The sequence below is a fragment of the Pelecanus crispus genome, chromosome 2 (assembly GCF_030463565.1).
Source record: "Pelecanus crispus isolate bPelCri1 chromosome 2, bPelCri1.pri, whole genome shotgun sequence".
NCBI lineage: Eukaryota > Metazoa > Chordata > Aves > Pelecaniformes > Pelecanidae > Pelecanus > Pelecanus crispus.
The window spans coordinates 166,938,203-167,010,291 of NC_134644.1; the positions used below are offsets into that span (position 1 = coordinate 166,938,203).

The following is a 72,089-nucleotide window of genomic DNA, read 5'->3' on the forward strand; positions in this document are numbered from 1 at the left end:
ACAGACCTGTGACTCGGTGAAAAAGCGATGGTGCACTGCTGTTATGGCTATGAACTCTATTTTGCAAGTATCTTACCTGCAGCTTCTCACTTCGTATGTCTAAACATGTAAATGTGTCACACCCTCCAGACCACGTCTGTAAAATGCTTCCTAACAGCTTCAAAATCCTTTAAATAGATTGTTTGCATGTCCTACCTGTGTCAGTAATTAATATTGACCTGTCTCTTTTTCTGTTCTTCTCTGATTTAGCCTGGAAAGAAGTGCTTGGCTGTCTACAGGGCCAATGAACCAACGAACTACACCATCTCAGGATGTGTGAGCAAAACTCCATATAGACCCAAATATTGTGGCGTCTGCACAGACAGCAGGTGCTGCACACCCTACAAGTCCAAGACTATTGAAGTGAGATTTGAGTGCCCAGATGGAACTGAGTTTTCCTGGAAAATCATGTGGATCAATGCTTGTTTTTGCAACCTGAACTGCAAGAACCCCAATGACATCTTTGCCGACTTGGCTCATTACCACGATTACTCTGAGATCGCTAATTAAATTGGCCGAATGCTGGAATTGACCCACTGCTCTGATTTTACAGAGGTTTTAAAATAAAAGGAGAATCTTTCATCCACTGCCAATGTACAATTTGTTTTTTCCTGAGTTAGGATGTTAAATCTCCTTATTTTGCCACACTGGTTTTGGAGAGGCCTTGGACAAGCAGGGTTTTCAACTCTAATAGACCTCCAACCGTTAAAAACAGCCAGAAAGTCCTCTGTACACAGATTTCAGGACTTAAATGACAGTCCTGTTGGCACTACCATTTATTAGGCCAGCAGTTTAATTGCCCAAAGGAAAGAAACAGTACGCTAGTATGACAGCAAAAGTATGTCTGTCAGTAGCTTAGACATGAGCTTCAGATGTCGATACTGTCATTTCTTAAATGATGTGGTCTAAGCTGGAAAATGAGCATTGGCCTATGTATTTTATTTTCAACATTAGACTTCAGTCTTTGATGCTGGTGACCCTTGGGACTAGACTCAGGTCTCTGTCACACTGAGATGAGTCCTAGAAACTCCCCCTCTGTTGTTCTCAGTCAGATCCCACCCCATGGTGAAATTAATGGGAAGAACTAAGGGTTTGTCTTGAAATCTCTGTTTAAGGAGCAGTAACACCTAGTAGTGAGGAAGGGAGTATAGCCAGGTGTCATCTATGCTTGTAACCTAACAGGGTCAGGGCACAGGCTTCACCACCAGATAATGACCCTTTGGTTTTATTACATGGTGATGAGCTTATAGAATCATAGAATCGTTTAGGTTGAGAAAGACCTGTAAGGCACCTTGGGGCATGGTTTAGTAGGCATGGTGGTGTTGGGTTGATGGTTGGACTGATGATCTTGGAGGTCCTTTCCAACCTTAATAATTCCTAGTTTTACTTTCATTAAAAAATAATCCAGCCACCTAGCCAGGAAACATGAAATTATTACTCTACCCTTAACTAGTTTAGTGGTGGACTTGGTAGTGTTAGGTTAATGGTTGGACTGGATGATCTTAAAGGTCTTTTCCAACCTGAATGATTCTATGATTCTATGATCTAAGGAGTACCTGTCTCACTGCACTAGGCTGGGTCAAAGACCTGTGTCTTGCTCTCCTTGGACTCACCTCGATCTCTTGGAGTATCTTCCACCGGGGACACATTCACAGTTTCTCTGCCAGCTCTGATCTTGAGCAGCCTGAATGCTCTGAATCGAAAATGGCCACCCCAGAGCTCATATTTTCCAAATAGATCCTCTTGTCCATGGATTACGCATTGCTCTTATCTTAGCTCTGCAGAGATGAACGACAAAATGTAGAGTCAAATGAGACATGAAGGACAATACCTCCTGTGCCCATTTATTCACATAGAAATGGTGTGGTCTGTGCCTGGGGACCGCCACCTCCTCCTCCCCCATGGTGTTACCAGCACACAGGTCCTGCTTCCCACTGCCACCTTGCCAGTGACACATACCTTTGTTTTACATGGCTGGGGTAGAGGAAAGGAGACCTGCTAAATGAGAAAACATTTGTTAGGCTTCCCATCAGCTCTGTGGATAAATGGATGCAAAAGGAGAGGACAAGCTTGGTATAGCTTCTGGCACATCAGTCACAACTGGGCTGCTGCTTAGAGTAAACATCAATGAAAACATTTTCTGCAGAAGTGGTTTCACATGCAGTGTCAGCTAAGAGAAGAAAAAACTGTCATTACCTTTCCAGGCAATACATTTATCATCACTGAAGGATGATGGAGCCATTTTTTTCTTCAATACATTGTTAGTACAGCACCCATGCACCATGGCACATTCGCTGTTGCTTCACTTGGGAGAGTAGAAATGTGTTTCTGCATGGGGAACTATAGTATCTGCTTCCAAAAAAACCCTAGTGGCACAGCAGAACTGCTGAGTGACACATGGTCTGGAGATTGGACCAGGACAGGGCTGAACTTCAGATGATGCAACTGTTTTAAATCAGTCACTTATTTTGCTTTAGTTTCAGTTGGCGAGTTGTCTGTCTTCATCTTTATAAGCCAGAGGAAGCTAGATTAGTTCCCAGGAGACATAAATCTTTCTGGCTATGATAAATTTTCTTGTGAGCAGGCTGAAAATAATGCAATCCCCATGTAAAAAAAATCTAGGAGAAATGCTGTGTATCTTCAAGAGCTGTTAACTTCAATAGTATCTTTGTTTGTATACAAGGATTTGGCCCATAAATTTTTCATAGAGCTAGGTCATTCCTTAATTCAAAGCTTTTACTATTTCTTTTTTGAAGCTTCCCTGAAATTTGCAGTGGCAGAAAAGAAGTATGGTCCCTGTCTGCATGTTCCAGTGCAGGTGCAAAGCCCCTCTCATTTTTATTTCTCTGGTGATAAGGAACCTGAGGACACCAGCACTTTGCAAGATTCAGCCTCATGAGTGCCTTTAGCCTGGATGATGTGACAGGAGAGGTCAGTTCTGACCTATTCACCTCAACCCAAATGGGAGCTCAGCACTTGCAAGACTGAGAATGTGAAATTTTGACCTCCATCACTTGGTAAAAAAATACTATGGGGACATAAGAAAAAGAGGCCTTAGCCAAGAAGTTGACAAAGATTTTCCAAAAGGGAAAATGGTTTGTATTGAGGCACTTGGTAGGGAAGCCATCCTAGGACTGCTTTCTCAATAAGTTCCCTTAAGTATGACTTGGAATCCTGTGTTCTAGTTCTGGCCCATCTTAAAATACCATCTATATATGTGTGTATACACACACACACATATCTATGTATATATCTATACATATGCATATGTACATATGTTTATATGCACATATAGAAAATATTATGTGCATGCATTTATATAATATTGTACATAATATTATATACAAAAACATGTATGAACATGTCAATGAATATATATGTTTATATTTGCATATACATATTCCTATGGTGCAGTCTGTGGTGCATAAAATAGAGTGCATATATAATGTGTGTTTGTATGTATAATCAGTCTTTCTCTGTCTTACATGTACATATAAGGAAACAAGAAAACAGGATCAAAAGACATACCCAAAACTATGGCACTTAATAGGCTTGCTTTGCTTTGCAATTAGCTAACGCTGTAACCACTGTAATCAAATGCTGCCGTGGCTGAAACACACAGCTTTCATTGTGAGGTAAAAGAAGCTATTGTAAGCTAATGCATGACCGGCAGCTCCAGTGCGTGTTGCTTTTTAGTGAAGTGAATGCCTGGAAACCACAGATCTAGCCCAGTGCACCCAAGATGTTTCTGTTTCTAGCCTGGTTTCCTAAGGGAAGAAGGCATATGCAAACATGCTGTCCATTTGTTTGTCTGTCACTCGGTGCCTTTATGGGAAATGTCAAAGTAAGCAGAAGAGTAAAGATCTCAGAAACATTGTGATTCCTGAAATAAAAAATGAAATAAAATAGCAGGACAGGGGAGAGGCCCACCACATTGCTCCTACCAAGCCCACACACATCTGCCATGCAGCCAACACGTCTGCAGCGTGGACCAACCACAACATCAGCATTAAGGGATTTTGAACAGATGCACCAGTTCAAAACAAGCAGCAATGGAGGAGGGAGAGCTGAAGGCATCCCAGATGTGGAATAGTGGTTATTACACTGCTGTAAAGGAGTTTCTGGGGACATTGGACACAAAGCCATAGCAAACCAAGCCTCATTAGCTCTGCTGCTTGCGCAACTGCTTGTCTGCCTGGTGACACTGAAAGGGGAAGAGCAACACTTGAAGCCAGTGAACTTGACTTGCAGTTTGTGTTGCATTAGAGATCCTCTGTTTTAACGGATGTTTACAAGAAGATTAGCCGTAGGACTAAGGCAATGGACTAGCCTTTAGATTCGGTCCCCTGGCTCCCTGTGCACTTGGGCAAATCACGCACCTTGACAAAAATACTTTTGTCGTTACTGTTTCAATACATTAAGGACCTAGGTACTCAAAGGCTTTCATGGATCCTACCCTTTGCTTCACTTTTCCTCAGTGCTTCAGAGCCAGAACAACAAAGCCCTACTGTTCATTGCCTCTGTTGAGAGTGGAAACTCCTCAAGCAGTATGATGCTCACTGTACATTTTTACAGCGCCTCGTACAATGGGCCCAGGTCTCTGCTGGGACCTGAAAGTGGTGCCATCATCGTAGAAACCAACAATAATACCATTGAGGAGACACCAGGCTCTGAGCTGATGCTAGACCCCTTTGCTGCAGCGATCCAGGGAAAGGCTTGAGAAAGGATGGGAGTGACAATTTTGCAATCCAGGCTAAGCTGAGACAGTTTGACACACACCCTGCTCACGCAAATCATCCTGTTGGTCTTGTAGTCTGGGACAAGGATGGAGGATGGCATTTTGAGGGTCAGCTGATGCTGATATGAATGGCAGGCTCCATCCAGCTCCAGTGGCCACAGCCATTAGCCTTCCATAGGGGCTTTACCAGAGTCAGTATGGTGGCTCAAGCTGCCTTGTTTGGGAGCCTCAGAAAGCAGGATAGCCACTCACTGCAGGATGAAAAGAAGCAAGAATGTGACTTATAAAGATGCCTTTACATTGAGTGTTGGCTAGTATTTAAAACACTATTTCAATATGCATGCAACTGGAAACAGGGTGTATTGCAGTTGCTTTATTTTTATAGAATCATAGAATTGTTTAGGTTGGAAAAGACCTTTAAGATCATCCAGTCCAACCATTAACCTACACTACCAAGTCCACTCTAAACAAATCAAGGGGAGACTAGACTAAACCATGTCCCAAAGTGCCACATCTACCCATTTTTTGAACACTTCCAGGGATGGTGACTCCACCACCTCTCTGGGCAGCCTGTTCCAATGCTTGACTACCCTTTCCGTGAAGAAATTTTTCCTAATTTCCAACCTAAACCTCTCCTGGCGCAGCTTGAGCCCATTTCCTCTCGTCCTATCACTAACTACATGGGAGAAGTGTGATGTGCTCACTAGGATTGTGCTGTGTATATGTAATACTTCAGGAAGATCTCAGTATTCAGAAACACTGTATCATCTTGTAAATTAAACCCTGAGATTTTTTTCTCTCCCAGTTTTTTGAAGGAGTTTTAACACAAGCAGTTTATTATACTGATGGAGACAGAGTGCTCTCATTAACCACAGGCACATATTCATACACACACCTTTTCAAACTGTCACTTTCCAGTTTAAACAGTTCTACAGAGTTATTTCTGTAAGCTTCATATGCTGAAATATATGAAAAAATAATGGGAAAGACAGATTGGTTTAGCAGTGTCAGTCTGAGTTACAACAGCTATGTAACATGTATTACTTGTTTGTACAGCATCATAGTGAGGTTTTTTAAGTGGCATGCTGCTGCTATGGTTTAAAGATATTAAATGACCTCATAAGTGGTAAATGATTAATGAATCTATGATTGACACCTCATTTAGAAGCTTAGGCAAGCAAAAGAAGGTGAAATATGTTTGCCAGTGACATTTCTTCTCCTTTTCCAATCTCCTCGCCTGGCCAATGTCCAAGTGTGCATTTGCAATGTGTGACAAAGTCCTGAACTGGAGGACACATAAAAAAAAAAATAAAAAAAAAAAAATAGCCAGCCACGTGGTAAAAAAGGATGCTCTGAGAGCATTTCCTTAAGTGTGAATGTTTTGGTAGCTTGGGAAAGCCAGGTGTTCCCCAACTCACATGTCCTTTTTTGCTGGTCTGTTTCTGGCTCTAGGGTTTGGGTTTTTTTCCCCAGCACTCTTACTGGATTTGGGATAGCCTGTCTGGACTCTTTGAGCAAAGTGGAGTGTATTACTCAACCTGCATAAGCATGTCTTCTTTATCAGCTCTCTTGAGAAGTTGCAGGACTAACCTGTTTGCAACAGCCATCCAGACAGAAATTGTTCAAACAAGAATACTAAAGACATGGGGAAAGGCATTTAAATAAAAGAATCATTATTCCATATCCCTGCATTTACACATCCTCAGACCTAACCCCAGTAAGGATTCTACCGTTTAATTCTAAAAAAACCCACTTGTAGAGTTTTCCCACAAATGAAGTTTGCCTTCCAGCCTGAAGTAGGTTATCTGCCTCAGTAGGAACTTAAACACTTTTGAGTGGCCTCCCGTCCTGCACCATGATGGGTCTTTGTTGGGCTTGCTTATGGCTACTGGGTCATTAGGCAAGAAAGCACCCTCTCTTAAGCCTTCTCCTTCAGTGTGCTTTTTTTTTTTTTTCCTGGGAAGGGAAGTCCTCTGCATTTTTAAGCACATTCCAGCCAACTGTGCCTCTGGCGTTAGCTTTCAGCAAGGGTAGCACATTTCCTTGCTGCCTCTACAAACACCAGAAGTCCCATCTAGCCTCTGCGCCTTCTGCTTGCACATGTGCTACTGATCTTGCATGAAGGGCTTCCTGGCTGCTTTCTCAGCCACTACATTTGGACTAGGCTGGGAAACCCATCATCTCCTAAGTACTTTGCACTTCCAAATAAAGTGCTGATCCTGGGGCAACTGTGCTAGGCTCTACCCCTGTGAGATCTCCTCTTGCTAAGCCTGTGAGAGCAGCTTGGAAGGACTCACCACAGGATCAAAGTTCAACATTGGCAGCTGGTGGTAAAGAACTATGATTTTTTTTTTTATTTGGTTCACTGGTTATCATTAAAAATAAATGAAAAAACATTGCGATCAGGCAATAAATGACAATTTCCTGGCTGGAGAGATGCAAGCGTAGGCCTGAGGTAAGGCAAGGGGAGCTGACTGCATGCATCTCACTGGTGTGCGAGGGGTTGGGTGGCACCCTTGCTCGGGGCAGTCTCCCCACGCCCTACAAGCAGGTTGGCCACGCCCTGTGCCAATGCCAGGTCCACCACATGGGGCGAAAACACAGATCAGCAGCCTCATCTTCCATGCCCATCTTGCTGTGTGCAGAGTGCTGAGCCTTGCAGGGAGCTGCACACACACATGTGTGCACACAAACATCCACACATGCACAGAGCCAAGGGCTGCAAAGTCCAGACTGGTGGCAGCTCTTGCTCTCTTCCTGAGTGTCATTGCTCATGTAGGCTTCATCTGGAGCTGCCCTTGCCCTCCCCAAGTGCAACCACCCAGCAAACAGCCCTTCCCCCCCAGAGCCCACTTTGCGCAATGACCTTGACCTGAATACAATAATCCACTTCAGCCCTAAGCAATTGCAGAGAGTGGCAGGTCACCCAAGGATATTTTTTTTCCTGCTCTGCTGTGGGCCGCAGCTCACTGTGGTGGTGCTGCTTGGGAAGGAAGAGCTGCCTGCTATCCCCTTTGCCAACCCTTGGGCTCTTCTGGAGATGCCCAGCGATGTCTCTATCTAGTGTCTGACATACATCCCACAGCCACCAGTGCCAAAAATAAAATATGTAAGGTAGGGGGCTGCATCTTTAATTACATACGAATAACAACTCTCCTCCAGCCCCCAGGAGGTGCTGGGTGAGGAAACAATCCCCACGCTGGGTTGCAGGGAACAGACATTGAACTGTTTGGCAGTTGCAATCAGAAGCCTTTCCCCACCCCAACGCTGGTCAGCAGCTGTGTTGTTCATAAAATGAATGGAGCCCTTAATGAAGCAATAGATAGAAACAGTGAAAGGCTGTGTCTGTCTGTTACAAAGGGCCGAGGGGGAAGGGTTGATCTCTTAAAATACCCTGACATCCTTTCTCTCAGTTATTCAAACATTAGGCGTAGCAGTGATAAGCTATCAACATAAAGCCTATATTTGGCTCAGTGGAAACACTAAATCCACACATCAAAACAGCTGTTCATACATACAGACTAGGAGAGACTTCCAGTTCCAGTGAATGTGAAATAGTGCAAAATAGTGCAAAAAAAGCAGATGGCATGTGGGAAGGGGGAGGACCAAGTTGCAAGCAGTACTTGCGAGACACTGCTTAATGTGTTGTGTTAGTAGGAACAACAGCCTGTGTTACCGGCACATTGAGGATTGCAAGATACTCTGCCCAAGATGCAAAAACAGACAGGAAGAGGATTCTAGCACTGGAGAGAAAAAATAAGCAGCTTTGCTATAAACTGTTTTCTCTCCAGCTCAGTCTATCACTTGCAACACATGACATTAATCATAAACCCCCAAAACACATCTAGGTTAAAGTTTCCAGCTGTTTAGTCTCTAGAGGCTTTTAAAGAGGAAAGCAGCATCCTTCAACACAAAAGTCCTGCTGTGATGACATGGTATTGGCATATCCTCTCCCTCTCCTCCTCTGCGAGGACAGGGAGGGGGAAAGCCATCTTGAAGTTTAGCCAGACTTTTGTACAGTAGATGTTGAGGCCCAGGCAGAGGTGGAAAGAACTCACATTTCAGCAATGACATCCTTTCTACTAGTGGTTTTAAAGAGCACCACTACAACAAAGATTTGGTTTTGAGATACATTAATGCTATCAGGAAACCTGTTGGTCCCTGAGAGCCCATTCTCCTCTTCTACCCTTTATAACCCCCAAAGCACTGTGGAGGGTGAACTGTTTACTTTCTGGAAACCTCCCATTACCCAATCTGAATTTCCTTTTGCTACAGGAGCTCCTTGTTCCATGGTGGCCATTCATCCTTTGAGAAAAAGGTTAAACCCCACTGCAGGCTAACTGTCTCCAAGAATAATGCAGAACTCAGCATTTGCTAGCTCTAGGAAGGGGGTTTATAAAAATTTCTAATAAATCTGCAAACCACTTGCATCTCTTCAGTTACAGCACAAGTGAAGGATGCCAGTACTGCAGGGAAAAAGGAGTCATAACTCCTCATAAAAGGTAAGACACCACTCCCCTGTACTGTCCTCCAGCTTTTCTGTACAGGTACACACTGTTCCTTGCCAAATAAATACTTTTTGTCACAAAGCTGACATTTATATTGGTCCTAGCAACTCCTTGCTGCTCAGAAGTGCTCGCAGATCCCTTTGTGCTGCTAGAATGCTTGGACGCATTCCTTCCCGTTAAACAAAAATAAACCGCCTAGGCTTGACAGGCACACCATGGTGTCCTTGTGGAAGGAATGATTAGCCAGTCCCAGAAATGCTCAGTGAAGAACACAACTTTGCCCTTCTTTTGTAAGATGAGTTGGCACAGGTTCCTCCCGTTTTCACTGGCAGAAGCTGTGGTTAACCAAATCAAGACCTTTGCTGGTATCAGTCCCATCACAACTGCTGAATCATCACATCTAGCAAGGCCTTGGCTCAGACATGCCAAATATTTGCTTTTGCTTCTTCCTATCACAGCATTTTTTGACATACAGGAGGAAGGAGCAGCCCAAAATAGTTCCAGCAAAGCCACAAATCCACCTAGCCCTGAAAAACTCAGTATGTTAAATCAGTCACTAGGCAAGAGCATCACATCCTCACTAAGGTCCCAATGCAGAAAGCACAGCAGAGCCATTTTGCTGACCAGGCTGTTATTTCCTAACCAGCTCCCATGCTGAACAGCATCAGTGCTCCCAGCCCCCCATAACACACAGAAGGGAGCCTCCAAACCCACAGAGGCATGCTTCCCTGTGAAGGGCAGGTACTGCTCAAGTTACAAAGAGCCCCAATCTTTTAACAGGAAACCACTGAGATAAATAGAAGCTTAAGTTGAAAAAGGACAACTGTACTTCTAAGGACAGAAATAAAACAGTGTTTTAATTATTTCCTGCACCTTTAGATTCTTCTCCCTCTTGTATTTGGGGAATCCTTTTAGAACTTATTTGTGAAGAGTTAATCTTTTCTCTCCTTTTCTGAAGTTAGATTCTGGCAAGAGGTTGAAGAACAACAGCTTTTATAAACTCAAAGTGGCATCTGCAATTTCAGTCAAGGGCCCAAATGCCTCCATGAGGAACATGTTGCACATCAATGGATTTACAAATCAGATTGGGAACAGAAATGATGCAATGAGCATTGCACCAACTCTAGTGAGGAAGTCAGTGTACGGACCACAGATCTATGCACTAGACAGTACTATATCTAGGGAGAAAAACAAAACTTCAAACGGCAAATAAATAGTACTCCATACCAAGCCCTCAATTTTGTTATGCATTTCTTAGAGCAAAATTATCCTTCAGTACTTCAAATAGCCAGTCACACCTAATACTGAAGTGTGTTTTCTTAGTATAAGTAGTAGGCTGGAGTGGGGAGGGGAAAAAAAAAAAAAAAGTGCTGTGAGCACTAAACTAGGGAAGGGCAGAGATATGAGCAAAAGAAAAAAGATTTCATTGATAGAAAGGGGTGACAAGAGTATACTCCCACTGAGAAAGACTACTGTACTCCTGGTAAAACATTAAGACACCAGACATTGCAAAGTTACAAATTTATTTGTTTTGAAATAAATACAAATACTTCATTAAGAAACTCTTCTTGATAGACTTTACACAATAGCTTTATTCTTTCTGGAAATTGTCTTTTCTTCCCACAAACTGTTATGGATATTCTACACAAGAGCTGAAGTTAGTCAATATAAAGTAACCTAGATGGTGTTTCTTCTGAACAAGCAATCCCAAAGTATTAACATTTGCTATTTAACTGCTCGGCATTTGAGTTTTCTTGGTTGTGTGAGGACTGCAATGCAGCAGGTATGCACTGGAGCTTGGGAAATCCTGTTCCACTACCTAGGGAAGGACAAACTTAAGAACACCCAACTGTGAAAATCTGACTGGCAGAAAGGTATCAAGCCACTAGCATCAAAGAAAGAAACCCAAGGCATCAGGAGGCTACGTAAAGATGCAGAACAAGCAGATCATTACATTTATGCAGTCATTAAACACTGTATTTCACTGATAGTGTTGCTGCTCTACCACTTTGTGGAATACCCTTCTCAGCACCAGTGAGATCTCATCAGAGTTTTAAATCTAGTAATTAGTGGCAGTTGAATGTACAGTATCTAATTACATGCCATCCCACAGTTATTCATCTCTCCTGACAAAGAACAGCTGGATCTGGCTTCACTTACAGAATTCCAAATTTATCACAATTGTGCTGGACACAAAAACTTGAGCTGCAATGATAAGAAGCTGTCTGAAGGAAAAAATCAAGCTGTTTCTGCTTTGCTGGCATGTATGACTACCCTACTTGTTACAACTACACCAACTTTTGCAGTATGGTAAACCCTTTGGCCCAACACCCCAAAGAGGAAATGCTACCTTGCTTATTAAATTTAAATCCTGTCCTCATTTGGCTAAGCAGGTTTTAGGGTCTAGGAGGTGGAAAGGAAAGGAAGACTGACACTAAATCTCAAAAAAGTGAAATAAAAAAAGCTTAAAGATTTAATTCATCTCAGTCACATTAAAATCACCTATTTTAGTAGTATATTATTGTACATAGGAAAACAGGCTTGAATACTAATGAATTAGGCAGCCTATAAATGCACGATACATTAACTTCTTTATCATTTGAAGTCAAGCTATATACAATGTATTCAACTCCAGCTTCAACGTGAGGCCATAACACATTTGTTACATTTCCTTCTTTAAAATCCATCCATAATAGTGATTTTTTTTTTTTCTCCCCCTCTTTGAAACTCATCTCAAATTGTGCCAGTTTACTTCAAGAGAATAAGAGATAAAGGGGCATGTAACAGCTTTGATTTTAAAGGAGGATATTAAGCAAGTCTGGTTTGACTCTGAAGTGTTTACAACCACATCAGCTTTTGGCAAGTATCCTTTAGAATTTGGCATCCATTGAAGGAGGGCACAATAGCAGCAACTGTCTGAGTTACAAGAATAATGATAGAGCAAATGAGATGCTTCTTTTCTTTGGTCCCTGTCAGACCCTGGTGAACAGAGTTCATCCTACAGAATAGCTTGAGATTAATACCAGTTATGTTTTTGTCATACACAGGGGGCATCCATTACTTTTTCACACTGTGACCAGTTTCAACCTCCCACAGCCATCTAACAGGACACTTCCATGGACTTGGGACTTGATTGTTCAGCTTTGCTTGCCGAGTTCGGTGTCAGCTCGATGCGCGTGTCTGTGTGGGAGCGGTTCCTGGCACCTTCCCCGGTGTGGGATCGGCTCCTCGTTCCCTCCCCGGTGTGAGACCGGCTCCTCGTGCCTTCCCCAGTGTGAGACCGGCTCCTCTGTCCTTCCAAAGAGGTTACGCTGGAGCCAGAAGCGGTGCGGGACCTCATCAGCCTGGTCATGCTAGCAGAGGGCACTGGAAGAACAATGTTTTGTTAATACATGGTCTTCGTGGTCTTGGAAGGAAGCCCTTGCCTTCCTCTCCAGCCCTAACCACCCTTGGAGAAGCCTTCGGGGCTGAATATATATATTTTTCATGGTGGCTTCACATGAATAAGCACCACTGCTCCAGGCATATAATTAAGGAGCCCAAATGACTAAGGCAAAATTGGTGGCCAGGGCTGAGGGATTCAAGACAGAGCTTTATGGCATGTTGCTGCAGCTGCAACAAGCAAAACTAAAGAGACTCATCAGCTCTCCTGTTACTTTCAGATGTTTAACCTTTGCTGGCAGCCCAGGCTAGCAATGCATCTACACAACAGCAGCTGTCAGAAGCACATACATGAAGAACAAACAGCTACAAATTAAACAAGTCTCTGAACTAATGAGGTTTTAAATGTGTGCAGCATCTCCTGTGATGCAATAAGAGGACACTGGTACAAATATCCACCTTAAAAATATCAATGTAAAGTAAAGCAGGTATTTGTGGGTATAAGCTGTCTACCAAGCTCTCTACTATTTAGTAACATAATTTCGTCTGAAAACCCTTCACTCAGACACCACAGGTGGGTTTTTTTCCCCCTTGCGAATGCATATTCAACAGGGAAAAGATCACACATCCAGGATCGTAAGACTCTCTAGGTACTTAGATGCCCAAAAAACTTTGGTAGCCAGGTGAACCACTCCATAAAGCTGATACTTACTGTATCCCATTCCCTGAACAAAGTATTTGAAAGCTTCTGCAAGCTTGGCAGGCTAAAAAAAAAAAAAAAAGAGTATTATTGTATGCAGTGCTCAGCAAGTTACGTTACAGTGTTATAGATATCACAGATGCCCTATCTGAATAGGGACATCTTAAATATTCTCTGGTTTCTACTGAATGTCTAAACTTTCACTTACGTGAGAAAACTCCATGATTCCCCTCCCTACTCTGTTCCCCTACCCCATTATTTTACTAAATGGACACATGCATTTGAAAATGAGATTTCCAGACAAGTGACTACAAGCGGTCTAAGCCTAGCCCAAACTTTGCTTGTGCAGTTACTGAGGCAGATGAGCCAAAGCAAAACAACTGGCCTCACAAAATACACAAGGCAGTTCATACAGCGTTGGTAATTGAGCAACTCCTAACCAGCAGAGAACAAATTCAGCTAGTCAGAGCTGATAGTTATGTTTATAGGGGGAAAAAACTCAGCAGGAATACACAAGCACAACTACATGTGACTGACATTCTTGCAATGAGGCACTCACTACTTTTCTCTGCTGCTGACACAGTGGCCAAATAAGCCTCAACGTCAATCACCGACCTTGCAAATATTGCCTATATTTTTGTTAAAATTTTATCTCAGTCAGTTCAGGGAATGGACTCTATCAGAGACAAGCAATGCACATACTCCTTCATGGCTTTAAAAAAAGCTTTTCCCCCGTCCCACTGTAAGAGCACACACTGCCTGTACAGGGACTTCTCAGCCGCAGGTAATTACAAATTCAGGTTTTTCCTTAAGTTCAAGAACACCACATTACATTGCTGAGAAATCTGTTTAGAAACCATCACATCCTAAAGCTGATTTACAGGTCAGCTGTTTTAGTGAAGCACCACTAGAGCATAGGTAAATTTTAACTTTCCCAGCCTGGTTTTACTAGCAGCCTTGGAATTTATGCCAAGATATATTTCAGAAACTCCAGTTCATTTTCAGTCAAGCCGGGTCAGTGTATGCAAGAACATAGCGTTGTTATTTCCTGCCTCCCACTTTCCTGATCTATACTATAAATAGTCCAAATAAGAATATGTCTTTAAAAAAAACTAGTGCTCAAGCTTTAATCCATGTTAGCTTAGTAGATAGGCATAAAATAATAACTCTGCATTCCCACCTCAAACCTTTACTTGGTTAAGACTTAATTAGTGGAAATAATATCCCTTCCCAATCTTAATTTTGTGCTTCATTGATCTTTAAAGAAAAAAGAAAGCTCAGATGACTGACTGACGTCATTATTTGTGAAATCATAACCATCCTTTTGGCTGACATTTGGGAACAGCAAGTGCCCTACAGGAAAACACCCATTTGTTGCAGTCTGACATGCTGCAGAACAGGATTAGTAGGATTTCTGTCAACAAAATCCTACCTGGGAAACTTGAGGGAGCCCACCGCAGTCAGCCATCTGAAACGGGGACGAGAAGAGCCAGTTAGCATAATGCCAGAGGAACTCATTTATGCTGAGGATATATTAAAATGACCTTTTGAGCTATCTGGCAGAAAAACGTTTCCTTTCGTTGTGAGTAACATACATGTCGATGAAGGCATCAAAGCAAGCAGTTAAACGCTTATAAATGCTACAACTGTGCCCCAGAAAATCCCAAACTGTCTTGATGCTCAAGTAAAGCATCAGATGACGCTACAAATAAATGTTTTTTTGCTAGGCAGTGATTACTAGTGTCTTAGAAAGTACCCTATGAGTCCTGGTTACAAGTTCAGCTCTGAATTACAGTAACATGACTCGGTATTGACCTGAATGACAAACAGGGGAGAGAGAACAAACACCTAAACCTCAGAGGTGAGAGGGAAAAGCGATTTGCTGAGATTGCGGATGGCAAGCAGCCTGACTCACCAAGGGAAGCAGGGAAAACCAAATTAGTAAAGCTATCTTGAGTGCATGCAATATTTTTGGAGCACTTCATTTTTCCTGCCACTCCACCCCTCAAAGCAAACCCAACAAAAACAGTCCTGTTCCAAGGAACACCACAAGCTGAAAACAGTTGAGTTGTGAATTACAGGAAACCCCAAATCCTATCTAGGATTAGTTAGTAGCAAAACAGGCCTGTAGCAGGATCTGGCATCAGCCGTATCCCTGGACTGAGCAAAGACTGGCCACTGATACAGGATCTGAGATAGTGTCAGATTTTTTCTTAGGGTGAGTCTGCTATGTCCACATGGTAGGTCAGCAGTGTAACTCCTCAATGTTAGGAGGAAAAAGCATTTTAAAAAAATCATTGTTTATTACAATTTTCACTGACCAGTTCAATAAAGAGAGATACAGTAAAAGTTCCCAGCAGAAGCATGACCAAACTTGTTTCACCATTTGCATGCTATTACACTCATTGCATTTTACTTCATCAGTAAAGAGCTGAAGATTGTACCCATACTCTGAATGCCAAGTATCAGCCAAAGCTTTGCACAATACTTTGCTGTTTGGAAGTGCGTTTTATCAAGTTTCTGGAAAAAGAAGAGAGTCATTTCCAACAGTACGATGTTCTAGAATGTGTCCACATAAAAGGCAGGATGACAAAACCGTGGCTGACAGATGAGCTGTCTATTCGTCTGACACCATTGTTGAGGGACAGGCAAGCACAGACACAGAATGAGTTGGTTTGCACTTCCACTTTGCTGATGGCTTTTTTCAAAGCTTTCCAAATACCTCGAGATCAACTTTGCCAGCTCTAGTCAAATTCATTACGGGCGTGTGAAATACTGAGCATTTCAGGTCTCACCCCTAGTGTTTTAAAATGGAGGAGCTGAGAAATTCCCTGTTGTTAACCTTGACAAGAAGTCTCTAGTCTGGTTTATCCCACTAAAATACTCTTACCCTGAAGGAACTGCCCTTCCACATCAGAACTGGATTCTCACAGTGTTATCTGTACTGCAGCATGTTGGTGTGGTTCTGCTTTTTTAGTTAATCCAGCTGATTTTAAATGAGGGATTATTTTAAAAAACAGCTTTTGTTATTACCTTCAGAAGTGTGGTCCTTGTTGGGTCCAGCTTTGAGTTGCATTCAACCTATATTAAAGAACAGCAGCATAAGGCATTATGCACAAAATTTTAATTATGAACTACTGGATGAAAACAGATTAAATATCTTGTTTTCTGGCTTAATACAGACTAAACTGAGTATCTTAGGCTTCTGTACAAAGACTCTCTGTATACATATATACATCTTTAAACCCGAGTAGGTCAGTTCACATTTCTGACTGTATCCTTTTCCATGTAAAAACAGACCCATTAGTTGGGAATTTGAGAATTTTTTTTTTTTTTAATCTGTTTCTGGGACTCCAGTGGCAACAAGTGTTGTTTATCTTGTGATTTGGGGTCATCTGGTAGCGTCCCAAGTAGTGAGCAGCCATATGGCCACAGGCCAGCAGACTGGGCATGCTTGTTAAGGCATAACATTTGAAGTCACCGAGTCATCTGGGGCGAGTTACAGTGGTCAAAAAGAAGCTCTTCGCTTCCATAGTGACCCAGGGCAGAGCTCCAACACCACAGAACAAGCTAAAATACCAGCAGCAGATTCCTCTCTAAAGGAAAATATTTGCGGTTCACTGCAACTGCTGTGGCAATTGTTCCTAATGCAGTAGCTATTAAATAATGGTGCACAGACAGAGGGGACAAACAGCAAGGAATTAATGGCAGCTCTCCCACGGACTGAAAGAGGAGAGCCAGCTGGACTGGATCAATAGCCAGCAAGGTTGCTGTGTGGGTGTGAGCTCTGTCGGCCCCGCACAGCTTCTTGGCTCGCCTGCCCATTAGCACAGCAGCAAAGACGACCTGATATACCCACCACGGCATCCACCGCCGGGGAACTGTCGCCAACCACCAGGAGGACGGGGCATCTGCAAGGAAGCGCACAAAAGTAGTTATTAACTCTGTGATCCGGCCCGGACTTGCCCTAAGCTGCATTTTGTGTTGCTGGAGGGATGAGACAGTTAAGTGTGTGAAAGTGATTTGGTTTTGTATTCCAGACACCTTAAATACACATCAAATCTACTGTCTTAGCTGCAGATGTACTGACATGCTCTGATACCTTGCCTGAGAACCTGTCCTTTTCCCCACCTCATAGCAATCAGCCCTTCCCAGTGCTTTTAATCCTTCTTTTAAAAGAAATTTAATGTGGGCATTAGCATCAGTCTTACCCCTACCCCTCCTGCCCCTTGAGCTCCAACTTTTGGACCTGCCATCCAATTTCAGCAAGATTGGCAAAAGAGCAGAGTCTCAAAGCCTCCTGCGTGTAAACATCAGCAGCTGAGCAGAGAAGGACTTGCCAACTGCTTCCTTGTACAAGTTGCAGCACAAGTGAAAAGCTAGTAGCAGAAGATCTGGCAGACAGTCATTCTCATACCTGCTCCATCTTCCTGAAGGTTTGTTCTTGTTTTTTTTTTTAGTTGGTTTTGTTTATGTTCTCTTAGTTGCCTAGGCACAGCTTAAGTGAATTCAGAGCTATAGTTTCCATTAACTAGGACATATTTCCAGGTGAAGCTAAGTACATCTACTTTTCAAGTAATTACTCTAAGCCCAAGTTTGCAGATGCACAGTGACAGGAACTACTTAGCTTTCCATTTCAGCCAATATGACTATGAAGTTTGAAGAGGGAAAGTCTTCCTAATGACAGTCCCTGACTTGCGGTAACCTTTTATCTCCTAGACAAAGTTACAAGACCCTTTTCTACCACACAAGCATATTCAACTACAGCTCTGCAACAGATATCCAATGCACCCACTGATCACACCTCTTAGCTCACATTATTGACAAGTAAACTGGTAGGAAATGAAATACTTACTGAAGGGTGACAACATTTATTCCAGGAACAGGGCGCTCAATCTCTAAGTCTCGCCGACTAAAAAAAAATGGAGAGGACAAAGGCTCTTGATACACTGAAGTTTTACAGATACTTCCATATTTGTCTAGTTTAGAAAAAGCACAGAAACTCACATATGTTAATTTAATCTGACAGATGTTGTAGCCTCCACAACTGATGGAGAAACACTTTAGCCTAAACTATCAATGTCTTAGGTCGTACACTGGGACTAAACTATCTCCCCACAAATGCAGAAGGTCTTTTTCCCATAAGCAAACCACCTGAGATCCCTGAAGGTACTGTCAAGCAGAAGTTTATAATGGGGAACACAAGTAACTCCACCACACAAGTAATACTGGCTCTAAGAGCTGGACAGCCTCTTAAAACCATTTCCAGATAGAAATCAGGTAAATGTATTTACCTGTTGTAAGAGTTGACAAAGAGATGAAGGTTGGTTTGATTCATATCATTAATAATATGCTGACGATAAGTATGGATCAGGTCATGGTTGCTGTGAATCTCTTCCTACAGTGGAGACAGAATCATTCAGAATAGGGCGTATTTTCAGAAAGGATCTGAAGACATGGCACAGCAGTCATGTATCAGACTCATATCTACACAACTTGTAGCACCCAGTGGTGTCACCCAGAATTAACATTGGCCTCCGACTGCAGCACCACATTTTTTACTTTAAAATGTCAGTACGTTGTTATGTCAAGATCTTATGATTGCAAAACATGTAGTTGTAGTGCAGATGGTTACAGTCAGACAAGAGTGAGGTTTTAAAACAAAAAAAAAAGATTCAGGGTAAGAAGCTCAATAAATGTTTCCAGGGTAAACCAGATGTTGAAAGCTTACAAACATATGTAATGTGGAACTCAATTTCACAACAGTAAATAACTAAGTTTCGAGCACTTCAATCACTAACATTTTCCAACAGTTTGGTTTAAAGTCTTTATAGATTAATTCCTTGTTTTGCTGGAACTGAGTTTTCCATTGCATTTACTAACAGTTTCAAGCACAGCAAAGTAGCCTCAGAAAACAGTATAGCACTTTCTATTAAAAGTAGGCTTGCACTGAAGAGCACCATTAGTACCAATAACCAGCTTCCCCAGAGTTACAAGTATATTATGGTATTAAAAAAACCTGTGGGGTAATTCTGCTCAGAACATGAGCACATATGATGCTTATGCTCATGTTTAAGTGTTGGCTGTCTAAACAGGGAGCCAGTCCTACTAGAGCTGTCATGACTGAGATGCACTTGAGTTGTTGGGACACAGCAGGCCCCATGGCAGCATACCACCTCCAAAATACTGGGAACGCAAGTATGAATCCTATCTCATGGTTTAACTTTGTATTTTGTTGTTTAAGTGAAGGCTTCTCCCCTCCTCGAAGCCCCAGGAGGTAAATACAGATGACTGAATACATCAGAGGAATCTTTTGAACATCCTTACCTTTCCAAAAAGATGTGAAATGACCATGTCTGGCAAAGCATGTGTCCAACCTGAAATCTGAACAGCAAGATTACCTAAATATCTGATATTAAAACAATCCTTAAACAACTGAAACCTTCCAATTACACATAAGCAGACCAATAGATGTTTCTCTGCTATCCTTATATGTACAATATCCTGGACTGTTATTTAGCATAGAATCATAGAATGCTTTGGGATGGAAGGCACCTTTAGAGGTCATCAACCCCCCTGCAGTGAGCAGGGACTGCTTTAACCAGATCAGGTTGCTCAGAGCCCCGTCCAACCTGACCTTGAATGTTGCCAGGGATGGGACCTCCACTACCTCTCTAGGCAACCTGTGCCAGTGCTTGACCACCCTTGCTGTAAAAAATTTCTTTCTTATGTCTAGTCTAAATCTATTCTTCTTTAGTTTAAGTCCGTTATTCCCTGTTCTGTCACAACAGGCCTTGCTAAAAAGATTGCCCCCATCCTTCCTATAGGCCCCCTTTAAGTACTGGAAGGCTGCAATAAGGTCTCCCCGCAGCCTTCTCTTCTCCAGGCTGAACAACCCCAACTCTCTCAGCCTGGCCTCATACGAGAGGTGCTCCAGCCCTCGGATCATTTTGGTGGCCTCCTCTGGACCCGCTCCAACAGGTCCATGTCCTTCTTGTGCTGAGGGCCCCAGAGCTGGACGCAGTGCTCCAGGTGAGGTCTCACCAGAGCAGAGTAGAGGGGCAGAATCACCTCCCTCAACCTGCTGGCCACACTTCTTTTGATGCAGCCCAGGATATGTTTGGCTTTCTGGGCTGCAAGCGCACATTGCCGGCTCATGTCCAGCTTTTCATCCACCAGTACCCCCAAGTCCTCCACGGGGCTGCTCTCAATCCCTTCATCCCCCAGCCTGTACTGATACCGGGGGTTGCCCCATCCCAGGTGCAGGACCTTGCACTTGGCCTTGTTGAACCTCATGAGGTTCACAGAGGCCCACCTCTCCAGCTTGTCCAGGTCCCTCTGGATGACATCTCGTCCTCCTGGCGTGTATTTCTTCCCCTCAATAACTAAAACACCATTAGGGGTCTGTTTATGTTTGAGTCATTCTCATAAGATGCCTTTACTAATGCAGATATATAAGGAACACACGACTAGTGGCATAGGTATATATGGAATCACTCCCTGCAAGAACACCAAGCAAACCAGCCAGATGGGTGTCATGTAACCTCATTGCCCAATCTCCTCCCTAACAACACACACTGACAATACTTTGGAGCTGGTACCTAAAGGTCATGTCCCAGAGTATCTGCTCTTGCTTTGGAAGGACAGAAGGATACAGGGCACCCACTGTTCTCCTAAGGTCGGCAGTACTTAGGAGAGACAGAAGGCAGAGGCACAGATACGGAAGAATTTAATTACAGTGAGACACTGGGTGAGACAATCAAAATAGGTCAAGTGGTATATCTCAGTGTAGAGGAGTTACTAAATATATTTCCAGATTAAACTTACCAAAATAAACTGGTATGCAAAATTATTTAAAAAAAATAGTAACTAAGCCTTGAAAGAATGTTACATCCCAGCTTTGGAAAGTTTCTCCTAGTATTATAAGGTTGTCATTACATTGAATACAACCCTAGACACTTACAATGGGTTGACTCTATGTGTGGTTAAAAAAAATGACACGCTAGTTTTTGTACTTCTCAGAATGTTTATAACAACTGCCATTCACTTAAACATGACCCTGAATGATACAAAGTGCCTTCCATCAGTTTACCCTGAAAAATGTTTTACTAAGCTAAATCTGAGTGACACGTATGTAACATTTATACTTATTTATATACACTGGTTCCATGAAGATTTTTAAAACCAGTTCTCAGCACCTGTTTTCCCACAATCTTTCTTACAACTACAAAAGAATACAGCTAACAGGAGCTTCTTTGTATGTGAACATTTTCACTTAAGTCTGGTTGTATGGACAAGCTGTCCACAGTTACCACAGCTAATGCCCTTTTCTGAGTCCTTTTGGCATCTAAGACTCAGCTAGATGACAAACCTGGAAAATGTTGTTCTGAACATTTTTCTGTGCTCTAGTTCACATTTTGGACTGTGCTAGTAAACAAAGCCATGGACAAGAAAGAACTGAATGTTACACTACGCTTGAAGTTTACTTGAAAGAAAATTGTTTCCAAAACTACCCTGTGTCTAGGTTAAACTAGGTTTTCCCCAGCAGTTACTAGCTCTTAAGAACTGTCCATACCATGCGTATCTGTTTCCTAGAAGTACTTATTTTTATCACTAGCCCTCCAGGAGGTATGTTTGCAAATGGAAGAATAAACGCCAAAGGAATTAGCCTGGGATATTTTGTGTCTGCAGCCATGCCTTGACACACAAGCTTGCCCAGGTCCTCATGCTCAACAGGCTCACAGTATTGTTTATTTTTCTAACTTAAAAATGTTTACCTTAGTTGCTGCCCAGTCCATCCAACCTTCAGCACAAGGGTTTACATTAATGAGAACTAATCCCTCCACCATGTCCGCATGGTTTAACTGCAAAAGAAAAGATTTAAGATTCATTGCATATCCTTTGCAACTTGACAGTCAGCATAAAATTTAAATTAGCAAATTATCTCCTGGGGAGGAAGGCTGTAGGTCTAGTTTTATCTTGCACAAAACAAGCGTACGTATGGAAAAAAATTTTTCATTAAAGCAATTCAACTGAGCAGCTGGAGAACATTAAGATTTAACTTCTCCTCCACCCTCAGTTTAAATAGAGAACTCCCATTAAAAAAACCTTCTGCAAATTAACTGGGTAGAGCCCAGGCCTTAAAATGGAAAATCTAGGTCTTCTGGACTAGCTATCCCGCAGATTGTGGTATTTCACTTAAAAGCCTAACTGCTTACTTAAATGGGCACGGCAGAGCAGGAATTCTCTGCACACGCTACAGGGATGACAACACATCAGGGAAATCAGGTATGACACTTTAGGGAAGCTTCACAAAACTTACAGCAAATCTGGTTAAGATGTAGGCACCAGCTCCAGTTCCCATTCCTATAACGGTCTTCAGCCTGCACAGCAATAAAATGGAAGAGACAAATGAGTAAGACAGCACTGAAAATAAACCCGCATGGGCAGCCTTCCTCTTTCACATGCCAGTGTGTATCTAGAGAAGGGTGGGTTGCAGCTCGGACAAACCGTCGACCCTCAGCAATGCCCCAGCCCCAGTAAGGAGCTCAATGTAGCAGCTGGTTTGTTTTCGGCAGATTTGCAGGCCGCTGGTCCTCAAGCATTGCAGGGCAGCAGCAATTCTCACTTATCTTTAAGTAAATATACTGAACAACCATAGCATTGTTCTGATCCTGGAAGGAAATGGTTAGTCTCTGCCAGAGAAACTTAAAAGATAGTCCTGAAATCTGCAGCCTAAATACAAAGGTCCCTACTCCCCAGGCTCCCCCTGCCCTCCCCAGTACAGCTATCCAACTGGGACACTCATTCCTCCCTAGGAGCAGGCTGGCCGGGGAATCTCTCATGCTACCCAGCCACTGGGGTGATTAAGTTTAAACTTCATAACCAAACAGGGCAGAGACAAACCAAATATTTGCATTAACTGAAATTGGTTTTAAAGCATCGCCTTCAAGGTCTTAGAAAATACACGGAAGGGAAGACTAGACAAAATCACTCAGAAAAACAAGTTACACAATGCTTTCAGGAAAATACCCGAGGATAATTTTCATTCTCATTAGCAATATTAAATCAAGGCTTTGTAAGTACACTCCAGTTTAATTGATTTTCAAGGTACTGACATTATATAAGCATTTTTTTCAGTGCAAGAGCAGAATTGGCAACCCTGTGCCTTATATTAGGTGTTGAAAAAAACGCCACATCTCTTAAGTAGTGAGGCAAACTGGTCCAAGGTACTGTAACAGCTGGTTACAACAACTGAACAATTTCTAAATTGGGGTGCCGGTCTGAGACTAAAACCCTCGCCAGCAGTCCAGCTTGTCTGTTCTCCAAGGCCGCCTAACCCTGAATGCCAGGTTTTCTCTGCTTGATCTGAAAACCCCTCAGGGGTGCCTACTGGCACCTCCTGTGTACCAGGAGCACCAACTCTGCAGAGAAGGTACCTTTCTCAGCTACATCTCCTGCTAAAGCTAAGCTTTAAGGGAGGACACACACTTAAATCTGTTGCAGGTAGACAGAAGAACACTGCCACCAGGTCATTCAACACTGGCAATCTGGCATCTCCACTTGGTAGTAGAAGAGGCTTAAGGAGGTCAGACTGACCCCCTAAGACACTGAAGCCACAGAAACAAAACAGTAAGTGTCTTCAGATGGGACCACGGTTTTCTTCTGCTAACCACACAGGAAAACGTGGGTTGTTACAGTGGGAAGAACAGATTGTCTGTGCCCTGTGTTGTGAGGGCAACGCATAGAAAATACTGGAGGAAGCCCCAAATTAGGCACATGGGATTTCACTCAAAGTTGCTTCCTGTTTAAAAATAAACAGACATTTCAAAAAAGGCCAAAAAATAAGCTCTTGCAGAAACAAAGGCAGAATTGATCCTTCTATTACAGAGGAATTAAAAAACAGCCACAGCCATAGTTCTAGCAAACAAAATGCCAGATAGCCAGACTGAAGCTTCAGGGGCAGCACAGGCAAGTATCTGTTCTGCTGTGCTCTTCTGGTGCACCACATAGAGAGAAGAATGAGGAAAAGAAGCAAATAATTCTGCACTCACCCAAACTGTTTCAGGATTCCAGGAAGCATTTCAGCCAGCTGATCCATGGAGGGATACACGTACCTACAACAAATATGTGTTTGTGGAGTTACTACACCACTTTCAGTAGAGTAGGCTGGGACAGATATTTAGAGAGACAGCGGTCACTGTAGATTTAATACCAAATGCGCTCATTACGAGATTATTGACAGTATGAGCTGAATTTAAATCAGGAGCAAGCACAAGTCAGTAATTTAGCAGAAATATGAGCATAATCTATACAGTACTTTATGTGAGTTACCGGATGACAGATGTCTGGTCTGGCTGACAGCAAAACAGACCATAATGAATCTCTTCCAAGAAAAGTTAACACTCAAAACCTATGAAAAAGTTTGAACTTCAGAGGTGAGTTTCCAACCACATTCACCACATTTGTACCTCTGGTCCACCACAAAAAAGTTTCCCCATGTTGCAGAATCACAGACTACAGCAATGAGATCTAGATCTTTGGCAAATAATTTACATGCATGTTTTCAGGGACACACAAATTACCATAGGAAAAAATTAGGATAGCTTTTTATTATATTGATGGAGAAAATGAAGGCATAGGAAGGGCTACGAAGCTGCTGAGGAGGTTCAGTAAGAACAGCTGTCAGTTAATGCTCCCGGTCTTCGGCAGAGCAGAACCAAAATTTTTAGGGAAGGAAATTCTGAGCAAAAGCTCAACTGAGCAGCACATGGAAAAAATCCACCCAAAGTAGCTGGAGAACATCTGCCTAGGATGTATCCAAATCTCTGCTTTCCATCAGGACTACACCTAATGATCCTCTAGTTTAGTCTCCAAAATAAAACCAAACAAAACCCAAAACACAGTGCAAAAGTACTTTAAGTTATTTTCTTAGATTTTCTTGTTGAGAAACTAAACCTTGTCATGACAAAAGCTAGTGTCACCACAACAGCTATGACTTAACTTAAGCATGCTTGTCTCCCAGCTGGAGGGCTGGGAGAGATAATACAGCTTCTTGTGCTGTCGTTGTGATGTTATTAAGCAGTGGTCTTTACTAGCAGAGATCATGATGGCTGCCCTATGCAGCTGACAACTCAGAAGTGTTAACACTTGTTCAGGACATAAGGGTTAAGACACTTAAAAGCTCGTGATTCAAACAAATACAAAGCAGGGTGACTGAAATAGCTTTGTAGGCTGCTCTGGTAGACAACTGGGCCATTGCAGTTAACGCTAGCTGAGAACCTGGCCCATTGTGACCTCCTCAAGCATCAGACCAGCTTAAAAATTAAGAAGGGAAATAGACTGGCTCATGTAGTAAGGGTACATATAAGCTCCTTAATACCTAGTTCTTACAAAACAACTGTTCCTTGCCTTGTACCCTCTCCTCAGCATGTTGGCTATGCCCTTCCTCAACCAAGCCAATTCCTATCCAAGGGGCATCTTAAGGCAAACCTGTCTCATTTGAACTAAATGGGACAAGCATTTTGGCAAAGACAGTGCAAATGGCACACAAGGTTTCCAAGAGTTACAGCATCATACATGATACACAGTCAGGCATATGCAGCCATCTACGACATTCTGTGGGGGTACATCACTTTGCTATTGTCCAACAAGTTGGACTTTCCAGGTACGTTATCAAGTCTCCTTAACATCTATCACGCTGCCATTTCATAAAAAACCATGAATTTAGGAAGGACATTATATAGTGGCTAATCCCTGTCTTGGTTATAGTAACAATTTAGTTTTGTATTTGTATTCATATTCAGGATGCCATTACAAAACAAGGTAACTAGATATTTAAATTGACAGATGTCTACACCTGTCAAAGAACTGCTCTGCCAGCAGTCTAGTTATTGGAGATAAAACACAAAATTACAGCTAAAGTCTACTGTGCACTGGCACAACACAACAGAGCTCCCAGAGCTACAGTACCTTAGAAATAGAGTGTCAGGATTTAAGTTCAAAAGCCAACTACTCTGCTCCAAGTGCTTTTTAATTAAACTGGATATCAAGAGTCTTTTCAGAAAGAGGGTAACTCTGAAAGCATGGGCTGTTTCCCTGACAACTCACCCAGCTTGGAAAGACGGTGCTCCATCCTGCTGACCAGGTGCATCCACATGGCAGACTGCAAAATGCTGGGTGATTTCCTGCATATCCTCAAAGTTGAACAGAGGGTTGAAGCAAGTTTTATCTTGTGAAGGAAAAGAAAACATGGAATAATTATGCTGAGGGGAAATAGTAAGTTTGCAGCTATAATAAAATAATTTATTAACCTGTCCTGCAGGTTAATGAAAAAGTTGGTTCTATCAGGCGAGCTATGTTGTAGCCTGGGAAAAGTGGCAGTCCTTTACTTCTGAGGAAAGACCAGTAAGGCCTTGCTACAAAGCAACCTGTGCCAACTTGCTTTAATTCCTTGAAGCAAAAAACCTGAACAGCTCCTTCCTCATGGCCAGCTAAGGTTTATCCATGCTATTTTGGTACCTGCCAGAAGTATTTGCCTAGTACACCAAAATCTCAAAAAGTTTTTCTTTATGTGAAGTTACAATACTAATAAAATGCAGTCAGGAGTATTCACTGCTGATTTTGGCTTCGATTAAATTATCCATGTACTTGTCCAGTCACTTTTCTTTGGATTGTGTCAGAACAGATGGAGGAAAAAAGTATCCAAGGCTGAGATCGTGACTTGTGCTTTTGCCTAAATATTACAAGATAAACATTACATGATCGGCTGCTGCAGGCAGCTCAAGAAAAAAGCATCCTTCTGGGATACACTATGCTGTAGGCTCCCAACTTTGAGGTGATTTGATTTCTGATTTTTAAGCAATATTTATGTGGGGAGAGATTTAGCATTCCTCCTGGACTGGAAAGCATGAATTCTGTAACACCATCTTTGAGATGCCTAGAAAACAGTTCAGTCTTCTGTATGTGTTTCTGAATGTCCTCACACTACAACATACAAGCAAAATTATTGCAGAATATAAAACATTTTTGGCTTTAGGAGAATATGCAAGTTTGGGAAAAGGTTCCTCCCCTTTCAAAGGGAGAGAAAGTTTATTCACCATGAAGACAGACTTTGTAACTATGGAAAGAAAAGTCTTATTCAAAGATGGGACCCAGAGTAAGCTCTGCTCTGATCCACTGAAAATCCAAAATAAAGTAAGTCAGTTCCACAAAAAAAAAAAGCAAGAAAACAGATTTTTTTCTTATGAGTAATATCTGCCCCCCAGTAATAGCCAAACTTTAAAGATCTGCAGGTGTTTTTAAATGTAAATATTGATTAAGAAACAGTAACTTGTGTGAAACAAACAGTACTGGTGAAAAGAATAACTTAGAGTAGATCTGGATATTAGGTCACTATATTCTTGGATCCAACAGATAAGATAAAAGGCACTTATCAAAGTTATTTTCTTAACACTGTCTAAGGACACAATGCTAGCACTCATTCCGTCATCCTGATTTGACACATAATTTATGTAAACCCATGGCAGCATAAGACTGGTTATCAGACAGGAACCTCAGCCACAGCACCAGCAATGTTGTTTTCAACCCTGCTGGTAATACACCCTCAGCCACCCCCTGCAGAGGTTTTTGCAGCATTTATACACGGTGACTATGAGCTACCAGAGAACTTTTTCTCCTTTAAGTGAAATATTCCAATTACTTTGAGAGCATAAAAAAAACCCTGAGACTTGCTGTAAGAGAGGAATTGGGTACCAGCTAACAGGTTGCAGTGCACGTAAACGAGCAAGGACCTGGGAAGGTTTCCTAACCATCGTCACTTCCACACCTTTGATTACGGCAGTAGTGTTAAGGAACCATTAAATTAAATATGTGCTATTAAATAAAAAGTCTACTTACGATTCAGCCCGATGTCATGGTAGGTGAGGATAGCCGGCCGGTTCCCTCTGGGAGTTCCACACATGGTGACATGGACCAAGCCATGCACAGTCTCCACATCTTGCTCCTGGCAAAGAACAGGAGGAATCTGTTAGGGGCTTGTCCAAGTGCTCCACTGAACACCCGCTGCAGCAGACCTCTGTCTAACCATGAGCACAGGTCCTGCCCACAGCCCGGGGCTCTCTGCAATTCCCACGCTAACCCAGCCCGCTCTCCCCCACAGTGGGGGCTCTCTGCTAACGCTTTACATCTGGCTCTCACCTGCTCCGGTCCACAGACAACTACAGAAGCACTTAAGCTGCTAGCTCTAACAAGATGCTGAGGGAATGGTTAAATAGTTTTTAACCTCGTTAAAAGTCAGCATAAGAAAAAAAGAAAAAAGGAAAAGAAAAAGAAAGCAGTTCAGTGCAATGACACCTAAAATAACAACGGTTTACAACTATGGCTGTTGACATTCACAAAAGTGCAAGTTGCCAAGATAAAATACTTCTGTTTTCTAGGAAAAGGACTTTAACTCAGCAAATAACTACTATTCCCCAAAGAAAGCAGTATTAAGTAGCCTCTATTCGACATAAAGACTTATCACACTGTGGGGTCTTGTGATCATAGTAGCCTTCCCCAATAAACACGACAGCCACATCTGTTACCTTTATGGCTTAGGACATTTTTTTCTCTGATAATCACCACAACAATGTGGATATGCTGCTCTATGTATACACCTGAGAATAAACCAACTGTCTAAAGTTTGCTATAGAGCAGCATACCCACAACATTGTTGTGGTGATTATCAGAGAAACAACATTAAGAAGCATACTGCTATTATTTGACGTAACAGAAGTTTGTACTATTTAATGACCTTAAAGCTAAGGACGCCTTTATTATCAAATCAAAGACCCCCTGAGTACCATCTTTTATCTATTGGAAGTCTATGTAAGCTGGATGTGACTTGGGTCGTACTAACATCCACAACACACAGAACAGTTTTGTTTGTTTCGCACTTGAACTTCAGATGGGTATAAATGATTTGTTATTTTGCCAACATGTATAAAGGGAATCACAAAACAACAGTTATTTATGACACTTATTTACAATACCGTTACACTCACATAACAGTCAAGGCAGTATATAGCTAGTAGCCAGTCTTAACATTTCACCAGAATACTGTATTTACTGTACAGGACACAGATATCCATGTCATTCAGAACAGCGTACTGTCTGCTGCTGGGCTTGCTTGACTTGTTCCGTGCAGTGACGCCCAGAGGCAAAGTCCAAATTAAATTCAAATCTATTAAAAATTATGCTGTAGAAATCAGGAGCATGCATCCTCTGTGAAAACCTTTACAGAGCAAAACCCCAAAGCTTTTCAGAGACCCAAGGTAGTTATTTGATCTAAATCTCAGCTCCTTAATTTGATATATGGAATTTTCCACGCGTTTTGTTGAAAATAAGGATGCTAGGCAGCACCATTCCACATTTCACCTATTTTCCTTGCAATTACACATTCATGTCAGTTTTAAGGTACAATTACAGCAATGAATCAAGATTCCCCCCTCCCCACCTGTACACTGGGTGAGATGAGCATCACTGCTATCTGAACTATACTCCATTGAAACACTAACTTTCAGCTTTTATGTCTCCTTAGAGATTCATTCCTCTGCATACTCACTGCATTATTTAGCAGGTAAGCTGTATCTTCCATATCCAGCACCATCTTTAGGCAAAACAGGGTGATAAATCCAGCAAGTCAGACAGAGGACAGTAGTTGGTTTCTACTTTGCCCAAGTAGGAAACTGGGTTATATAGACAAGCTCCTATCCTGCATAGGCTTATGACTCCCATAATGCCCAGCTAGAAAAACCAAACCAGACTAATTCATGAGGACGTCATTCTTAAATAGGATTTGAGTCAGGTTTGACCAGGAGAAGTACTTACTCAATAGAGCTCAGACAAAGATGAACTAAGTCTCTGCCACACAATGTACGAAGTGCCAAATTTCAAACCTGGGGATTGGTACAATCTTTCCTGTTGCTGTTTCCCTCAGGTTTTGGTAAGTTTAGCTTAATTTCAGGTTTTGTTATCTTGAATGCTAGAACACCCCAAACTTATTCTAAATTAAATAAGAAGCAAGTTCTTTCCTAAAAGCCAGGACTAAAGTTTCCAGTGAGAACACAAAAGACTTTGAAAAATTAGTGTAAGTCAGAATGATTCTCCACAACAACAAAAACAAGGATTTAAGTGTTTGAAATCTAGTATTTTCCAAAGTAGATAAGCAACATCTAGTCTAAAGTATTCCTATATTAGTCATATTAATGTCACTCTAAGTTTCATTTTGGCAGAAAATAGGGTATTGTAGGTATATTCATTATACAGTACTCCAGAAGAGATTTGCAGTAGCAATAGACAGCAATTAATATTTTCCACATTCTACCTTCTGTACTTAGATAATTTACAATACAAAGCATAAAAATTGATAGTTTGGCAACCTTAACATCCAGTAATGACAGTAAGTGATATTGTTTAACACACCTCCTGCTGAGTGTGGAATATAGAAATTATCTCCTCCTCAGTTCAACACTAATAGGTATTTCATATCATCAGATTTTTATTGCTAGATCCTTCCAGTAACAGCAGTGAAACCCTAGAATGTGTTTTCTTAGGAGGGACCACCTTTCAAGATTTGGGATCTTCTTCCTTTGTGCATGAAAAAAAAAATCTGTTCATGGTAGATAAAGCCAGACCCTTGAGCCTGCACATCCCACTGACCTCCAGAGCTAATTCTTCTGCAACTAGAAGCCTGAGTCTAGTTCAAACTCAGTGTCAACTAAAAATAATTCAGAGATGACAGGCGACTATACTCCCAATTACTGGCATAAATCACAGTCAGTTTATCAATTGGTTTAATTCCTCATTGTCTTCAGGGTAAGGCTCCCCTAGTTCAAGAGGGTTTTGCTATTTTCCATTAGCATGAGTTCTTAACTGAAAACGCAAAAGATTCTCCTAAAAACCAATCATTTCAAACCAGTTTCTTCAGTAACACCAAACCAACAACTTTACATCCCTATTGATCCTATTAAAGATCAAGAGATTTGTCTACGTGATGTAGGGATGGATGTTTTCAAAATGCAGAGCACTGAAAACAGATGGCAGCATATCCCAATCAACATCAACATTATAGTAAGAGGCTCTTCAACCGATTTGTATTAAAACACTATCTTGGAAAAAAATCCAAGGTACGCTAATCCGATAGAAGGATAAAGACAAGCACACCATCTGTTCACATCTCTCACTTTAACAGAGGTGCAGACTTATCATAGTGCCCTAAGAACACACACAAAATACTTTTGATACACGCAATTTAAGAGAGGCTATCTTAGTTTGAAGAAGCTGATTCATTCTAAAGTACATTTTATTTTTGGGTCAAGTGACATTTTTTGACGTTTTGTCATGAGGTCAGAGCCAATTTGTAAGTCCATAACACAGAAGAGCTCATTTATTCCTTCCCCTCTTTACCCTGGCGAAGACATGGATTGAGGAACATGTTTATGAACAGGTTGTTTTCTGAATTATGGGATATGCAACCAAAACACTTTAGTTTTCTGAAAAGGAAAGCCACACACACACTGCATATTTTGCTAAAACCGCCATATTTTATATTTTAGGTAAAATACTGCATTCCATCAAGATTATTTTAAAGCTTTTAAATATACTTAATCCTCAATTACCATCTCATGCTTTTATTTTAATTTATAATATTATGCCTGTTAAATTCACCTCCCTTCTCTTGCCTCAGAACTGAGGGAAAAGCTCCAGAGCTTTTAAAGAGGATTTAAATCACAGTACCTTTTAAGTTCATATAACTTAAGACATTTAACATACTATTACCTGCGTATGCTATTTTTCACTTCTTTTTTTCAGTATCTTTAGCTTTTAATGTGGTATTGCAATGTTGGGTTTCAAATCCCCTTTGCCCTGAAGTTATTTAGCATTTTCCCCCTAGCTTTTTCTACTCTGAAATAGTTCTTTCAATTCATCTTATGTTCTTTTAAAACCCCAATGCCCACCTTTCCTGCCATTTTTCTCTTTTTCTTTTTTTTTTTATTAACACTTTTATTTTAAATTAGCAGTATTAAGAAAAAGGTTCCCCAATTCAGGTTGTGAGCTGGGTACATTAATAAGTATGATGACTTTAGATGTAAATGTAAGTGACTGCTAAGGTGTAAGCCAGTAACAAAAACTTTGGTGCAGCAACTGAAGCAGATTATTGCGATAGTTCTGCCCAGGGATTCTTCCTAGTCCAATTACCACTGGGTCACACTGCTCTGCAAAAGCACAAAACCACAACCACCCCCATCCTTTGTCTTCCAAGACCTACAAGGACGAGGAAATCCATGTAACATGCTGCAAAGCCCCAAACTGCATCCACCAATGCCAGTGGGAAACCCACCCGACTGTGCCATGGGGACCAGCCGATTTGTCTCCCGTTGCAAGGCGGCTCTTTCCTTCTCTTCTGCATGCAGGAGGAGGAGGAGGGAAAACAGAAATGGTCTTTGCATGCCGGTGGATATAGATGGCCACAAGCCACGAATTGCAACGGACAAACTCACGTCTGCCACCTAGAGCTGCCGCACAGCTCAGAAAGTTTTGCTTAGTTATTGAGAAAGCAGTATCCTGATGGACTTCTCACTTCTGAAACACAAAGCTAAGAATTATATACAGTGATGAGGAGCAGGTCTCTATCAGCTCCAATGCTACCAAGCTAGAGAACAGGCAAATGCATCAAACTGGAAATATAATTGAAATGTGTTTGGCATTAAGCCAACATAAAGCAGCACAGGGCACAGTGCCCTGCACCAGTTTATCATTAATTGTGCTAAAACAGGTTTGGTCAGGAACACTCCCCTTCTTGGGAGGCAGGGGACCTTGCATTTTCAGGTAGGAGCCACAGACAGACATATACTGTTGTCTAGAGGTAGTTCAGAGCTATCAGTTCTTCAATCTCTTGTCTTGGCCATCCCCTAGTAACTCCATGAAAGCTTTTCTCCAGAGAAGAACCACATACACGTCTTGCAATATGTGCTTTAAGAAGGGCAATATTGCACTATACAATGGCTTACTTCAAAAATGGAGAAGACTGTCTAAAATAGCATGCGAGATAAGAGTCTGTCTCTTTCCACATCTACATAACTAGATATAATTTATTCTTGGAACCAACACACCTCACAGGCAGTCACTACTTTTTCATTAGTGGCAGAAACTTAGTTTTTAACTGAACACTGCATAACTCATCCTCAAAAGGATGGAGCAAATTGCAAGTGATATCTCCCACATCCATACACAGGCACTAAATAAGGAGCTCCACCCTGCCAAGTGCTTATCACCTCCTTCCGTGGCCAGGTCCATCCTCCTCCCAAGTGTGGTTCATGGGATAGGTTGCTTATTAAGAGCATACATGAGTTTCAGTGGCAGTCCCAAGTGACCTGGGTCCTCCAGGGCCACACACGAACTTCTCTAATGAACTAAGTAATCAAGGCTCTCTTGACAGCCCCAAAACACCTTTTTCTTAAATCAACCACAGAATAACTTAAAGACACATAGGTAGAGGTAGGGTACTTGTGGTTTTAAGGATCAAAGCTAAGCCTCCTTTGCAGCAGCAGTTCTTAACATAACGAATTGAGACTGTTCTTCCACATTTTTCGGTCCTGAACTAGAATAACCAAAGATCAAACTTGAAGGAAGAAAGATCATTAAAAAAGCAAGAGCTGGCAGAACAGGGCTAAATGACAAGAACCACTGGTCTGGATTAGCGACAGTTAATCCAAAACCTGGAAGAAACCCAAAAAGGCTTAGAGAATTTGATCTTGCAAGTTAAAAAAAAAAATCTATATATACACGGTTTACAAACCAAGCAAATTTATTCCAAGAATAGAAATGAAATATGGGTCACTTCTGGATTCTTAATCAAAATACTGCAGTATTCCTGTTAGCAGACTTAATCTGGGATTCAGGTTTATTTAGAACAAGTGATCAATCTGGATCCAAACAGAAAGCTTCTCCCATGCTGTGTGCAGTCCTGCAGGAAGCTGCATGGTGACAACTTCAACTTACATTTATTAATACTTCAGGCAGTGGATTTCATCATTAGAAAGAATGAGGGGGAAGATGCAGGATTAATGTAAACTACAGTTTTACTATAGAAGTAAGAGCCATTGAAAGATCATAAAGATGTTTACTGTCTCCCTTCATTTCCAGGGAAGAGACTGCTGAGTTTGGCCTGGATTTTTAACCAATTTGCAAAGCAGTGAATAAAAATATAGACAGGTGCAAATAAAGTGCAACATGCCACAAGGTACAGAAGGGTTATTTCCTCCAAGGACCTCCGCCTGCACATTCCAGAGACTAGAAAAATTTAATAGCTTTCCTTATTCCTGTACAATCTACCTCCCTCCCTACACCCCCTTGATAAAAAGAAGACACCCAACAAGCCTCTTTTTCCAATACATACTGTCCTCAGCGATGGGAATTCACAGCTCACTCTTTTTGTCAAGGCAGGTACAAGCTCACTTGTCTCCCTCCCAGTTCAACCCAGCCTGACTCCAACAGCAGTGCATTTCCTTAGGCTTAGCTTAAGAACCAGTGAGGACAAACTTCTCAGTCAGAAGCCTAAACGGCGATAAAATAATACACAAGAGGAGCTAAAAGAGTTAAAGTCACCTCTGAAAAGCATGACACATGGAGAAAGTGGAAAGCCACCATGTGACCTCATGGTGGGCTTTATGAACTCTTACGTTCTGGCTGTAAATACACATACAGTAGCTACCATCACTCTCGTTGGGGGCAAAATTGATTGCTTAGTGCCTTCTACCACTCCACAGGCTTCAGGAATCTTCTGGAAACTTTCAATGGCATAATGGGATACGTCGAGAGGGACATTTCCTCTGAGGAAATGCACACACACCACTAATGAAATTAATTGAGGAAAGTGTGTGTTCATGTGGAAGGGGAATATTTTGCTTTCACTGCCACTGGTGAAGAATCTCATTCTCTTAGCAAGAATAGAGCTGCTTGCAACCCAGCCACCTCTTTTGGATGAAACTTTCTCAGCTTCAGTCTGAAAAGACCTCCGGCAGTCCACTTCACACTGCTACATTAGAGCCCCATTCAGACCCCCCTCCCACAGTAACAGTATTTCTGGCAAGCAGTTATTTCTGATCACATTTTGCTGTTTTCTCAAATGCCAATCCAGCTTCCCCTTTTACCAAAAAAAAAAAGAATAGCTTTACTTGCCTGAACATCAAAGTCTGGAAGGAGGCGAGTGATAGCCTGTGAAGAGATTTTAAAGCATTAATGCAGGTAACTTTGGCAGCTACAGAAATCTGTGCTGGTACATGTCTGTTCTAACCCACCAAGTTCTGCAGCTGAGAGCTCTGTCCCGTCCCTTCATTCAATGAAAGCTCTCTTGCTGAACGTCAAAATTCACCCAAGAGCTTTTACCCACTAATCTTCACAGAGAACATGAAAGCAGTAAAATACTAGATTATAGACCAGCAAAATAAAGCACAAAAGCTGGTGCTTCTTCAGTTATTGTTACACCACTGGACAAGTCAGAGCAGTAAAACACTGAACTTTTCTCCACTGCTTCCTGTAGCCATGGGACAGCCAGCAGCCCACCTCAGTCCTGCCTAGGATGGAAAGCTGTTGTTCAAGGACACACTGAGCACTTGCAACTCACTTAAGCAGTCATTACTGGGATTTGGTTACACAATGTGGAAGGTGGGAAGGGTTTTATCCTAGCCAAAATTCGGCCTTGTTATGTTTGGGAGGTTGGCTGGACAAAGAGAGGTCCGTTCCAACCTGTGACCAGCCATCGCTACTACTGACAAGCTCCTATGCCCGTCAAGGATGTGTACCAGAAAAGGAGTTAGGTGACATCCTTCCCACCTCCAATAGTTTAAGAGGCTTATAACTTCAAAGGAAGGTGGTCTTACAGTCAACTCCTTTTATTAATAGACATGGAAGAAGTCAAAGTCATTTCCACTGGAGGGCTGAAAACAGGGAAGAGCAGCCAAGCCAACACTTTTTATACTGCAGCATATGACAGAGAAGCCAAATCTTGGAAAAAAGTATTGAGATACAAAGCAAAGCTTATGACCCTGGCAAGGAGGTCACTCGGTCCCAGAAGCCCAGGTAAATTAAGGACAGAAGATGTCAGAAGCAATAAAGCTGCTGTCTCAGGCAATATCATCTCAGATGGTCAACCTCAAAACATTGCAGTCCAACCCGTAATAATGACAGGACTCTGTAGCCGTGACCTTTAGGCAATTAGGTACTGTCTTGTACATACAAACAAGTAGATAAAGAGGTGACTGAGCTTGTGGAAGCCATTTTACACAGCCTTAGCTTTAGACAATATGCTGGGTTTCAATGTTACTATACTGTTGGTCTCATGACCTTTTAAACGTAACTAGTTTCATACACTGTTTTTGCAGTGGGGTCTAGAGTTGAAAGGAATAAGTATATGTGGCACCTGTACAGACAGTACATGAAACAAGGCTCATCACTGCTCAGGAATGGAAGACTCAGCTGTAGGAGAAACCTAAGCACAACAAGCCAGGCTGCAACTTCATAGCTCATCACCCACTCAACATCAGCTCCACTGTTAACCTTAGTATGTGCTGAGTGTCCTTCAGGGCAATCTTTTCACTTTCTCAAAACACATTAACTTCCTTTATCTACATTAAGAGTGGTCACAGAGGAAATCAAACTCTGTGCTAGTTTCCCCATGTAGACAAAACTTAAGGTAACATCGTGAATAAAAGCACATAGGGTTCATTGTCAAGATTCCAACTTGTCATCTACATGCTACAGAAACCCAGGAAGTTAATCAGTGTTTGAATATATTTCTGAACTCTGAAGCAAAGACACTTCAGTACCCATAGGACTTCTGCTTAGTATCTTCCTTTGGTTTGCTACTACTGAACAATATTGGCATTAAAAAGGGATCTTAGTTTCTGAAAAGTTTGAGTGCTGCATTCACTGGTATCCAAACAAGCTGTGCTTTCATGCAATGTCCTTGGCAAAGGAGCTGTGTTTAAAGTTTCTCCAGCCATTTCACTGCAGTCACAAGTGGAAATAATTTTCTGAAGTGTTTAGGCAAAAGAGGTAGGGAATAAAAAAGGAAGTGGCAGACGGAGCAATGAATAGTTCTAATGTAGAAAACCAGAAAAAAACAACACATTTATATACATCATTGTCAAGAATTACAATCATTGGGAACAAAAGAAAAATCTTAGTTTTGATTCAAGAAAAAAAATCTGTGAGGTTCCTTCATGTATTACAGTGAATTATTTACCATTAACATACTGAAGCACAGAGTATTGCTACCACCAAAGGGTCAGACAGCTGCTGAACCCAGATGCTGTGAGCAGGTTTTTGAAGAAAATGGTGCAAAAAAACAAAATGGAAAGAAGTGCAACAGGGTTAAGCACAAAAAAAAAAGGCTAGCATGTTTCTACACTGCAACCCCAGAGGAAAGGCTGCGGCTTGTGCACACCCAGCTGGCTGCAGACCTGGTAGTAGTTTGACTTTTACTCATAGCTCAGTGCACTCAGAGAGGGCTAGATGGGGCACAGCCATACCTCCGGACTCAGATGTGCCCAAAGGAAAAGTAAACGCTCTCTCTGTGCCTCCTTGAAAGGTACCTGACAGAGCAAAGTTTGGATCTTTACATTGTGAGGTCTATAGCTATAGATGGATGTACATGAGATTGCCCAACTGGCATCATTCAAAATAGCTAAAGACACCCAGAGCTGTCATTATTAAGAAAAGAAAAAATGTCACCACCAGCTTAGCACTAGAGAAGAGTAAAACCAAAGACCAAGAAAGAACAAATAATTAAGGCTCAGTTTTGCATTATCTAAAAACAGCCCCTCTTATTCTATCTCCAGTTTCTCATACTTGTTTCTTCCATATGATATGTCAGAACTAATCTAAGAACATACGTGCAGTTCCAACAGCAGCCCTGAAATAAAACACATAAGCTCTAGAAGACTTTAGAACAATTACCTCCTCCTTCTCCACCAGAGGTTTCACCTCTGCAAGGTGAGCATCCTGGAACTCTGTTGACATGGTCAGTAGCTGATATCTGCAAAGATGAAAAAAGATTTGTTCTCAGCTTGCATCAAAGATTAAATACAGGAACAAATAAAGATCCCGCTCCACCCAACCCCCCCCCCACAATGACCCACTGTCTCAGGTTATAGTTTAAAAGACCTTTGCAAGAAGGTTATTAATCTCTTGTAAAATGCCTCCCTGGTTTATTTATATACACACTCCTGCACTATACAAGATTAAAGAAATACTAAAGCTGCAAGATCAAACAAAAGTTTGTCAGCTTCAAAACGGGGAATGCTGAAGGAAACAGGGCAGGGACCAGTATAGAGTGAGTCATGGAAACTGTCATTTCACAGGTGACAGGAGGCATAGCCAAATCTGCACAACCACCTTCTGAAATTAGCTTGAATACTTGTCTCTGAAATTTTTTTTTTTTCCTTTTTTTTCCTGATGCAGGCTCCCTCTCCATCCTCCAGATCTTTACTGTAAGAAAACTGAACTGGGCACTCATTAGCATCATTTTACTCTTCAATCGATGTGCTCCACTCTTTGGGACAGAAACACTTTCCTTTATCTGAAGAAACAAACAGTACCAAGTAAAACAGATAATTCCTTTAAGCAGACACCAACAAGGTGCATGCAATAATGCTATTTTCAAAACTGTCAAAGTAAAGAACAAGATTTCTGTATCCTACTCTAGGAAAGGATTGGCATCATGATACCCAGTGTTCGTCTGTGGGAAGGTTAACCGGGAACACGGATACGGCCAAACCCCGTAGAGGTGACTGCCGAGGCAGACGGAGCAGCAGGTTGTGCTGCAGATGCAGCGTGCCTTTTGCAGTTGGACCAACAGGCGTCTCAGGTAGATGGCTGTTCCCTGCAAAGCTCTGATAAATGACCAGAAACAGTTCTCAAAAGAGATACCCGAACTGTTTTAACGGCAAGATGACAAATGCAAAAGTCTGTTTGTTACATATCCTCTGGCCTGCTGGAGAAATGTGTATCATGTGGGTTTTTGGCATCTTTGGACAAAATTGGAATAAATTTCCAATAGTTAATAAATTTAACTACACAACTGCAAAACAAATCAATTATTTACTTTTTAAGAAAAGTTTAGAATTGTCTCAAGTGAAGCATGAGTAACTGTACTCTTAATGCAAGCCAAAAGGCTGAAACACATTCAGGAATTATTGACTGAGCATAACTGCAAACTCTTTAATTATTAACAACTTTCCTGAACATAAGCATAAACCTACAGAACAAAATTTAAATCAGTTCTTTAAACCATGATTTCCCACCTCCTGACTTAAATCTCATTTAAGCCAATCAACCCTGTCTACATAAATGACCTGGTGCTCAAGAAGGGCTGTGAAGCCCACAGGAGTATCCAGGAGCCGGCAGTGGCAGCAGCATCATTTTTATTCTACCCCATGGGTTAACTCCATGCACTTTTCCCTGGGCAAAGATGACCTAGTGAGAAAGTCTGCAAGATGGCTGGAAGCTGCAGGAAGCTATGGAGTAGCACACACAGATTAAGAAACTTCATGCTAAAAACACTGGTGTCCATGCATGTGCAAACAGCTTCAGATTTTAGGAACCCTTCTTGCTAGCTATGCATTTGGGTGGATTTTTGGTAAAGAATTAGACTGGGGATTTTAAGCTTAGAGAAATGCTTCATGAATATTTAACCCCACCATTTGAGGCATAGGGACAGGAACAAAACTGACCCCATTGCCAGTAATTTGTACACCAAATTTACAACAAGGCACCAGAGATACTTAAATAGTCAGAAGAGTCAAGACAGAGTTAATTCCCCAGCAGTCACTCCAATTCACCCTTTTTCTCCAGGTTCTCCAGTAAGTTTTGCCCATTACAGATTTTAATCATAAAGAACAAGCAAAAACCAAGATTGCCAAAATTCCAAGCAACTGCAAGTGACATTTTAGAAATAGTGTCACATATTTTCATAATTACAGCCATCTATGTAATCTGCCACTCTACACAGTGAGCAATTGTGCATGGCAGAAAGGGAAAATAAATGCTGCTGCAATATTTGGAGGTCAAAAATATTTACATGCAATTGCACTTAAATGGCTTTTTTATTTTTTTGCAATTCAGCAAATTCTGTTAAGACAGAAATAGCACCTTAATATTGCACTTAATTCTGCAACGGGGACTAGAAGTGCAAGAGATTTTTCCATATTTTGCCTATAGGGGAGGAAAGTACGAAGCCAGGTCCCCTGCAGTTTTCCAGTAAGAAGCGGCTCGGGGAACAAAGCCACAGCTAGTGTTAGTGGAAGAAAGTTGTTTACACGGGACAGTTTCAGATTTTCAGGGACTCAGAGCATTGACTACAAATGACCAAAAAAACTGTGCCAAAAAGAACAAGATGGATGCCTTTTATAGCCTTAAAAAACAATCCTGTTTTCATAATAGTTCAAAGTTGTTGCTCTATGTTTCCGAAAGAACCAGCACTAGGAAGTGCTGACCAGCAGATTACACGACTGCCATAAAGTCTGCTGAACAAAAGCCCAACGTGTACCAAGTTCTTGCTTTTGGAAAGATACCAGATCTTGGAGCCACATAATGTTTTCAGATCAGGCATTTCCAAGCTCTGGGTTTTCCTTCTCTGCATCAGGAATACCTGAAACATTCCTACCAAGAAACAACCTTGTGATAAGGCGGCACAACAACATGCTTTTTGTTCACGAGAGCTGGCAAACAAAGCTCTGCTGACAGCACTGTAAAAACCATCTTATTTTCCAAACAGAAAGATGCTGGGGAAGTGGTTTTGTACCACCCATGTTCAGCACAAATTTTATAATCTCTAAATAGGTGCCTTGTGCTCCCCCCTCCCCTTACATGACAGGGTAGCTCAAAGCTAATGTAACTGCATAACTCTCCTAAATAGATAACCGTACAAGCATTCCTTTATACACATTTCAAAGCACTTGCCTCACAGAAGTCTTCAAAAGACAAAGTTCATTTATAACTGCAAGCAGTAGTGTAAAGTTGCCAACTTGGAGAAAAACAACTTTTTTTCACTCCACTTGGCCAATTCAGCCTGCCAAAAGGTCCCAAGTTCTCCTCTCTGGGACAAGCCACCTCCACCCAGGGACACACACCACGCTGCACCCAGGTATCAGTTACAATTGCTGCTCAAGTTTTAAAACAACCATACTTCTAACTAAGAAAAAAAAAAGGTTTAAGGCACCTTTGTAGCTGGCAAAGTGCTTTAAAACTGATCACATGTCTTTCCTGCTAGTTGGCAAAGGTAGATATCGAGCCAGCCTCTAGGAAGCAAGGCGGGAGTGGGGAAAGGGTAAAGGATAAATACTGTGTATACAGTATAAATACTGTGTTCACTAATTTAATTTAAAGAGGCTTTTCTGTACCCATTCCAGCCCAAACCCACTGCTCCAAAACCACCAGAGCAAGTGTCATAACCATGCCTAGTAGCTCAGGAATCATTTTACTGAGCCCAATTATTTTGCTCTTAAAGGTTCAGAATATATGCCCTGTCCCTCTGCATTGTCACTGGAGAGACAGTCATTGCTGAAGCCTTGTTTTGGCAGCCGGGGGTACAGGACAGATGTGCAGCCTGGCTTTGCACAACAGAGATCCCAACAACGGAGCTAAGAAGCCACACACCAGGCCATCCATCCTCAGATACCAGCAATGCTGCAATCCTAAGTACCAAAGATCAGGTAATCCTAACATACATGACCGAATTCATTCCAAGCACAGAAGCAAAACAAGTTCAAAAATCCCTTGTTTGTTTCAAACCTTATTCTTCTGAAGACACACATAAGGTTGTCCAAGTTTGTGCCACGGGGGTGCATCGTCAAGGGTGATGGTTTCATGTCCATGAAGGGCGGAGGGAGCTGCTACCAGCAGTACAGTATTTACTTCTGTCCTCGTACCCAACTGTTTTATTTACATGCTATCATGGAAAACAAAGAACAGGAAAAGACTCCTGCCTGAGCGTTTCATAAAGGCGGCAATTCCTCAAAACAGCTTATTTAAACACTGGCAGCAGAGATTATTCTCCTTTCGACTACTGATATACAGAAGGGTAACCTCACCAGAGCGGCCTGATGGCATTTCCATCTTTGCAGGCTGAGCAAAGAGGAGGGACAGCAATCACTTTACATGTGGGATTAAATATTCATGAGCGTCTAATGGCAAAGAGAGGAGGGAGAAGGCCATGGGTGCTGATGGCCACAGCTCCCAAGCTGTGGTGTTGCTCTCCTTGCTGGGAGGGACCACACGAGACTTGGGCTCCAGGGCCACATGTGGGAGGTGTTTCCAAGCCAGCCACATCACCCTACACTTTATCCCTTGAAAGCCACAGGTGTCTTCAGAGCTCAGGCACCAAAGCAGGTAGGAAGGACAGTGGTTGGCAATTTGACTCTTTGTGCATCTGCACCAGCTCAAAGCACTATTAAAGAAGCAGGGATGAGGCAAGGATGGAGACAGCTAAGATGTCTCCAAGAGCTCTGCAGAAGTTGGTTAGCAAAGATCCCCACCAGTTCCAGGTCAGAAAAATAACCAAGCAGCTCAGGCCTCTGACAGTGAAGCAAGGAACGTTACTGTGACGCTCAAACACCATTTGAGCCTTAAATACAGTCAGTTAGACCTCTTCCAGTCACTAACAGTAAATGCTGTAAACTGGTCTGACTGGCCCTAAAATAAAAAATGGTTACTGTAAACTGGAGAGCAGCTTGAAAAAAATTGTCTCCGCTAAACAGAGATAAGTGGACATCAGTTAATAGCACCCACGTACGGTTATAGTCCACAATGCACAGTCTCATTAAGTGCAGTTTAGATTTCAGATATTTTATAATAAACTTGAAAAATCTAATCTTCCTGTTTGTGATTCATTTGAAAATTACTCATTTTGCAAGCATCCAAAACAGTTCATGCATAAGCATCTGCCCACACCATGCCTTGTTTAAGCTACTCTTTGTTACAGGCACTGGTGTCACGAGGTCCTTTGTGTACTGAGTTACTGATTCTCTGACATAGTTCCACACAATAAATCAAGAAAAAGGTTTTAAAAGAAGTCCCTCCCCTTTTAAAAAAGAAAACCAAACAGATGACTTTTGACAGTTAAGTAGCATCTGAGTAAACTGTTTGAGCAGCAAGTGTCAAAAGCTGAAGACACTCAACTGCTTGGGACTCTCTGGGTTTCCTTAGACTATCTAAGGTTATACTTGACTATCTCAATTTGCAACTAAGTTAATAACCTGACACTTAGGAAGCTTGGAAGTGTAACCCTTAAATAACCTCAAGATTCAAATCTGAAAAGGTCAGGAACCAAAGCATTAAATTAAACAACATCAGGGAACCGAAACAACTATGCTGCCTGGTGGCCTCCAATTCACAGACATCCTATGAATCGCCATCACCTAGCCCTCTTCAAGCACAGCACACTGCTGATACTCAACTATTCTGTTTGTTTCTAACCAATTTGCTTTTATTTACATCAAACCTCCTTTGTGAGCTACTCCACCAGCATGCTCTAGTGAAGACTACTTGAAAATAAGAGCTCGGGCTGGTGTCCAGAAAAAAAAGAAGTGGTTTTTTTAGGAGCACAATGTAGCATAAAAGTAATTTTCAAACCCAAAAAACAAGAAGGTCTTAAAGTTTTAGCTGTTCTTAAGTTTAGACGTATGCTATGTGTTAATCAATCTGATTAGAAAAATGAAATGTTTTAGCCAAGAACTTGAGCCCTGTGCCAAGCAACAGCCAGGTGAAGCCACGCAGAGATGGCTGCGAGGACAGAGCCAGCAGCTGATTGCACAGGGCTCCCACGAACAACGCGCAGGTGTGGGTCTGCAGCATCTCCCGCAGCTACACTTGCCCGCAGCTTTGGCATACGTGTGCAGTTAGAAAGACAAGATCTCCAGGCTTGTTTCCAGTCCTTTTCTTCTGGTTTTCACTTGTGTGACTGGCGCCAGTGCCTGTACAGGCACAGAGCTGTTCGGTTGCAATCGCTCTGGGATCGGACACAGCCTTTATACTGCCAGTTCCTCAGACCAGGGACTGGTTACACTTCATACACATGATATGCTCTGGCAGCTGCACACTGACAGTAGCATCAAAACAAAGTGAGCTGGAAGCAACCTTTCTGTCTACTCCACAGATGTTGAGCAAGAAGACTGTTGCAATGCAGTTTGCACAATCCTCTTGCTGTGGGATGCAATGGGGAATGTTCCTTGGAAAGCTTGTGGTCCCCCTATGTTTCATGGGAGTAGAAACTGGCTGTGGGAAGGGTTGATGTGCTAGCCAAAGGGCATGCCTGCTGTCCCCATCTCCCCTGCGCTGGACACCCCTGTTGTGTTCCCCCCCAATATAATGAGCAGCTATTCTATTCCTAGCTGGCAGGGAAACTGAGAGTTTGCAATGTGTTAGGGCTTTTTTCCTCTTGTAGCAATCCCTAATACTACCTTCACTATAATATCACAACTCCATGAGGGACAGATTACAAACCCTAATGAAGTTCTCTGAAATTCAGGTTTCTTTAGCATCTGGCACCTGAAACTGCTTCTGGCCATACCTCTGTGAAACGTAGTTGTCTCCAATAATGTGAAGTTTCTTTAAAGAGATTAAAAATACTAGTGATTCTCAGGACTTTTTAGCTGCAAAGACTGCTGTCATCCTCACCTGCCTCTGCAAGTGCCACTGCTCATGGCCAACATGGCTGCCAACAGTCCTTGCAGAGCACGATGGAACAGGGTGGAGGCAGGGGAACCAGGGGCTTTCGTAAGAAATCTGACATCTGAGTGGCAGCCTAAGTTTATTTGGAAACACGATGCCCATTTGTACTGGTGCCAATATTGTCCTTCAGCTTTAAATGACTCCAGGCTGTGGGTGTCAGCACCACAGTGTGGAAAGAGTGAGGAGCAATCAGTTGCTTTCCCAGGCTTCATTTTCTTACCCCACCAAGGCAGCCTGTCTCCTTCCACTGCCCCAGCACCCTCCTTGCATCCTCCCAACATCATTCTCTGCATCTGTCCCACTCCTCCTTCAACTGACTGCAAACTTAAAGGTCTTAAGCAGGAATTAAAGGCAATGCATTGGTACAGATCGTGACACCTGCCTTGCACCTGGGTGTTAGGCTGGGCTTTGGGGGCAGATTAAATAACAAATACTGCAAAGATGCATTAAGCTTTTCATAACATGGAAGAGATGGTTTCTGCCACAAAGATTGCAGTCTAAACAGACAAGAAACAAGCTATTGTTCCTGCAGCTCACCAGTGTCAGGCCATTCTCCCCACCCCCTCCTATTCTCAATCTGCCATGCTTTAATAGTTCATAGCTTCTGCCCAGCTGCAACTGCTTCAAAAAGTGGGTGGTTCTGTGCAAGTTAGAGGCAAAAACATACTGAGATTATTCCAGAAGGGACAGGCTGGTAGTGTACTCAGAGATGAGGAATGTTACCTGGCTCTCTAGGTTGTACTCCTGCAAGTATAGAGTGGTTTCTTTTATGTTTTGCATTTTCATGTACATATTGCAAAGATGAGTATTTAAGTTACAAAACATCACAGCTAAGGTTAATGATGAACCTTAATTTACATGACCTAATTTATTCATTAGGTCATATTATATGGGTTACAGCCCCTGAGTACATCTACAACTTGTTCTACCATCTATTAAAATCGCTTGCTCATTGCTGTTACACGTTTTCCTTATAACCCTTGCCAAAAATGTCTGGGCTGAAGTTTTCCACGACAAGTGTCAGAGAGTTTTTCTTTGGTTTTGAGGAGGAAAGTATAATTTATGGGTATTATTTTGTTCCTGTGAGCTCCCAGTCCCCTTTTCTAGGATGAACTTCAGCATTTTGGCTCTTAATCTGGACTCAAACTTTGCACAAATGGCCATTGTGTTACAGACACATCTTTCATTCTTCCCAAGAAAGGCCCATTACAAAATTACCAAATTTAAGCATTTGCATATGCTGAACTACTCAGGACTAGATTTGGGTAACAGTCTTCCATTGCCTGCAAGTCTCAGCACCTAGAGATACAATATGATCTTCCTAAGGGCTGAGCACACTCCTGCCTGTATCACAACAGATGGGACTGGTGCAGGAGTGTCTTAAGTCAGCACCATCCAGTGCCAGAATACTCCTTGCTTCTCAAAATAAGGCCTTTCAAAATCCTTCAAAGCAGGCAAAAAACAATTCTTCATCCTCAACTGACTTTTTTCAAAACCTTACCCATCCATGCTCCAGGTTTGCACCTATTACATGCATGCCCAAGTTTTTATTTAAGATTAGGATTTTATACACAACTTCATAAAATTCAGCATGTTTCACATGAAAAAAATGCCATGCTCTTAAATTAAATCATCTAGGAAAAAAATAGCACTTTCAATTTGCCAAAATATAAAGGGTCATCATAAAACTCTGCAACACCTCTATTTCACAGAATAGTCACATAACCCAGTATGTCACAACTTTGTCCAAGGACGCAAACGCGTCTTAAAATTTAGCTGGGATATGTTACATTCAATACATACAAAATATGTTTAGAGCATTTTAGAACTATAGCACTAGGAAAACAACATCATTAGCTTGACAAGGTGCACACGAGCTTCCTGAAGGAAGCAAATGAAAAACCCACAGCAAGAGCAATCCTTCCTTCCTCTAACAGTGCATTTGCCATCTGGGTGTCTGCTTATGGTGTTCCCAAATAAAAGTTCCTTTAAAAGTTGCATTCTACTTTGCTGATTATTTTTCTATTTCACCTCATGCCTACCAATAAACACACACGTATATAAATGAAATATATTACCACTCTTTTGCTTTGAACACCAGTGCCTTCACCTACCGAGTCTTCGTCAAGGGCATTACAGATGAAGATCCTTAGCATTTAGTTTTTGCTTCCTAAAAAAAATTAGGATTTCTTGAAGAAGTGAAGTTGGAAGAGTGGCAAGGACACAAAAACCCAACACACACAAAAAACCCACGGGATGGTTGAAAGCACATGGAAAGATCTGGTTTACCGTCAGTCAGGTTTTCATGCTGCACTAGCTCCTAAGGGTTGCTCTTTCCATTAAGTTTTACACCATCCACACAGTACTAGCAGACTGACCTTACATATCCATGGTAGAAAAGAAGCTAAAAGAGCTATACTTTTGAAGCTATACTTAGTTCAGACAGGAAGCAGCCAGCTAAAGGCTTGGAAAAGTAGTGAATATCCAGTTTTAAAAACAGGGCTTGAAAAGGAAGATCTGCATTGACCAACTTCCAGCTATAAAGAGAAAAAAACTGACTGACAGATGAAAAAGATATATTAAAATTGTGACAATTAACTGAAAGGAAGTAGCACAAAACCCAAAAGAAACATAGGAAACGTGATCAGCCACACAAAGTAAGAGCAGTAAAATTGACATACATCCTGCTTTGTACAAACAGATACAGCTGTGGAAAATTTCATCAGCATGGGCAGTCCAGCTGTGCATCAGCAAGCACACTGCGGAGCACCTCTGCATGGCGAACACCCCATTTGACAACAAACCACCAGGAATTATCCAAAGACAACACTCTTCTGCCAGCTGGGAAACAAAACAGGCCTGATCCTGCAGCAGCCCTTAGCTAAAAGTAACACTAAACTCATCTCCCTCATTGTCCAGCACAGGAGCTTGCATTCGAGTTTGAAACTTGAATAACTGCTGGCTTTGCTCTCTGAGCACTTGCTGTGCTGGATTAAATGGTGAATGGCATTGATTCTCATGGACACTCAGTATTGAGTTTAATTAAGTCATAATAACACTTTAACGATACATGATCACATATTCAGGAGAAGCTCTGAATTGTTCCTTACTGCTGCTCCGTCTCCACAGCCAAAGAGAATTAACAATAGGGATTACCTCCCACTGACTGGCCCCGCTGAAGTTACCCAGGGCTCTGGAAGTGACACAGATAGGAAAAAAACCCACCAGCATTTGAGAGAAACACCAAGTTCAATAGCCATTATATTCATAGCCATTGATTTCCAAGAGGCCTAACCTAGATTTTAGTCATCTGTAGCAACACACACCACCAAACATGAAAATGGGATTGCCTTACTCTCAGACTTTTAAACAGTTTCAGAATATTTCCCATGACTTTCCAGTACTAGAAAGTAATTTAATTGCAACTTTTGGGACAGAGCTTTTGACAGATGGCAGAGGGATAACTATTGCTTTCTTGACCTGCTGACAGGTAGAGATCGGCTCCCCATGCAACAGTCCAGAAAAGCCCTCCACCGAGAAGGCTGCAGGGGCAGCACCATCACACATTAGGTAAACTTACAAATTTACACCTAAAAGCTGAAGCTAAAGGGCAGCCTACATACAATACCATTTATTCAGCAAAACAGTGAGAGGACAGAGTGGGCTCTTCTGTACTTCTGCCTGAGATTTCTAGGTACTGTGACACAATGTGGAACTTAGATGGAAACAAACTGTCAGCTGGAAGTCCTATGTGGTCTCAAGAACCAGCATTTCATCACTATTAATATCAAGCAGTTGTATCTCCTGGGTTTCAGAAGGTTTTCCTTTCAAGTGGTTAAACCAGAGCAACAAGAGAAAGTCATTCTTGCTGCATACTGCTGGGACTGAACTGATTTGGGCTGTTGGTTTCCCAGGCTCTACTCTCCCCTGACAGCAAACGGGCTTTTGCTGCCTTAAGCTTCCAGCTTTATGCATGATGTAAACATTGCTGACCCACCACAATTAGAATTTGTATTGGTTTTGAGAGTTTCAGTTTCTAGTTGTCTTCATTCTGAAGAGCTTTGAGCCCGTTTCACCCCTTCTTTATCTTTTCTTTCACTCTTTGTCTATTTTGAGACAATAAAAGCAAGAAATGTCTCATTACATATATGCTCCACATTTTGTGCAACAGATTCTCAGGCTCTAATGAATTTAAGTGAAAAAACAGTATTTTCTATGGGAAGGTAGAAGTTTGCTGAAATCCCTTAAGCTGGTCATGAGAAGATGTATGTTGCACTTCAGTCAAACAAATTAATCACTTAGGTTTAAAAATCTGAATCAAAGAATCTTTCTCACAACAGTTCACTGCTAATCCCACCTGAACTACAACAGCAAGTTACTCAGCTGCCTCATAAGTTTTTTTAATGCCCAGACTCCCATGCCAAAGTGCTTCCCAAGATGCACTCTGATCTCCCCATGCAACTGTCACACTGCAAAAAAAGAAATATTCAAAGAGCAGAATGTCTCCCACTGGAATAAGGAAAATTTGAGAATCCTGGTGTTCTTACCAAGCATTCATACTATCTACCCAGATGATTTTAGCATTCCTTTTTATTTTGGCAAGAACAAAAAAGCCATTGTGCAGGGGACAAACCAAAAAACTTAGCAAGTCTGTTTTTTGGTGGTGCGAATGCTGGTTCCCAAACACAGGCAGGCACATGCAGCAGTGCTCCCTCAGCAGCGGGTGTAACTTCTTCGGCTACTGCCAAATTCTGTGGACACCTGACATTTTGACATCTCTATCCTGCTCTCACCTTGGGTAAAGTGGCCAATGAATGTAGGGAATCGGTACACAAGCCCTTTTTCCCTAAGGGAAACAAATGAAAACCTCAGCTTGTCACCCCCAGCCTGGTTCAAGGACAGCCACTTTTGCAGAGTGCCCATTCTCAAGGGGCACTGATTGTAGAAATTTTGGTTCAAAGTTTTCAAAGTTGAAATCCAGCCCATTCAGGTATCTACAGAATTGCAGTGCAAGGAACCCAGATTCAGAAGTTGTGGTCTCCAGTTCCCCAAACTGTTATGCCATGGCATCTGTTTAGTTTATACTGAAAAATACTAGGTACAGAAACCATACACACCCTAAGTAGTCTCTCATTACTATATTAAAATCTGATTGCACTGCATCTATATCTTCCATGTCAAAACACACACCAGTTCCTCCTGAACACATTCATACATTATTCTTCTTGAAGGGTACAGAGCTTATTAGTACTCAGGGGACTGTACAAACCTTTAAGGAACACTATTTTTGCTGCACCTACTCCTGAGTTTTACCATTTCATCCACAGTCATTAAATTCTTGCTGTGCACAGGACGTTGTACAGCATTAGCTGCCTGCTGTTTACTCAAGCACTTGTGATAAAAACACAGTCGTTCTACGTCAAACTATGTTAGACTCTAGTTAAAAGAGCACAAAATTTTAGAAAACATGTTCCCAGAGCCAAGTTCAAAGTGCACCAGCTTAATGCCACTGGCTGAAGTTTTAATGTAAGTTATGCTTGTAACAGCCAAGCCTAAAAGCAGCAAGGCAGGCTTCTCACGTTCACCTGAAGCACTTGATAGCTCCTGTTTACAGGCTATTTGCATTGCCTGCCCTGAATGGTGAGTTTTTCCACAGCTGTGTGTCTTTGACACAGTGGTCACACACACACACAAAAAAAAAAGTTGGCAAAAAGCCAGAAGCAGTCAAAACAGTGCAACACCTTGCAGAGAGTCTGGACAGAAACTTCAGGTTGTCTTTGACCTCTTCCATGCCACTACAACTGCATTTTCTAGGTTCAAAATACACTTCCTATTTAAACAGACAACTGAGGAGAAAAACGTCTAAATAATATGGTGAATACTATCTGAAGCCTAAAGGGAGACCTATTCTGGGGACAGGGTACAAAATCAGGCACTGTGATCTTCAGAAAACAGTGGATAAAACAGGGAGCAATGCCAGTTTGCAAGCGTTTCATAAGAAAACCGTAACACAGTGGAAAACGTTAACCAAAACATCCTCCCTAGCAGAAGTGAAATCACTCGTTTCACCAGCCCCAGTTCGTGGCTGTGCCTCCACTGTAAACCCTACCGCGAAGCGCTCTGAACCTGAGCAGCGCCTAAAAGCACGGACGGCAAACTGCACCTACCATCACAGGTGAAGGCAATAACCCCACCGAAACTACTGACTAGCAAAGGCTGAACACCACTCAAGCCTGTCCTCTTGCTTCAAATCCAACGCAGAGCTGCGACAGCAGAGAGACACAAGCAACAAGCGCCAGCAGCCAACTTCCGCAGAAGTCTCTGCCTTCGTTTCACAGCTGTTTTCCAGCCCAGCCCCGTCCGCCACGGCCAGGGGAGCCTGGACCGCGGCAGCAGCACCCAGCAGCTGCCCCCACCACCGGCAAGGGCCAGGGCATGGCTCGGGGCACCCCGTCCGCTGCTCCCTCCCGCCAGCGCCCAGCCACCACCCGGCTGGGAGCCCCCCGCTCCCCCGCCAGCGGCCGGGAAGCCTGCCTGGAAGGAGCGGGGAGAAGGATTTATTGGCAAGAAAAAGGAGCAGAGTGATGCAAGGATGCACCCTCGAAGGGGCTGCGAGGCCCGCGGGGGGTGGGGGGGTGGGTGGGTGGATAGGTGGGTGGGTGGGTGGGTAGATGGACAGGTAGGTAGATGGGTGGGTGGACCGAGGGATCCTCCCTTACCTGCCGCGGTACCGCTGTCCCTCCGCTGCCGCCGCCGCGCTCCGGCCGCCGCCCGCCCGCCACCGCGGAGCGGATTTATAGCCCGCGCCCCGCCCGCCGGGCGGCGCTGCCAGCTGCCGCCGCCGCCGCCGCCTCCCCGACGGGCGCACGGGGCGGGCCGCCACCCGTCCCGGGGCTCCGCCCGCCCGGCCCCGCGCCCCAGGGCTCCCCACGTCGCCCGTAGACGTTTGCGGCGGCTACGCCCTGGCTGCCCGGTCTGCGCAGAGTCCCTAAATACCAGCGGGGAGCCCCGGCGCGCAACCGCCAGCCCGGGTCCCCCTTTCCCCCAGGCGCGCAGCCCAGCCGGCGGGAGGCTCACCTCTGGCATCCCCTTTCCAGGCAAGCTTTGGGAGCAGCGAACGGCTGAGACCTGCCGCCCTGCTTCCCAAAATGTTACCGTGCCGGGAAGAAGGGTTTTCACACAACTTGGTGAGGAGAAGCGAGTCTGTGCAAGGGGTTTGCCCAAGGACCGAAAGAGCAGCAGCCTTGGGAAAGGCTGAGCAAAGCACTGCGACAGCGGGGTCCCGGGACAGGTGGCCAAATTCATGCGGATGTGTGTGCTACTATAGAAAAATAAGTCCGTTTACCAGATCCTGAATTGCAAAATGTTATGCGCGTATGTTAACGTGACCACTAGGAAGGAACTCCGCAGTAGAAACAAAATAATGCCTTCACACATTTCTGATAAAGTTCAGAGGGTGCAGCGGGTGCTGCAAGTGCTGTGTGAGTTTCCCAGCGAACAGCTCTTTGGCAAGAAGCGCAGCTAATCGTTTATTCCAAAAAGAGGCCCTAGTGTGCTGAGTAAAGAATATCTCTATATACACAGTTCTGCGTGTAGCCACCCGCTAAGGGGCAGGTTAAACTGTGACAGCCTGAGCTGCTTTTTCTGTGGCTCTTCTGTAAAGCACGCTTATCCCATGTGTGCGATTTCACTTAACAACCTCACTTTTATGGCAGGTTACTGTGACCCAAACTGATGAAACGCACAGCATGTTATCATACTCCCTCGTGTAGTGGCCTGAAGAGGAAATCAGAAATTCCTGAAACTCTGAGACTCTGTTAAACTCTCTGCCTCTGTTTTCTCGGCTACACAATAAGCTTATTAAGTCCAGTCTGTAAAAGCTTGCTGCTGTTCAAATGCATATTAGCTTCTGTCCTTCTAACCCAGCTTCTGCACCTGAGTCAGAAAGTGCTGCCTTCAGAAAAAGAACCCTGGAAGTCTGGTTCCTTTTTCCCCACAAAATGGCGAGAGACCATGTTGTGCAGCAATAACTCTGAAATATTACTAAGTGTACTAAAAAGAAATTTCTTATCATGTTTTCTTACCTTTGATTAGTTAATGTCTGCAAGGATGAAAAGTATTTCTAAAGCAACAAAAGAGAAGCATTTGTCATTCTAAGACACAGTGCCATTCTTTGTGTGCTTGCTTTGGTTTTTTCATCATAAAAGGTCTAAACTTTTTCATACTCAGTTTAAACTGTGAGGCCAGGAAACCAATGAAACCATCACAAATAATTTAATTTGCAACTGAGCCTATTTTGAAGTCACATCTTCAAATTATGTTATCAAATCACTGGCTTGCTATGCTTGTTATGGAAGATCTGTCTCACTCAGTGGCTCCTAAAGTTGTGGAACAAGTGCAAATGCTAGAACAAGAAGATGGGCTTGACTAATTTTCCAAGGGATTAATCCTTCCTTCATCTGACTGTGAAACAAAATCCTAGCTCAGAAACATTCAGTCCTTTGGAAAACAGATCTGGGTCAGTGTCTGAACTGTGTGGTTTGGCCTATCCTCAAGCAGTTTTTCAGTCTGCTGTACTTGGCTGCTTTTTGGGGAAGGGGCTGAAAACTCCAGAGATTCAAATGGAATGAACTGTTCCCTGTGCACTAAATGCAGACTTTTGCAGTAAAAACAAGTACTGAGTCTGGAGCAAACTGGAGAACTGGAATGAAGTGTTTTCTTTTGCTTTGACCTTTACAGTTTGTTTGTTATTTAAATCACATGTAGCGTTGGACCCTCAAAAATGTTGGAGACAGGCAGGTAGAAGCCCCCAGGAGTCAGTAGCTGCTAGCCCACTTGAGTAGGAAAGCCTGGGAATGTGTGCATCCAAACTAAGCCTTCACTAGCTCGAGCGCTCTTCCCAGCTATTTTGTTAGTTATGACTGAGAATAACATGGTGATTTACAGTGTCTTTTGAGGGTGATTTGTTGATTGCAAAAGAAAATGAAGTCATTCCAAAAATCCAAGTTAGGAAGTATTTTACTATGTGAAGATGTAATTGCTAAAGTTTGTACTCAGAAAGCCAAATCCTGCCATGTGCCAGAAAGGAACAGAGCTGAAAGCCTGGGGAATATCATTCCTCTCTGCTTGAAAAAGTCTACTTAGAAGACAGGTAGGGAAAATGGGAATTTTCAAGGCTTAATTTACCAGGGTGGCAGTGCTGACAATGCAAGAGCCGCTGCCTCCTGTTCACTGTGTGCTGGGCTGCACGACTGCTCACACCACATTCCCATAGCAGCTGAGTGGCTCCTGTACCATTATCTGTATGTGTACAGACTGTGTACTTTAGGAACCACTGTGCTAGGGAGATAAGTTGCCACCCACATGGACCCACTGAAAAGCTAATGAGTGCTTCTACTATAAATATATTTTATTTAATAAACCAGCTTTATGCAGTTGGCATGCACTTGCCCTTTTCAGAAGAGCATCTCTACAGAGGGTGGCTGCCCAGCCACAGATGTCCATTCCTGTACCAGTGAATGGGCTGTTCAAACTAACCTGAAAGCACCATCCCTCTCCAGTGCTGTCTATGGCTTTCAATTGAGATGACAGCATAGGTCTCCAAGATTTTTAAGAGTAAAGTAAACAAGTCCTTGATTTACTGTTTTATGTTGGTTTACTAAACTGGGTTATTGTAGGTATACGCATACACATCTGCACAAAGAAGGGAAATGGCATACTTCCATGCTAGAGAGACTAATCGTATGTGCTGAGCAGAAACCTGCCTATGTGTTCCAATACCTGGCAGAACAATATGTCAGCATTTAAATAGCACTTTAAAGCCATTAACTAATCAATGCTTACAAGGCTCCAGGGGAAGGGGTGGTGCAAATGAAGAACCACCAGACATCACCACCCGATCCAAAGTCCACTGAAGGGTAGCAATTCCATCTATTTCAATGCTATGGAAGCAGATTTTAATTATGAGACTATTCTTTCCTTTGACATTATATTTCTTGCCATGCCAGCATTAACACAGGAAATTTCAGTGGTTGTGCTGCAGCAGCGAAGAAGGAAAAAGGGTTGACTGAAGTAAAAGCACAGCATTATTTTTTGCAAAAAATATTGTGCATTTCTTTAGAAAGATCTCTGCACACTGTTTACATTTAAGTAGTGTAATATTATTAGTCAGTGCAAAAGTAACTGGGTGTTCCCTTGTTCTCGCTAACAATACAGCAGGGATAATTTTGGATTAAGCTACACGTTTTATGAAAAATATACTTGATATTTGCTAGTTCATGTCAAAAGAATTCCCTGTGTGACCTGTCAAATATCACACCCCATCCACTGGGAATTTTATTCTACTACAGCCTTTTGTTCTTGCCTTTGGATCCCTTGATGATGCTGACATGTAGCCATACATGTGCTTCCAAAAATTATCCAATGCAGCTTTGAACCAAGGGCACTGACCTCAATAAAAAATATAAATAAATAACACCACAGATTTCAGATTCACATGCCCTTGTCAGAGATTTGCCTTATATTATTCATATCCCTGCATAAGTACTTATTTCCAGTTTGGAAACTTTTTGGCAGGTTTATCTGGTTCAGCAAAAGCATAGATGTGGCATGAGTCATTTAGTTGGTCTTGCAATATGAACTTCCTGCCATTTTCAAAGGAAGTAGATTTTTTTTAATATATTTCAGAAGACCAGGGTTTGTCTGTAAGTTGATTCAATGAATGGGGAGGGGGTTTGTTTGTTTGTTTGTTTTGCTTTGAATAGGTATGTCCCTTCAGGAGGTTTTTGGTGTAGCATTTCACCAAAAGGAACATTTTTGCAGGAAGTGCTGTTAATTGGGGCGGAATCTATGAGCTAAATTCACAGCAGGACTCAGCTGCCAAGTGACAGGGCTGCCCAGCCCCATGTTCGCCACTCAGGCTTTCGGTCCAATGCATGCGGACAACTAAGTACCTAAGAATTGGGTTTCTGAGAAGTCAACGTGATGAGTGTTAAATATTAAAGCTAGCCAAGAGAAAAAGCCAAGAGAGACAAGGTCTAAAATAGATTTTATGTTTATTTCCACATAAGGTTTTTGACTGTGAGTTGTCTCCAAGAGATGAATACCTATGGTCAGTGAGTGCTTTCTCTAGTACTTTCTCACAGTCTGTAACCCACAGATAATGCAGGCATCTGAGTGAATTGGTTTCAGATATCATACTTACTCAGTTGTGTTTGAGCACAGCTCTTCTGCTTACCAGGAAAAAGTCTTAACCACAGTCTACAGGGCAGTTATATGCCCATTGCACAACATTTTGCTTGCAATTTCTCCTGTTGGAGCTAATGCATTTTGTAAAAGTAACGCAAATTCATCAAGCCAGACAGGAAAAAGGAAGAATTTGGTTCTGCAGCTCACAGATGTCATTGCGAAGGTGGGAAGATAGTTTCATATCCCTGTTACAGTTGGAAGGGGAATTGGAACTTGCCGCATACTTCCCCTCCTCCTCCAAACAGAAAAGGCTGAAATTGCAATTTCTTGATTAAAACCTGTCTTTCACACCAAGGACTCATGAAGAGAGTCTCGATTTTCAAAGCTGTCTTTTGTGCAAAGATTAAGCCAGCAAGGACTCTCTGAAACTTGCACAGGATAACAGAAAAGGTAAGAAATCCGAACTGCGGTTTCAGTTAAGATCTAGAGCAACTCCTCTTCCCAGGATGACAGTGGTTTCACGCACATCAAGTGGTAAAGAAAGTGCTTCCTGATTTGGTGGCAACCCAACAGGGGTTTTAAAGATCTCAGTGGTACCCATGTTTTGGACTAAAGAGATTCAGGTGAATTCAGCTCGCACATTCACTACAATCAGAGTGTAATGGACTGCTGCTAATTTTCTGTCCTGAGGTAGTCTCAAGTTGTCTACTCAGATGGGTTCTTTGTGTTTCGCTTCTTTGTCACCTGCTTGCTACTGGGCAGAAGAAGCAGTACAGTGCCGTGCACCATGGCCCGTGAAGAGCCTGTGCTTGCTGATGGCCCCAGCACAACATGCATGGTGACCAGCTACTCACCTGCCTGCTTGTTTGCCCAATGGGCTAAACAGAAAGCTATTTGGGGCTGCTGGGAGGTCAAAGAATTGGTTTTATGGTAGCTGGTAGCCCCTTGCACGAGTTTGTTTAGTCCTGCTGGAGGAATATTGCACTCTTAGAACTGTCCACCTGTTAAACACACATGTACACACCTGTAAGTACAATCATATAGAGCTTGTTTCTTTAGGGATCTACACTAAACATACAGGTAAACACAGTAAGTTCCCTTACAGATGTAGCTTTACTGAGCTGGCATGAGATATTATTCTTTCTTTATTCATGGATTCTTTTCATGGTCAACTATGAGCAGGCAAGGAAGTAGAGAGACCTGTTTTAACTGTCAACTAAAAGCAGTGCAGCAATCCTACACAGTTGTTAGAGGTACAAATGAAACGCTGCAAGGTTGTAAGTGAGGGGGGATTTTTCTCAACTCTGTCAGAGGTAGGTGGCCTTCTCCATCCCATTCCCAACAAGAAACTTTGCGTTTATCAGAAAGGATTTACCCTGGCTAAAGGAAACCAGTTACAAAGTACTGCCTTCAGCATTAAGAACTACCCTTTGCCATTTCTCCTTCCTGAAGTAGCATTTTTACTTGTCTTCCTAAAATGACCTACAAGACAAGCTACACAGGTCACCAATTCAATTTCTGAAATGTTGGATGGGTAGAGAATTTAACAGAGCCCAACTGATGCCCACAGTTGGTCATCTACAACTTCTTTCAGCTGTAATCCTCCCTCGGCCTGCCTAGACAACACCTTGGGGTGCCAGGACTCTCCATCCCCATTCACTGGGTGGGGAGAATTTGACCATTACTTGCAACTGCTGTCCTCTGCTGCAAATTCAATGCAAAGTTCAAATATGTAATTTTAAGTTGTAAATGTCTTTTCATAAAAGCTGCTTTCCCATACTAGGAAATGGGGATTCTATGTACTTGAGCACTGCGAAGAAAACCCTACACACATCCACCCTAGAGGCACAGCATTAGGGACATTCAAACTGAATTAATTTGGCTGCTGCAGAAGCAACATGTGGCAAGCTGGGAGACTTCAAGTCATTTATGTAAAACAGACTTTGCAGAGATGTGTGACCAGGCAGGTGCTGGGTACGAGTGTGTGCTCTGATGAGTTAGGCCATTTGGAGCAAGAGATCACATGACTTGGAAGCCACCAGAAAACCTCCTGATTCCAAACACTTTGGTGCGGGTCACATCAGCAGATGACACCAAGTTGGGTGGGAGTGTCAATCTGCTGGAGGGTAGGATGGCCCTGCAGAGGGACCTGGACAGGCTGGATCGATGGACCAAGGCCAACTGTATGAGGTTTAACAAGGCCAAGTGCCGGGTCCTGCACTTCTATCACAACAACCCCATGCAGCACTACAGGCTTGGGGAAGAGTGGCTGGAAAGCTGCCAGGCAGAAAAGGACCTGGGGGTGTTGGTCGACAGCCGGCTGAACATGAGGCAGCAGTGTGCCCAGGTGGCCAAGAAGGCCAACAGCATCCTGGCCTGTATCAAGAATAGTGTGGCCAGCAGGAGCAGGGAGGTGATTGTCCCCCTGTACTCAGCACTGGTGAGGCCGCACCTGGAATACTGTGTCCAGTTTTGGGCCCCTCACTACAAGAAAGACATTGAGGTGCTGGAGCATGTCCAGAGAAGGGCAATGAAGCTGGTGAAGGGTCTGGAGCACAGGCCTTATGAGGAGCGGCTGAGGGAACTGGGGTTGTTTAGCCTGGAGAAGAGGAGGCTGAGGGGTGACCTTATCGCTCTCTACAACTCCCTGAAAGGAGGGTGTAGTGAGGTGGGTGTTGGTCTCTTCTCCCAAGTAGTTAGCAATAGGACGAGAGGAAATGTGCTCAAGCTGCATCAGGGGAGGTTTAGGTTGGATATTAGGAAAAATTTCTTCACGGAAAGAGTAGTCAAGCATTGGAACAGGCTGCCCAGAGAGGTGGTGGAGTCACCATCCCTGGAAGTGTTCAAAAAATGGGTAGATGTGGCACTTGGGGACATGGTTTAGTCTAGTCTCCCCTTGATTGGCTTAGTGTGGACTTCGTAATGTTAGGTTAATGGTTGGACTGGATGATCTTAAAGGTCTTTTCCAACCTAAAGGATTCTATGACTCTATGATTCTATGTGCGCAACTCCTGTACTTATCAGGGCAGAAGGCACCAAATGCAATCTGATGTCTTTTTGATTCTCTGTGGTCATTATTTGGCTGAGCAAAATTCCTCCATAACTGAAGTACAGGTACTCCTCTCTCTCCCTTTAGTCCCCATCTTTAGTTATTAAATTTTCAAAGAAGTTTCTCTACTAGTTAAAAATCTTGAAAGTACTTCCCTCCCCCTCACCTCTTCCTCCCACTCAGTGTGGCCGAGGCGTTGCTATACACGCAAATACCTGGACACAAATACATGTGTGTGTACCAGAATCCTTCCCACTCCCTTTTTCACAGCTTCTCTGAAGGAACATCCAACTCATATCTCAGCTGAACTTTTGAACCCACCAGGGCTGAGAAGGCTTGAATTCAAGCAAAACAGGCTCACCATTGCCTATCGGTTTGAGGAGCACCTTAGCATTCTGTCCTCACTTATGTCTGACAAGGAAGAGCTGGTAAAAGGCCTGATTGTTGTCTAGTTTTCCTAACATAGTAATGACATGTGCCCTCTGCTTGAAAATACGTTAGAAGTGTATGTCCTTTTGCCCTGAGCACACATTTACACAGCAATAACAGCCAAGCAATTAACTAAAAGCAAGTCTGGTTCTGCAAGACCCTAAATGACACGTATCACTTGCGATCAGTTAGATTGCTACAGCTGTTTTCTAATGCTTTTGGTTATAAATGCTGCTCTTACAGGTTTGAACCCACAGTCAAGGAATGACAAAGTAATTTTGCTGGTTGGCACCATGGACTCAGAGCTGACCACACCAACAGGCCTGAGACCTCCTGGGACCATGTTCATGGTCTTGGGCTCCTGGGCATAAAATACAAACAACTATGAATCAAATACCTCAGGTTTCTCTACTGCCCTGTGTTAAGGCAGAGAAGATGGAGGTTAGTTCACTTCTTATAGAAGTTTTAAAGAAGAGGGTGCTGCAGAGGAGATAGGACACCAACAGCAATTTTTTATTACAGTCTGGTTAAGGGGTCGCTTTAGGCATCATTTGACAAAGATCGGGTGTGTGGCCCTAAGATGAAGTAATGGAGGGAGTAGGGACAGGAGAAGAGAGCAATAGGTAAGCTGATTGCAGCTCTTGCAGCAAAATTGGACGTGCTCTTTTTGCCAGCCATTTCAAAACAGTTACTCAGAATCAAACAGCCAGTGCTAAATCAGTAACTCATTCATTTAATAGCTTAAAGGCTGTTCCCTATTCAACAAGACACGGTCAACCTGTTTCAGATTAGCTAATCAAATGAATCGCAAAAAAAATTCGCACTTTGGTGTTAAGTTTTGGCCTGTAGGAGCTGCATCTCAAATAGATGCTGTGCCCATACTGTTAAATATAAAAGGGACAAAACCCAGTCTCTGGCCCCAACACTAAGTGGCATGGCCTGGCTCAGGCTTAGGACCATCCCGCTGTGGCAGACTGACCCCATACACATTGTAAGGCACTTGGCCATGGCTCACTTCTATCCTACAAGTGGTGTCCTGTGGTCCTCAGACATGATTGTTATTTTTAGAGTCATAGAATCATAGAATCATTTAGGTTGGAAAAGACCTTTAAGATCATCCAGTCCAACCATTAACCTAACACTACCAAGTCCACCACTAACCAATTAAGGGTAGAGTAATAATTTCATGTTTCCAGGCTTGGTGGCTGCATTATTTTTTAATGAAAGTAACAACTAGGAATCATTAAGGTTGGAAAGGGCCTCTAAGATCATCAGTCCAACCACCAACCCAACACCGCCATGCCCACGAAACCATGTCACACAGTGCCACGTCTACCTGTTTTTTGAACACTTCCAGGGATGGTGACTCCACCACCTCTCTGGGCAGCCTGTTCCAATGCTTGACCACCCTTTCCGTGAAGAAATTTTTCCTAATAACCAACCTAAACCTCCCCTGGCGCAGCTTGAGCCCATTTCCTCTCATCCTATTGTTAACTACTTGGGAGAAGACACCAACACCCACCTCACTACACCCTCCTTTCAGGTAGTTGTAGAGAGCGATAAGGTCTCCCCTCAGCCTCCTCTTCTCCAGGCTAAACAACCCCAGTTCCCTCAGCCACTCCTCATAAGGCCTGTGCTCCAGACCCTTCACCAGCTTTGTTGCCCTTCTCTGAACACGCTCCAGCACCTCAATGTCTTTCTTGTAGTGAGGGGCCCAAAACTGGACACGGTATTCCAGGTGCGGCCTCACCAGTGCTGAGTACAGGGGGACAATCACCTCCCTGCTCCTGCTGGCCACACTATTCTTGATACAGGCCAGGATGCTGTTGGCCTCCTTGGCCACCTGGGCACACTGCTGGCTCATGGTCAGCCGGCTGTCGACCAACACTCCCAGGTCCTTTTCTGCTGGGCAGCTTTCCAGCCACTCTTTTTTAATGTGTTGTTGAGTTCAAAGGCTCCGAAATAATCTGAGGGCAGTGTTGCAACCTGCAAGAGTGACGTTTTTAGAGCACAAAGCTGAAGGGATGTGTTGCATACGCCAGGGTATGCATGTGGCCATATAAGATTGCAGGAGGATGCAAAGCCTGATGGAGCAGCCCGGGGGAGCTGTGTAGGCTGTAACGTGGTCTTCTCCATACTGCCTGGTGACAGCGCCTGGGAAGAGGCCAGACCAGAGCCAGGGAGCAAAAAAGCAATTAAGTGTGTGGGCAGTCAAGGGTCTAGGTGTCCAGCTCACACCTTGTCCCCTTTTATCCTGCACATGTTCCGAGGATCTGAGCAGGCTCCTCTGGAGTTAGATGCTGAACAGAGGACAGCCTCTGCAAACATCTCAAGCCCTGTGTGCTCCTCAAAAACTTCTTACTAATGAAGAATTTCAGCAGGTGAAGCACCGCCTCCGCTGGCAGCCTCTGGGTAGATGGAAAACACTGGGAAATTTCACACCATTTCAGCTTCTATCTGCCTGAAATTGGGTGCTGAAAGGAAGACAGTAGCCTCATTTCTCACAGCAGCTGAAATTTTTGATGTGTTAAACAGTTTTCAGTTAACTCAAGACCAACTCTGAAAGTTTTTTAACAAATATACAGACACTCCCATAAGGAAAACATGACTATTGTATTTTTATCAGAAGAAAAAAATGAAAGGAAAATGAAGGAGTTCGCAAGATATCACTGAATAGAATGGAATAGAAAGAGAGCAACTGCAATCCAAATCATACCTCCAAGAAGGCTTTCCTCAGCTTAAGGTTAAAAGAAGGAGAGAGGCTTTCTGCTGTAGGAAGATAGTGAAACCAGCAGACATGAGTGATTGCCAGGTTGATGTCTATCATCTGCAAAACATCATGTCAATTAGTGGAGGTTCCTGACAATTGGAAAAGGGCTGCTGGTGAAAAGACTGGCTGTGTGAATCAAGAGAGAATGGTGAATATATGGTGTCTCTGGTAACATTTCTGACACCGTCACCCACAGTATTCTTATTTTCAAGTTGAGAAAGTATGGAATGCATGAGTGTGGCTTGAAAAATGGCTGTACTGACAGGGTTAAAGTGGTAATAATCAATGGCTTAGTAGCCAGCTGAAGGTCAGTACTAAGTGGAGTGCCACAGTAGTCCAGTATTGTTTAATGTTGTCATCAATGATTTGGATGATGACACCAGGGGTGTGCACCCTGCAGCAAATTCAGGATGATGCTTAGTAAGGGAAAGTGATTGATATACCAAGAGACAAAGCTTTAACCCAGAAGGACTTTGAGAAACAAGAGAATTGTGCCAACAAGAACTTCCTGAAATTCAGCAGGGAGAAGTGCAGAGTTCTGTGCCTGGGATGGAATAACCCCATGCATCAGCACAGGTTGGGAACTGAATGGCTGAGACTAGATGAAAGGGAATCTGGGGCTTGTGGTCGATGCCAGAAAGAGGCAATAGTCTGCTCTCATTACAGGTAGTGCAAATTGCACATTGAGTTACATCAGGACAAATGTGCCCAGCAAATCCAGGAAAATTATTACCTCCTTTACTCATTCCTGGTGAGACCAGTTTTGGACCTACCAGAATGCCAAGAACCTTAAAAAGATCAGGAAAGAGCTGCAAAGATAGTTAGGGAGGTAGGGCACATGACCTTCAAGGAGAAGGTAAGGGAGCTGGGCTTGTTTAGTCTTGGCAAGGGGAGACTCAAGGGTAGTCTAATAGCAGCCTACATCTATTTGAAGGGAAACTGGAGGGATGATGAAGCCAAACCCTTTTCAGTAGTGGCAGAGCAACAGCTACAAGTTGTGGCTCGGGAGGTTGAGATTAGGTGGAAGTTTAAGACACTAACATAAAGCTAAACAAACAAAAATAAGTTCTGCTCAGTGGAAGTAGCAGGCACAAAGGAAAGCCAACATAGGAAGGCATAGGGTAGATCACAGCAACATTGGGATCACCACCATAAAACAGAGTGAACAATGAAGGGTGCCAAGACTGCTTAAAAAGCTGAACTCTGGAGATTTCATCTAAGTAGCCAAAACAACCCCTTGCTGGTCTGAAATGCTACAGAGCAGCATGTCCCCTGGATATGGGATGCAGGCTTAGAGTTTTAAAAAACCAAGGCAGATATTAAAGAGGCATAAGGTCTGAATTACTATAATATTTCAATTAGCAGCAAAAGGAGTAATTCCATGCCCAAAGGGCAGGTGGACTTAGTGCTTTTCTAAAAAAGGATCAAAGATATATCTTGCAAGAACAAATAGAGTTTTGGTAGTAAGAGAGAGGAATGATCTAGGTTTAGATCTGGGTGTGGAAAATTCCAGGAGACTGGTACATATGACATTTAATGTCATTGCTAGACTGAAAAAACTAGACCCTACCAAAAAAATCAGAGAATAATTTTCAGAATTAAAAATAAAGGCAATTTTGGAAGAACAACGGTCATTGCCATTGTCTTAATGCTCAGAACAAATACCTAAAAGAGCAAACACCTGAGGTTTAATGTGAGCAGGTCAACCTCACTTAAAACCTGCAAACATCGTATGTTGTTTTGAACAAATAAGTGATCAACATTGGCAGAGCTACAGCTAAGGGTGGGCTTTAGATCAGAAAACACTGATTAAGGTTATTGGTTATTGGTAGGGGGTGGCTGCACAGCCTATTTCCAGCTCCAGTTTTCACTGGAAAGGGAAGAGCTCACTGGTGAATAGAACTTGATTCAGAGGCACCAGACTGGGGAGCACCGGTTGGAGCAAGAAGGAATTCAGGTGAATACACTGAGGACAAGGATGTCACAACCATTGAAGACTCTCAGGGCTGCCTTGGGGGATTGCCAGTGAACAGAGATAGCAAGAAGTCCTGAGGCTTGCCATTTTTACAAAACATACAGGCAAAGCATAGTAAGAAGGAACAACTGAAACCACTGTTAGCAGTAGCTGGAAAAAATGCACCTTAAATGCCTAGTTATGTTTATTAGCTAGGATGCATAAGTCCTTCTAGTTTCTATCCTAAGATAGCCTTGGTAGAAGATACAGTACTCAGACATACCATTTCTCTTTACTACATAGCATGCTACGTAGCTGGTAATGCCCAGCAATGATCACAGCCCTGTGGGCATGAGCTCCACAGTTTGTAGTGAAATACATGTACACACATGCTGCTCCTGCTTCCCGTATCCTCACTCCAGTAGGGTGATCACCAACAGTATCAAACTGAAAAAGCAGCTTTTCAGAAAGGCTGGGCAGCAAGCTTGTGTTTAGCCCTGTTACCTCATTGAACTCTGCATCTGCCAGCATAACTGAGGATTTAATTTAGCTTTTCATCACCCAGCACTGAGATACAACATCTATGGATACAAGGCCACAGGTGCTTAATAGCGTGTCGCAAAGCTTTACAAACGTGACTAATTATTATTCATTAGGATTGGTATTACATTGCTGGGTAGAGCTAAGGTTAGGAACCCTGCTTTGCTATGGTTTACTGAAAATGAATCTCGAGAGACTGTTTGTGGCAAAAATGCTCATTATTGAAATGGTGAGGACATTCCTTATCATCTTCTAGATAGGGACCAAGGCCAGAGTTTAAGTCTTGAATACTTCAAGGTTATTAGTAATTACAAGTATTGGAGCTAGCACAAATATTAGTGTTGTGGGATGAGGAGATTTTGACTTGTAGATACACTTTGTAAAAAGGCCTGAATGTAGTAATCCACCTATGCGTGGCCTGTGGTACCAGGCAGCCTTGCAAAAAGGGAGAATCTAACCACCAGAAAACAGCACCCTGTATCATGAAGCTTTCGCTGGATTGCCTCACCTTTGGTGATGAACACATCTGAGCCACGAGATCAGAGATTTGAGCAGGCTGATTAATACCGACTTCACCCTGGGAGAATAGTATGAACGTACTGAAACAAAACATTTTGAGCTCTGAGGCCCTGTATCTGAAAAGACTGCCTGTACAACACTTTGTGTCCCTTCAGCTCAGAAAGACCCTGAGCAAACTGATAAGGGATCACATGAAGAACATTTGTTACTGAATGTAAGATTTCCTGTTTAGCGTGCTCTCCCTGCTGGAATGCATTTATTGCTTTGTTTGTCCCACACATCGTAGGTTATTTTCATCTCAGAAGCAGCTTTTTAAAAATTATCAGAATTTAAAAGAGGGCAAATATCTGTTGCAGTTTTTATGGTCAATTTTCAAACATGATATTTCAAGCCATCTTTGGACAGAACTTCCAAGCCATCTTGTTAGAAACTTAAATAAGTCCTGAAAAAATTTCTTAACTCAGAAAGGAAGCCTTGACCATAACTAGTTAACACATTGTGAAAAGAATAAAACTCTGTCTGCAGCAGTATTTAAAACTGTGAATTACAGTAAACTGGGGAACATGGTTTTAAAAATACTATTATATAACATGGGCAAAATCAAAAACCTTTAACTACATTCTTTGTCTACAAAACCATTGGCATATCTGATTCTTCCTACTGGGTTATCACTGTCATTAGTTCCAAGACACAAAAGCCCACAGGAGCCAAATTTAATCTCCTGTTCTATCTATGGCATTTGATGCAGGCTGGGAGAAGGGACAGATCTTGCCCCCCCGGGCAGCTGTGGAGCTGCTTTACAGCAGTTTATTTTCAATGGCAAAAGGAGTTTTTCTAGGTCCTTTCTGTCTATCACTATTAGAAACTCAAGACAAAGGCTGAAAGCAGACTTGAGCTGCCTGAGACCTGTTATTTATCGACCTTTCATCAAGTCAGTGTTTTTGGCTTAACCCCAGTCTTGGTCAAGCCGAAAGCTCCAGGTGCAGACATGAACGCCAGACCTCAGCCCTTCCTTCTGTAGGTGTGATGATTTTCCAGGAAGAGTCCCAAGGACTCCTGGGCTACCTGCAGGAGGCCCTCCCAGTTCTGATCTAACAACTCTTCATAAGCTCAGGCAAGAGCTTGTGTAATGACAGGCTTGTGTGCTAACCGATCGGGTGATGGAGGAATCTGGTGGATTCGATCCCCAAAAGACAAGATTTGTAACCTTGGCTGCTGGAAAGCACCCTCATGGTGAAGTTAAATCCTTCAGGGATTTTTCTGGATGAGAGAATCCACATCCTTGGCTTAGATCCTCCTTCACACAAGTTTGCCAGAGCAGCTGATCAGAATTGCTGGTCTAGGGAAGGTGCTGCAGAAAATGGATCCTCACCTATATCCAAGTGGTTTCAAAGGAGTTTCTGGCTGTTGGGGACTAGCCACTGTCAGTGCTGCAGAGTAACTTGTACTCCCTGCCTGGATGATCACACAGAGCCAGCAGCACACTAAAAGCCCAAGGGGGAAAAAACCCAAACAACGTAGCTCATGATAACTGCTGGTACCAAAAGTGTCCTGGGTTCAGCAGCTGCCACTGCCTCTTCTTAGAAGTTTGTCAAAACAGAACTTCCTTCACCAAAAGGGGAAGTGTCCTTTTTTTTTCCAGCAGCTGCAGTTTACTGAACTAGACATTTTTAGCTCCACATCATCCGCATGCCCATTGCCAACATCCAGCAGCTATGTACCCAAGAGTTTTCCTGGAGAAGTATCAAACCTCCCTGGAATAATCTTAAGGGGCCTCAGTTAGTATGTTCCCTGGTACTGCAGAAACACTGAGCCAGGGCACAGAGGTGTGATACTCAGTCTGCAGATCTGGTAAATATTTAAGGTTAGGATTAGCCACTATTTTAAAACACCTTTTTCTGATAAACGTTCGCTCATGCTGTGACACCCAAAATACTTCCTGCAGTTAAATAACAATAATGATTCATTGTTGTCATTGATATGTGCTTCCGTTTAATTACTTAAACTTAAATCAGTTCCTTAATATAGGAAGTTTATAAAAGTGGAAAAGGAAGGACATATCTATCCTAGCCTGAATGATTGACCAAAGACTCGAGGTGCTTGCAGTTAGGAGGAAACCTGAACATTGTATCAGGTACTTTGTTCAATCCTGTTTTATTTTGGATGGGGACAGATTGCTGTTTTGCTGATCGTAAGAGGGAGGGATGTAGTAGCAGGAAGAAAAAAAAAAGGGGGGGGTCTGGTAGCTGATGTAAAAGTCAAATTTGTGTTCTTCAGACTGTTTCTCACTTAAAGGATAAATGCAAGGGACAGTTGCTGATTTTGAGAAAGTTTAGCTGCATTTAAGATGGTTTTAAGTCTAGGAAACTCCACTGAGGAAGCAGGTAGCCCAGATGACAAGGGCTTTGGGCTCAAGATGGGCGTATATTGCTGTACAAAGTAGACATAAACTGAGTAACTCCAGAAGCTGAATGTGTCTTTTTCTGTTTATTGCTTTGTGCTCAATCTACTGATGGTGTAAATATTTGGAGAAGAAAAATGGCATAAACATCACAGGAACATATGGAGAGGGGAGGTGCAGACATCCTGGAAAAAGGGATGTGACCCTGCAAGAGACTAGAAGAAAGGTTTTCATCCACCTTCCTATAGAAAGAGGATTAGAGAATCTCAGGCAGTTTCTTGTATTTCTAACCATTTAAACAGCACAAGACTTCAAAAATATGTACCTAAAGCACTGCAGTGCTGCATAAAAAGGGATTAAAAAAAATACTAGATGAAAATACTACTGGAAGTACTGACTTACTGTATACATTTGAAAAAAACCAGGCTACCAGCCTCAAGGCTTTGAGTAAGAATCAAGGCTTTACTTTATTGACAGGAAACCAGAGTTGGAAAGAAACTCACAGCATTTTCCAAATATTACTTTTTTTCCCCTTAAAGTGAGAAGGCTGCCAAGCAGCTTCTAGTGGAAAGAACAGAACCTGTATTTTCATATCAAATTATAGAAGATTAAAGTTGAAAGGAACTCAAAATGGGAATCCGTCTACCTCTTTGGAAAAAGGATCAAGTAAATGTAGCCATCCCTTATCAAGTGTTTTTTTAACCTGATTTAAAATCCTTCAGCAACAGAGTTTGGGAGTTCTCTAGGTAATGTCTTCTGAGATATATTTCTTTAAGAAATTCTTTCCTATTTTTTCTTCCTGTTAGTTCTTTCTTATCATAGATTGAGGGCACTTGGAGAACAAATTTTCCTTCTAATATGTAACATTCTTGATAACATTTTCATGTACTGGAAGGCTAGCAGTTTTGGACTTTCCTTCTCTGTGTGTTTCTGTGGCATTTCTACTGATTGTCTTCCCTTATAGTAGTTTGAGAAGCAAAACAAACTTTGTTTTTTAAACATTTCCTCATAAATCATGTTTCCTAAAGTGCTTGGCAGGTTCATAGTTCTTCAGTCAAGTGTCTCTGTTTTCTTTACATCTTGTTTAACGTGCAGTATCCCAAGCTGGCACTGAAATCTGGAAGTCAGAGGTGCTGAGGGTCTCTGTATAGATTTGTTACTCAAAGGGGGCTAAATGAATGGCAAAGTTTACCTCCTGTGTTTGACTTACAGTAGTCCTCCTAACATGTCCGAGGTTGACATTTGCTTAGTTGCCCAAGTATCATACTTTTTCATATTCAGTTTGTAGAACCTATTCTGCCTGCAAGCTTCTCTTCTTTTCCTATTTGGTCTATGATTTCTCATTTCTACATTTTTAATAAATTAATAAATTTAGGCCATTTCTTCTGTTTAATGAGATCGGTTTGAGTGTTGAACCTGCCTACACAGGTTGGTGCCTATTGGTCATGTAAATTGGAATTCTATTCTACAGTGATATAAATCACAAACTGAAAGGGGCTATTTGATGTGCTATCCCTGTTGAGTAGCAATTATTGCATGTTGCTCTGAGTCACGCCACTGAATCTTGTGGTTACTTTATAATAGTTTTGTGTAGACCATATGTCCCTGCTTTCCTTATGAGAATGTTATAGCGAAGTCTTACCCAAAGGTTTATTACAAATGCAATAAACTATGTCAGTCACTTCCCTATCATCAGTTGGATGAGTGTGGTGGATTCTCTTTGGCTGGCTGCCAGGTGCCCACCAAGCTGCCCTTTCACTCCCCCTTCTTAGCAGGACGGGGAGAAAATGAGATTAAAAGCTTGTGTGTTGAGATGAGAACAGGGAGATCACTCACCAGTTACCACTGTGGGCAAAACAGACTTGACTTGGGGAAGATTAGTTTAATTTATTGCTAATTAGTAAGAGAGTAGAACAGTGAGAAACAAAAGCAAAAGTAAAAACACGTTCTCCCCATCCTTTCTTCCCACACTCAACTTTGCTCCTGACTCCTCTACCTCCTCCCCCTTGAGCAGTGCAGGTCAATGAGGGTTGCATTGAGTTCATCACACACTGTCTCTGCCGTTCCTTCCTCCTTATGCTCTTCCCCTTCTCCAGTGTGTGGTCCCAGCCACAGGACACAGTTTTTCATGAATTGTTCCAGCATGAGTCCTTTCCATGGGCTGTAGTCCTTCAGGAATGGACTGCCCATAGGCCACAGGTCCTGCCAGAAAACCTGCTCCTGCATGGGCTCCTCTCCGTGGGACATGGGTCCTACCAGGAACTTCCTTCAGGGCACATCCACCTGCTCTGGCGTGGGGTCCTCCACAGGCTGCAGGTGGATCTCTGCTCCACTGGTAACCTCCATGGGATGCAGGAGGACAACCTGCATCACCATGGTCTTCACCACAGGCTGCAGGGGAATCTCTGCTCCAGCGCCTGGAGCATCTCCTCCCCCTCCTTCTGCACTGACCTTGGTGTCTGCAGAGTTGTTTCTTTCACATATTCTCACTCCTCTCTCTGGCTGCAGTTGCACGGCAGTTTTTTCTACTTCTTAAATATGTTATCACAGAGGTGCTATCACCATCTCTGATGGGCTCAGCTTTGGCCAGTGGCGGGTCCATCTTGGAGCTGGCTGGCCCTGGCTCTCTCTGACATGGAGGGCAGCTTCTGGCATCTTCTTACATAATCCACCCCTGCAGCACTCCCCACACCAAAACCTTGACACGTGAACCCTGTACAATAAGTTACCATGTCAGAGAAGAGACTAAATTCCCTTAACATGTTTTACTCTTGACAAAACTGTGCTGGCCATTTCCTAACACCTTGTTATCTTCCAGGTGCTCACAGGCCGTTTCATAATTTGTTCCAGTAGCTTTCCACGTTCAGCTGAATTCCTTGGATTTGTTCCTCTTCGGTTCCTCCTCCTTAAAGGCAGATAGGACACTCACCTTCCATGAGTCCTCAGGGCTCACCTCACTGTGGTCAACTTTTAAAGGTTTCCTCTTTTAAGGATTTTTCTAGAAAAAGCAAGTAAACAAGAACACACTCAGTGACATGCCTGCTGGTTCCAGTTGCACACCTCTGTGTTCTTCTTTCTTCTCAAGGTTTTTATTTGGCCAGTGGTTATGAGTTGTCTCTTTCTCCGATCTAGATGATGCCTATTCCACATTTGAATTCTTCACAAGGAGCCAGAGTTTTTGGCACACTCTTGATTGACTTTTGATAACACAGCTCCTGCTTTAACAATCTGCCTTTTGTCATAACTATGCAGTTAGCAACAAAAGGTCTCTGTTAAATGTTTAATGCCAGGCGCAATCCCAGCAATCAGGGCTGGTAGACAGAGGATACTATGCAGCATATGAGGTAGGAAGAAGCTAGACAAAAAACAGAGAAAAAATGTGGCGTTGTTGTCTAGGTTATATATAAATACAGCTGGCTGTTTTATTATCTTTAGAAATGGAAGATTTCCCTTTGGTAATAGAAAGCAGAAATCTAATGAGTATGAATATTCCACTTAATAAAATAGAAATTGCAAAGATCTTTTGTTTTACTCTCCACAGATATGTTTGGTTTAAAAAAAAACAGCAATACCCTAGAATAGTTTTGTGTAAAAAGAATCAATTAGAAACCTATTGATTAGAAATAACTTTTGTTAATTTGCAGAAACATTTGTAACAATAGTGATGCTTCTTCCTACAGCACTGTTGCTTTACAGAGCAGAATAAAACTACACTGCAGCCCAGATTCATCTGCTATTCTTCTTCATATGTGTTTGCCTTAGAAAACTTAGAAAAAGTTTCATAAAGACCGTATAATGAAACTCCATTTATAGACAAGGTTTTTTTTATTAGGTTGGTGTTTTTATTTGGCAGGGATGGGGGCGTTTGGTATGCATTGCTGTCTCAATATGGAAAATAATCATCATAGATCCTCCAAAGGATATAATAAAAAAGTGGAAAAATGTTCAGGGTGTTTTGAGTTGATCTGAAGAAGCCTTCTAAGGTTGCAGCATGCCTAACAAGTTTGGTACTGATAACTTGCAAGTAACACAAAATATAATCCTCAAATCAAAGCTAAGGTGAAGAGAAAGGTCTTCACATTTAAATTGTTAAAAACAGAGTGC

The 72,089-nt window shown here is 42.6% G+C and overlaps 2 protein-coding genes across 3 annotated transcripts in view; one reads left to right on the forward strand and one right to left on the reverse strand.

The window, feature by feature from the left end:
• CCN4 (cellular communication network factor 4) overlaps positions 1 to 549 on the forward strand; it is a 70,912-nt gene extending 70,363 nt beyond the window's left edge. The window contains exon 6 of the mRNA XM_075705085.1: positions 250 to 549. Within this exon, the coding sequence (XP_075561200.1) occupies positions 250 to 549 (300 nt within the window). The remainder of the gene's footprint in view (positions 1 to 249) is intronic.
• Positions 550 to 10,839: 10,290 nt separating this feature from the next.
• Positions 10,840 to 51,874, reverse strand: NDRG1 (N-myc downstream regulated 1). Of its 2 annotated transcripts, none has more exons than XM_075728336.1 (16): positions 51,856 to 51,874; positions 38,366 to 38,444; positions 35,588 to 35,623; positions 28,265 to 28,370; positions 26,477 to 26,597; positions 24,421 to 24,483; positions 22,689 to 22,749; positions 22,144 to 22,230; positions 19,694 to 19,750; positions 18,661 to 18,764; positions 18,222 to 18,278; positions 17,226 to 17,277; positions 16,400 to 16,447; positions 14,799 to 14,834; positions 13,379 to 13,430; positions 10,840 to 12,651 (listed from the first exon to the last, which is right to left on the reverse strand). In XM_075728336.1, exons 2-16 carry the CDS (start codon positions 38,426 to 38,428, stop codon positions 12,386 to 12,388), a joined length of 1,209 nt encoding a protein of 402 aa, XP_075584451.1. In that variant the 5' UTR covers positions 38,429 to 38,444; positions 51,856 to 51,874; the 3' UTR covers positions 10,840 to 12,385. The 2 variants fall into 2 exon arrangements, with proteins under 2 accessions (XP_075584451.1, XP_075584450.1); XM_075728335.1 differs by lacking the exon at positions 51,856 to 51,874 and adding an exon at positions 42,200 to 42,267.
• Positions 51,875 to 72,089: the final 20,215 nt, after the last annotated feature.

Excerpts from the sequence above, each read along its gene's own strand:
- NDRG1 (XM_075728335.1), bottom strand. The coding sequence starts at position 42,255 with ATGCACCCCCGTGGCACAAACTTGGACAACCTTATGTGTGTCTTCAGA. Across the intron at positions 17,278-18,221 it reads ATAAATGTTGTCACCCTTCA|ATGCCCCGTCCTCCTGGTGG; the intron begins GTAAGTATTTCA and ends GCTTCCTTGCAG. Across the intron at positions 13,431-14,798 it reads GGCTCCCTCAAGTTTCCCAG|CCTGCCAAGCTTGCAGAAGC; the intron begins GTAGGATTTTGT and ends TTTTTTTTTTAG.